Source organism: Triticum aestivum, chromosome 1D (assembly GCF_018294505.1).
Source record: "Triticum aestivum cultivar Chinese Spring chromosome 1D, IWGSC CS RefSeq v2.1, whole genome shotgun sequence".
Classification (NCBI taxonomy): Eukaryota; Viridiplantae; Streptophyta; class Magnoliopsida; order Poales; family Poaceae; genus Triticum; species Triticum aestivum.
This window is the reverse complement of record NC_057796.1, coordinates 480,952,447-481,023,122: the sequence shown is the minus strand read 5'-3', so window position 1 is coordinate 481,023,122 and position 70,676 is coordinate 480,952,447. Positions and strand designations below refer to the sequence as shown.

The 70,676-nt window shown below is 44.0% G+C and overlaps 6 protein-coding genes across 6 annotated transcripts; 4 read left to right on the top strand and 2 right to left on the bottom strand.

The window, feature by feature from the left end:
• The first annotated feature begins 12,815 nt into the window (after positions 1–12,815).
• Positions 12,816–28,109, top strand: LOC123161177 (serine/threonine-protein kinase STY13-like). Its single transcript, XM_044579029.1, has 7 exons — positions 12,816–12,938; positions 15,470–15,593; positions 15,667–15,788; positions 26,941–27,137; positions 27,233–27,407; positions 27,599–27,733; positions 27,894–28,109. Exons 1-7 carry the CDS (start codon positions 12,816–12,818, stop codon positions 28,107–28,109), a joined length of 1,092 nt encoding a protein of 363 aa, XP_044434964.1.
• A 1,759-nt stretch (positions 28,110–29,868) lies between these two features.
• LOC123177465 (uncharacterized) lies at positions 29,869–33,264 on the bottom strand. Its single transcript, XM_044591198.1, has 4 exons — positions 33,093–33,264; positions 32,729–32,871; positions 31,621–31,862; positions 29,869–30,618 (listed from the first exon to the last, which is right to left on the bottom strand). The coding sequence occupies exons 1-4, from the start codon at positions 33,191–33,193 to the stop codon at positions 30,031–30,033; spliced, it is 1,074 nt and encodes a 357-aa protein (XP_044447133.1). The 5' UTR covers positions 33,194–33,264; the 3' UTR covers positions 29,869–30,030.
• A 2,832-nt stretch (positions 33,265–36,096) lies between these two features.
• On the top strand, positions 36,097–36,947 carry LOC123177453 (probable calcium-binding protein CML14). The gene has a single exon (XM_044591190.1). It carries the CDS (start codon positions 36,198–36,200, stop codon positions 36,729–36,731), a length of 534 nt encoding a protein of 177 aa, XP_044447125.1. The 5' UTR covers positions 36,097–36,197; the 3' UTR covers positions 36,732–36,947.
• A 7,141-nt stretch (positions 36,948–44,088) lies between these two features.
• LOC123183233 (delta(14)-sterol reductase) lies at positions 44,089–47,955 on the top strand. Its single transcript, XM_044596000.1, has 12 exons — positions 44,089–44,542; positions 44,693–44,763; positions 44,852–44,908; positions 45,160–45,251; positions 45,402–45,449; positions 45,972–46,092; positions 46,172–46,218; positions 46,377–46,458; positions 46,679–46,755; positions 46,866–46,985; positions 47,470–47,544; positions 47,638–47,955. The coding sequence occupies exons 1-12, from the start codon at positions 44,356–44,358 to the stop codon at positions 47,789–47,791; spliced, it is 1,131 nt and encodes a 376-aa protein (XP_044451935.1). The 5' UTR covers positions 44,089–44,355; the 3' UTR covers positions 47,792–47,955.
• A 4,832-nt stretch (positions 47,956–52,787) lies between these two features.
• LOC123177441 (uncharacterized) lies at positions 52,788–53,873 on the bottom strand. Its single transcript, XM_044591185.1, has one exon. The coding sequence runs from the start codon at positions 53,766–53,768 to the stop codon at positions 53,058–53,060; it is 711 nt and encodes a 236-aa protein (XP_044447120.1). The 5' UTR covers positions 53,769–53,873; the 3' UTR covers positions 52,788–53,057.
• A 5,306-nt stretch (positions 53,874–59,179) lies between these two features.
• Positions 59,180–63,692, top strand: LOC123177428 (probable isoprenylcysteine alpha-carbonyl methylesterase ICME). The gene is made up of 12 exons (XM_044591179.1): positions 59,180–59,485; positions 59,996–60,072; positions 60,264–60,333; positions 60,416–60,496; positions 60,566–60,640; positions 60,746–60,847; positions 61,405–61,542; positions 61,983–62,048; positions 62,150–62,290; positions 62,630–62,720; positions 63,077–63,245; positions 63,370–63,692. Exons 1-11 carry the CDS (start codon positions 59,280–59,282, stop codon positions 63,239–63,241), a joined length of 1,212 nt encoding a protein of 403 aa, XP_044447114.1. The 5' UTR covers positions 59,180–59,279; the 3' UTR covers positions 63,242–63,245; positions 63,370–63,692.
• Positions 63,693–70,676: the final 6,984 nt, after the last annotated feature.

Below are 70,676 nucleotides of genomic sequence, written 5' to 3'. Positions count from 1 at the left end.
CGGCGATCATCATCGCACGAGCCGTCTCAAGAAGGTGACGATGCTTGCGCTCAGACACGCCATTCTGAGCATGAGCACCAGGACAAGAGAACTGGGCAAGAGTACCCTGCTCAGCAAGGACTCCACGCAACATCTTGGAGATATACTCTCCAGCAGAGTCAGCACGGAAAACACGAATAGGAGTAGAGAACTGAGTGTGAACCATGGCAGCAAAACGCTTATAGATAGATAACACCTCACTACGAGAAGACATAAAATATATCCAGGTGTATCGAGAGAAATCATCTATAAAGATAATATAGTAGCGATGACCTCCTTTCGAGGCAAATGGAGCTAGACCCCAGACATCGGAGTGAACAAGGTCAAAAGGACGCTGAGACACAGTGTCACTATGAGGATAAGGTAACTGGACCTGTTTACCAAGCCGACAACCCTGACAGTCTAAAGACACACCGCCGGAGACGGATCCAAGAAGACCACGTCGAACTAAGGATGAGAGACGAGAGCCACACAAGTGACCAAGGCGATGATGCCACTACTGAAAAGAGCTGGTAGACAAGACAACAGAGGGGGAAAGACTAGCGGCGGTGGCAGCGGTGGGAAGGTGAAGCCAGTCAAGCTCCCGGAGACACTGAGAGTCACGGCACCGTGGGCCAGCACCAAGGAGAGCACCAGTGGAACGGTCTAGAACAGAACATGAGTCAAAGTCAAGAATGACCCGACAACCAGAGTCAACAATCTGACCACCGGAAATAAGCTGCATGGTAAGTCGAGGAACATGAGAAACATCAGGAACATGAAAAGACGAAGTGCTAAGAATGCCTCGACCATTAACCGGGAGGGAGGTACCATCAGCAGTAAGAACATGAACATGAGAATCAAGAGCTCGAATAGAAGACAAAGTGGATGAATCATGAGTCATATGAAAAGATGCTCCAGTATCAAGAATCCACGGAGATGGACCTGACTGTGTTGAAGGTGGTCTCACATTGCCAGAAGAGTCGGTAGCAGAACCAGCAGAACCCGTCGGTGAAGAACCAGAGGAAGCGGCTAACAGGTATCGAAGTCGCGTAATCTCCTGCTCAGTCAGGAGCTCAACTGAAGAGGTGGACGAAGATGCACCCGTGGAAGCTGCTAGAGGAGGCGGTGTAGCATAAACATCATCGTCTGTAGAGGCCGATGAAGAAGATGAGGGTGCATGTAGACAAGCCCCAAGCGCCAAGGGAAGGCGCGTGTCGATGGAGTCATATGCACCAGCACAGCCGGTGAAAGTCGCGAGAGAAGTCGGTGTAGAGCGACAAATACCATGTGCGGAGGTTGCAAGAGGAGTCACTGAATAGTGACCGTCTGTAGAAGTCGACATAAAGCAGCCATCACTATCAGCGGAAGAACTCCGAGGAAACAATGGAGGAGCACCAAGCACCGAGAGACGGCACATGTGCGAGACGGGATCAATGTAGGGAACACCGTCAACAGTCATCTGGCAACCAGAGAGATGCATACTCGAGGAGATTTTTTTTTTACTCTGACAATCGGCGGCTGAGGCACCACGCAGCACCAAGGAGCAGTAGTAGCACGCGTAGGAGCACGTACACCACCAGATCGAGAGGAACTGAGGAGACAACACGTAGCAGCAAGTAACACGTAGCAGCACCAGGTAGGAGCAGTACGCTCCTTTGTTTTTGACGAAGAAAAGAGCTAGGCTGGAGGCCAGGAACGGCAACAGCGGACGAACACCTCAGACTGCACGTCTTGGGCTGCGGCGGGTGACCCAGCAGGCGGGGAGTGGATCAGGGACCGATCTGGAGGCGCGACCCGATCCGGACAGGCAGATGGATCGGGGCAGCAGCGGCCAGCGGAAAATCGGGTGCGGACGAACACAACAGCGATCAGGAGAGTTGTGGTTGTGCGTACACAGATGAGCAGCAGCAGTCGGCCGGAGAGAGGAGCAGCGGCAATCGACGCCGGAAATTGGATCGAAGAGCACGAGTTGCGCGTGCGAAAAAAAAACCCTAGGGCTCTAATACCATGTTAGGAAATATGCAACTTGTATTTCCATGGGGCCATAGGCCAGTATATATACATGTACCGGTGCAGGTAATATGCAGAAAACCCCTTATACAATGGGGTAAAGACAAAAGGCTACATGGCTATATAAATATAACTCTAACAGTATGCACTTTATCTAAAAGTAAGAACCACCGCACTTGGTCTTACTCGAGGGGTATTTTGTTTTCTAGAAATGGATGATGATCAAGCACGTGAACTTGAAGCCCTGGAGGGCGTATTCAGTGATCCAAGTGCAGAGTCGATCAAGCTATCTTATGGACTCCTAAAATTGATTACAAAAAAGTTTTCAAATGAAATTGGTCGCGGTGGGTTTGGAGTTGTGTACAAGGTAAAGTATGTTCTTGATGACCTTGCAAATCATAAATTTTTACATAACTTTTTGCTGCGGTGAAATACTAATACCATGAGCTAAACAGGGAGATTTAAAAACCGGGGCAGTCGCTGTGAAGATGTCCAATGCGTATAAGGTTACCGATAAGCAATTCATGGATGAGATCAAGTGTTTAAAAGGCGCAAATCACAAGAATATAGTAAGATTTCTAGGCTATTGTGCAGATACCCAAGAGGAAACGATGCCATTGGATGGAACATTTGTGATGGCAGGACAGCGGAATAGGTTGCTCTGTTTTGAATACGTTCCAAATGGTAATATTCGACAGTATCTTGAACAAGGTACACATGCTCACAATTCGCTATTTACGTTCACTACAAAAATAAGTACACGTTCAAAATTTTGAGGCGATTTTTTCTTGAGTATTGCTAATCCAAGTAAGTATTTCTTCCTTTTTAGGACGTGGTGTAGCTTTTGAATTTGTCAAGTCATTAAATCCGATATCAATTATATTACCTCACTGTTACATTCCTAGTCTTTTTGTGGAAGAAACGATAGTTTCCAGGCATGTAGCCTCACCAAATAGTTTCCTAGTTCCATTAACAGAGATAGATGGGGGACAACCTAGGAGAGGATTTGGCTCTAGCCTTATAAGCCACCTCATAGAGGCTGAGGTGAGGCAGGGTTTAGGGTTTAGGACAGGCGTGGTGCACAAATGGGCCGAAAATAGAGTGAGGTGGCCTTCACAAGGCATTGAAGGGTAGGCCTAGTTTGCTGAATCGGACACTTAGAGCAACTCCAACGGGCCGACCCAAACGGACCGCGATTTTATCCGCTTTTTGTTTGTTTGGGTCGGTCAGGCGGGCACGAACGTCTGCTTTCGCGTTTTGGTCGGCGCATGCGCCCAACGCTGGCCCGACCCATTTTAACTACGCGAGAAAAAAAGAGTGCATGCATATTTGAAATAAAAACAATAATAATTAAACATTAAAGCCGGCCAGGAAGGCCGGCGAGAGTCCACGCGTCCACATTTGCATTAAAGAAAACTAAAAAAACAAATTAAACTACGAGGCGGCGCGCTGCCCTAGGCGTTGTCGTCGTCGTCCTCGGGGTCGGTGAGGTCGATGAGCGTCGGCGCAGGGCCGGTCCAGGGGAATGCCGTGTTCTAGAGGGCGTTCATGTCGGGCGCGGGATGTGCCGCGGGGGGGGGGGGGGGGCTGTGTGGCCGCTTGTGCCGCCGCGGCCTGGCGCGCCTCCTCCTCGGCCTCGCGCTGCTCGTCCTCGAGATCGCGCTCGAGCATCTCGAGGTACTTGCCGTCGCGGCGCTCCTCGGCCAGCCGTCGCTGCCGCCACATCTCGAGGTACGCCGCCTCCTACGCCGGCGTCGCCCTCACCCAGACTGGTGGCGCGCGGACCCACTCGCGCACTACTCCCGTCCAGGAGTAGCGCTCGATGGGGGACGGCTCCGGCTCCGGCTCGGCTTTGACGTCGCGGCGGAGAGGGGACGGCGGGGCCACCGGCGACAGGACGCAGTCGCCCGCCGCGGAGAGGGCAATGGCCTGCGCCATGGCCGCCTCGTACACCGTCTCCTCTTCCTCGACCGCCTCCGCCCTGCGCCGCTCGTCCTCCTCGCTCTCCCGGTAGACCGCTGCAAGGGCCGCCTGGTAGATGTCCTCCGCTACCTGGTCCTCCTCGCGGACGACGAGCGGGGGGCGGAGGCACGGTGCGGTCGACCTCGCGAACGCCGCGTCGCCTCGCCTCCTCGTGCTCCAAGGCGAACCATCTCGCCCAGTTGGGCGAGTCGCTTGTGTAGGTGGGGTCGCGGCGCTGCTCCGGCGTCAGGAGCGCCCGCCGGTGCCGCACCTCCTCCGCGTGTGCCCTAGCCGACCGCGGCGCCGCCGGCACTGGGATCCTCTCAGGATCCAGGTGCCAGTCGTGCGGCAGGGTGGCGTCGGGGTACGGGAGAGGCACGCGGTGCTGCCAGTGCCACTCCGCCTGGTGCACTGGCACGTTGACGCGCTGCCTCTGCCGGCGAGCCGGCGCCGGCGGAGACGGGAGGAACTCCGCGGGAAAAGGAATGGCGGGCGACTTGCCCTTGGCCTTGCTGCTGCCGGCGCCAAAGAAGAGCCCCATCTAGCTTCGCTGGGGTGGCTAGGGTTTGCCGGCGACGGGGGAGCAGAGAGTGCTAGATGGGGACGGGGGAAGCGGATGAGGACGGCCTCGCCGCACGGTCGGCTTAAAAAAGGACGACCGCCGTCGCTGACGCATGGGCCCGAGGTCATAAATTAAGCTGACCAGGTAGGCCGCGGGCAGTTGGACGACCGCCAGGTGAGGACGCGGCGGACACCGAGAAGGTGGGCGTTGTGTCCATTCAGCGTCCGCGCCGACGCATTTGGGCCGCAAATGCGTCAGCGCGGACGCGAAGCGGACATGATTTGAGTTTGGGTCGGCGCGTTGGGTCTCCTCTTTTGTCCGCGCCGACCCAAACGGACGGCAGTGGATGAAATGGATCATCTTTTACTAGCGCAAAAAGTGTTAAATTATGTAGAGCATACTGGTGTTGTACGTCGGACTTAGGCTACCCCACTTGTAGTATCACATAAGAATTAGGATGATGTAACACTGCCATTAATGATGAGAGAGGTGATAGTAGGATCATACTATGATACAATATCATAACATATAGAACGGGGAAATTTAATGCTGAATGGATCTTGTACGCAACTTCACATTGAGATTCTACTAATTGAGAAATAAGACGACACTCTGATACACCCTCTGTTTCATAATATAGCGCCCATATTTTTTTTTAGAAAGTCAAACTTTACAAATTTTGACTGAGTTTATAGAGAAAACTATTTATGTCTACAATACAAAATATGTCAACTATGAAATTGCATCTTATGATGAATCTCATGATATATGTTTGGCACTGTAGATATGAATGTTTTTCTCCACAAACCTGGTCAAAGTTTGTGAGTCTTGACTTTTCAAAAACTCTATATTCACTATATTATGAAATGAAGGGAGTACTAAACTACTCCCTTTGTCCCAAAAATGTACTAAAGTCGAGACACATATTTTAGGATGGAGGAAGTACGGTATTATGCAATGAGAAGGAGTAAAGTGATATCATGAACTATGATATTAATTTATGATACTACCCACCGCGAGATTCACTCATAGAGTATTGCGGAGTCGTCCGCAGGTATCACTTAGTGAATTCCGATGATGGCTTGTCTGGCCCATCTTGGAAAGGTCGACACTAGCTCAATTTATTGACTATGACTATGGTTCCTGAACAAGCAAGACCCGGGAGATATTACGGTAGCTTCAACACGGCTAGATCTAGAGCAACAAAAGAGTTGATCCAATGGTCAAGGACACTCGGTTTTATCGATTCTCCACTGTTGGATACATATAAAACCAATGGACAATATTCAAAGTTATTCATACACCATATAGGGTATAGCTATAGCTAAGATGCGAAATAAAGCGATTCTAAGCCATCTATATGGTGGTAGTGTGGATAGGATAGGGATAGAGATCACATAACCTAATTAATTTTTTCTGTGCAGAACTAACATGCGTGTGAATGAAGCACATATTACAAAGTATGAATGATCTTTGGCTTGTTTTTGCAGATAAATCTCATGAAAATCACTGGCCTACACGCTACCAACTGATTCGAGGGATTTGCGAGGGGTTGCAGTATCTCCATGACAATAAAATTAATCATCGAGACCTAAAACCCGAAAATATCATGCTGGATGCTCACATGGAGGCCAAAATTACAGATTTTGGTCTATCGAGGTTCTTAGATCAAGGACAATCCAAAATGATTACGCAAAACATATGTGGAACACCGTAAGCTAAGCTAACCTCTTGACATCTCTGCAAATTAATATTCTTTGTGCAAGCAGAATTTAAATTGACTGTCAAATTGATGCATGCAGGCGATATATTGCACCAGAAATCATAGACAAAGGCGAAATATCATTCAAATCAGACATATATGCTTTGGGCATTATTATCATAGAACTATTAGTTGGGATGAAGATGATAAGTCTTGAGAGTGTAAGCAAACTTCAGTTTAACCTTCTAGTAGAATTTTTTAAATTTCTTTTCGATAAAGGACTTTTCATTGGATAGATATATCGAGGTGATACAATCGTATTGAAAGAAAGCCCGGCTTCTGCATAGCTAGATGCACACAGCCAAAAAGTCCACAGCAGCCTAAAAATAAAATAATTCGATACAATGCCAAGCAATAAATCGTGTCCAGCCTAAGGGGCGGTAGATCCTATTCGTAAATCACACCGCCATCCATGTGGGTAGAAAATCTCCCTGGCCGTACGCTCCAGCCGGGTAGACGCCATCATAAAAAGGTCCCTGTCCTCCGGCTTCTGCAGGATAGACCACGTACGGAGCCATCGTGTACAAACATGAATAACCTGCATAGGAGATGAGACACATTTATTGTTAAAAACCACATCATTCCTGGTAAGCCACAGTGCCCAGCATAAGGCCGCCGCTCCCACAAGAATATGTGCAGAAAATTGTTTATCAATACCCCGCAACCAGTTGCCGAACATATTCCGTGCACTACGTGGTGGGTATAAATTCGAAGCTACTTGAACCATGACCCAAACTGCCCGAGCGACCTTGCACTCAAAAAATAAGTGTTTGATAGACTCGTCATGTTGGCAAAAGACACATGTCTTGAAACCGTGCCAGTTTCGTCGTGCCAGATTATCTCTAGTTAGGATGTCTCCTTTGTTTAGAAACCACAAAAAAATTTAAATCATGCCAACTTTACTCATTCATGAATATATTTGTTACCACAACCGTCGCTTGTTTGCAACAAGAACCCCCCCCCCCCCCCCCCCCCCCCTTTTTTTGCTGGGAGGAGATGGGGTCGGTAGAGTACTGTCATACCACGTCCTCATCAGCAGGTTTCTCCTAGCCCCCTTTTGCTCTCCACTCTCATGGCGATCGCCGAGTGGATGACTACGACGCTGAGGGAAAAAAGAATTGCGGGGCTGGTCGACGACAATTTCCTGCTGGAGTAAGAGTGTAGCGACACACCTCGGCACACAGTGTCCAGGAACTCTATTCACACCAACCCATGATATCACACTAATGGGAATGAGCAACATGGCATCACATCGAAGCACAACTACAGAAAGTAAAGGTAAAGGCAACGAGATGAAGGCAACGAAAATAGGAACCAGGGGCATCATGGACCGAGCATGGCTCCACTCCATAGGAATCTGGTTGGGTTATACTGTAGCACACGAACACTCTGCCTCCACATGAAGTAGAAGACATACCTTCTCCTGGATCTAGCCAAGTCAAAAAGCTAGATGAGTACTTGGAATGTACTCGTAAGGCAACCAAACAATGTACTTCCTCCGTTCCAAAATTTCTGTCTTAAATTTTTCTAGATACGGAAGTATATCTCAAGCAACGCAAGTCACTGAGCAAGTGGCAATATAATGGTTAAACATTTAAAAGTATCACGATTAGCTTAACTACCATGGAATGACTCAATAACTAGTTACATCTAGAGAGTAAAGAACATGAATAGATACATGTCATCGAGATAGTACGCCGAAGATTTTTTTAAGAAAAGGAGGAATACCCCCTGCTTCTGCATCTGGACGATGCATACAGCCATATTATTAATTATTAACACAAGACCTTACAAAGTAGTACAACAGTAAGACCAAAGCCACCGTCTAAGCAACATCTGTCGCTACTCCTATCCAGTTGATGAAGGGGCGCTGATAGTCTGGGCATAATACCAAACAGACCTCGCAGCCAAACCTAACACCTAAGACCTGAGGTCCCAACCAGGACGCCTGCCGGGTATGGGCACCCACCAGTCCGGCGTGCTCCTCAACCAAGACGCCTGCCGGGTATGAGTCCGCCGCAGCCACCTGCCACCAATCCATCTTCAGAGCTGTACTGCTGCATCGACTTTGCCCGGTCTAGCTGCCGCTGACGCCACCACGACGCCAGACAGCGTCGACCTCCTGCGTGTGTCCATCACCACACATCTGACGCCAAGCCTCCGCTGCTCCATGCCGCCAAGAGTCGCCGCCATGAATATGTAGAAAGAAACACCGCTCCACCGAAGAAGCCATCCGCTGGTCCCTCGAGCCCGAGTGCATCTCCAAGAATGCCGCACCCAAGGGGGTAACGACACATGAATGCCGCCGTCATCCGATCAACTGATCTAGGGTTTCCCCCGGAGGTATTGGGTGGGTTTGGGATTTGTACCTCGATGATGCCTTCATGAAGGAAACGATGATAAGGGCATCGTCATCACCGGCTCCGGCCAACAACCGAAGACCAAGTTTTCACTCTGATCCGTCCCAAGACATTCACCCGACAACCTGTGCACTGTCTCGACCGCCTTAAAAGCCCCAGATCTAGCCGCCTAGATCCGGCGACCAACCGCAACAGCAGTGCCACCGTAGGAGCCCTAGCACACTGGCCACTGCCTGAATGCGCCACCACTGGAGCCTGGGAGGAGGACTCCCACTCCACCTCGCCAAACCGCGAGAGCCGCCGAGATCGATCCCGCACGCTCATCACCGTCTCTGATCTGAACCAATCCGCGGCAAAACCACGAGATCAGCGATGCAGATCCGCCTTGGATAGGGACAACACCACGCCATGCCGTCGCGGGAAGCCCGAGCTTCACCCGTCGCCACCTTCCAGGGCCGCCTCCCCGGGATCCAGCCGCCGTCGACAGCCGAGCCGCCGGCCACCGCAACCAAGGCCGCCATGCCCGCGAGCCCATCGAACGACCAGCGCCACTAGATCTTCCTCGGAGGCGCAGCTCCGCCTCCCCGCCCAGCACCACGGCGCCGCCTTGCGCCGTCGCCTAACGCGACGCCGCGCCGCCGCGACGCAGATCGGGGGAGAGGGGCTTTGCCCGGCGACCTTCTCTAGCGGCGGCGGAGGGGAGGGGGAGGATGGACGTGCCCGGCAGCGGCGGCTAGGGTTTTCACCCGAGCCGCCCTAGCGGGAGGGCGACGCGGGGGTGGATGATATGTCAGTACGCCGAAGATGAATATGTAAAGTATTTTGCATCACTTTTAACTTGTTCTTGTGATCGTTGAAGGAACACCATTATAGATCGTAGTTCCCACGGTCATCCCAAGACCAACATTCCCATCCAAGACCATAATTCTCATAGTCATTCCAAGCAGAGCTTGACAGAAATCTCGGGGCTCAAGATTCCGTATTTTTACAAGCCACGGTCTAGTTGGGGGTTTACATAGATGTAAGAGGCCTACATACTTAAGAGGCGGACATGGAGCATGAAGGATGTTGGTTGATGTGTGTGTGCCTACCCATCAACATGCATGCTGGGCCATTTTTTTGGAAAAGGGGGATAGACCTCCGGCCTCTAGACGATACATGCAGCCATTTTATTAATTATTTACAGAGATCATACAAAGTAATACATCAGTCAGCCTGAAGCCACCGTCTAGGCAACACATGTTGCTACTCCTATCCTATTGATGAAGGTGTGCCGAATATCCAGGCCTAATACCAAACGAACATTGCATCAAACCCTAACATCTAAAACCGGATACCCCAGCCCAGCCACATACCGGGACTGCATCCCATACCGGACTGACACATTCTCAGAGGCTGCCGCCACCATCTTCCACCGGTCCATCTCCAGAGCAGTAACTGACCCATCGACCTTGCATGGCCTGTCGTCGACGCCAGACAACTCCACTATGCTGCACGTATCTGTCCACACGCGGCCGTCACCGAACCTCCGCAGCGCCATGCCACCGGGATCCGTCGTCGGCCTTGCGGTGGATGAGACACCGATATTCCGCTTGTCCCGTCCAACCAGCACTTGCTCCAAAATGATGCCCTCAGGAGGGACAATAACATCAAAGGTACCATCATCGTCCGATCCGGTAGATCCGGATCTAGGGTTTCCCCCGGAACATCACAAGTGTGGTGCCACGACCTGCAACAACGATGCCTCGAGAAGGGAACGACGTCATAGACGCCGTCATCGTCCGCCATGACCGAAGTTGGCATGATTTTCATCGGAAGTCGCGTCCCCCAACCTCGCAGCTACTGGAACCGAACGGAGCCTCACTATGGAGACGAGGGCCGCCGTCGTGCGACTGTAGGGAGCCTCCAGTCGCCCCTCACCGGTCCTCCTTGCACCACCGTTCGGCCAAGTCCGTACCGATATCCGCAGCCATCGGAGCCACCCATGCGCACGCAGCCGCCACACCGCTGGCCATGAAGGCTCCCATCACCGCCAAGCAGCAGGGCGTCGCCCTGACTACCGCCCCCGGCCTCCCCACATGAGACGCCGTCTCCGCCTCACAAGGTCCACCGTGGCGATCACCCGCCCTGGACCTGCGGTGCATGGCCTGCCGCCACCGCGGCCCTTACCGGCGGCATCGGCGGCTGGGGTTGGAGCTGCGGGGAGGGACTGGCGGCTAGGGATCTGGGGGCCCTGGCGTCGCCTGAGGGGGGCGATGCGAGGGGAGGATAGTCAACAATCAACACGCATTTGAAGGCAATGAAGAAGGAGCTGGCATCGCTGAGGAAAGAGCAAGAGAAGAGAGCTGCGAAGGGCTAGGGTTGCTATGCTTATTGTAGTAGCTGGTGCGGTGTTTTGAAAGAGAGGCAGAAGATTTGCCTCATTCCATTAAGTAAAGTAGAAGGAACAACCGAGTCTGTAGAGGCAACAAAAGACTAATAGTATGCATAAGGAATTACTCTGCAAGATGTTTCCCAAATGATACGCACTAGCCACCACCCATGTTGCCGCCTCGTTTTAAAGCTTCGCAAGGATGATGGTCGCCATGCTTGAAGTGCCTTGGAATACTCTCGTATTTATTTAGTTCCACAACATCCAAGTAAGAAGCATTGTGAAGGTTACCATAGCCTTTCTTCAGTGGTTTTTGTTCAACATCTGCTTGGCCCACCAATCCATGACCGAGGTGTTCACCACCCATGATGGCATGTCCAATGAGTGAAGACCTAGTCAATCTTAAATCATACCCAAAACACAGATAGTGAAGACGCTTTGTAACACGAGGTGAGATGTCGTCTCTGGAGCCCTCTTGCATAAAGGGAAAAGGCTACAATTTTCCCAACCCCTCCTCTATAGCCGGTTCGCCGTCTAGCACCTTTTTTTCACAATTAACCGGGCAACGAATTTGCATGTTGGAGGATCCCACATCTTCCAAATGGTGTGGTGCATCATTGTTGTACATACTTTGATCTTTTAATGTATGAAAATATTAAGAAGGATTGTTCTACAGTACTAGCTTCAAAAAGAATTACTTGGGTGCTTATTGAAAAAATGAGTAGTAGCGAGTAATGATTTAGTTTGCGAGAAACTGAAGAAGTCCGCACAGTTAATAATTAGCTAATGGGAAGGAGGTACTTCTAGCATTAGCGACACCAATGGCTTGGAATAGCTAGTTAGTTTTTGACAGGAATGATGCACTGACCTTGTCCTCTTTAAAGAAAAAAAATTGAGAGCGTCTAGAGGTTGAAGACGGTGCTAAGGGAAAGGAACGGATGTACGATGAGTGTCAAGAATGTTCCTTATGGTCACTAATTTCAAGGTTGAAGACGGTGCTAAGGGAAAGGAATGGATGCATGATGAGTGTCAAGAATGTTCCTTATGGTCACTAATTTCAGGACCACTCAGACATGCCAGATGACACTGAGTACCCAACCCCGTCGTAACCCAGTTCCGCTAGAAGCCATCATCGTTGCGAATAGGATACCATGACACACTGACCCAGCGCCGCCTCCTGACATCCCCCGGACAACAACGGCTGAACTCGCAAACCAAACTCCAAGACAATGTCGTCGGGAAAGGACCACAATGCATGAGGGCTGCCATCGCCCATTCCAGGAAGATCTTGAACAAGGGTTTCCCTAAAGTGCAAGAGAGGAGGGCATATGATCTAATAGCAAGACACCTCCAAGAATGTTAGACGGCGCCCAAAAGTGTTGTCGGCTCTGGTGGAGCTAGAGCAAGGCTTTCTCCAGAGCAGCCACCGAACCCTCCCCTAAACCATCCAACAAGAATAACCCCATGCTTAAACATCTGCTGAGGACCACAAGGCTACCTGTAGTCGCGCCAGAGCTCTGATCAGCCACCACATTGTATTTCAATTATGTGTTCATTGTTTATCATTGTTGTATCTATCACATATTTATTAAGATGCTATATTTCATACAGTGTCACAGTGGTGCATCCCTCCTGACAAGGGTTCAAATCTCTAATGTTATCTAAGGAGCTAATAAACTCGTATCTATCATTATTTTTGCATGTCTAAACTTAAATTTTTTGCAGTTGGATGAATCATTAAACTTGCTGTTCTGCCCACGAGCAAGGATGTGCGCCAAAATAGCTCGAAACTGCACGAATGCTAAAAGAGATAATAGACCTACCATAAGTGAAGTAATCTGTGATCTAGATGAGCTCGAAAGCATGATTCCAAAGTCTTTCATAAATCAGGTATGTTTGATTAAGAGTAAATTACTCCTACAGTACATTAACTCGCATTTGCAAAGCAGTTTAGTCCATTAACTTAGCAATCATATACTCAATTTTGTAAACTTGAATTTGAAGAGCAAGTGCAATGTGATATTTGCTTCTGCAACTTGACAAGCACCATGGATGAGGATGCACGCGCAGGATCAGCTTGTTGTCGGGTCCCACATTTCAGCCAGCGTAGAGTTAGCTGACGTGCGCTAGATAATTGAGTCATTGACATGTGGGCTAGCTTGTTGGCGGGTCCACATGTCAGCCATCGTAAAGTCAGCTACCGTGTGCCAGAGAATCTAGAGCGCCACGCGTGGCTTACGTTTTTGCATCTAGCCACTTATTTGCACTTACTTTGTCTACATGAGCACTCCTGGCTCGCTCTCCTTTATCACTTCTTCCTCGACTTGCCCCCTGCTTTTCATCCCTACCTATCGTGGTGCCCTCAATCCTGGCCTCCATGCCTCCATAATCCATAGCTCTCATGGATTCTCAGCAAGGTAACTCCTGATGTTGGCTATGGAAAGGTTGTGCCACCGCACCACACAAACATGGAGTGGTCAAGCCTTAGGAGCTCATCGCGTGACCATTGATGGACGACATTGAGAACCCACCACTTGAGGTCGTGGAAGACAACCAGGAAGCAGTAGGGTTCATCCTTCTACATCGGTGACCGCACGGCGTGTTCTCAGTTGTGCTTGACCACTCCATGTGTGTGTAGTGTAGTGGCAAAACCATTCTGCAGGTGACAACGCAGCTGCCTCACCGGGATCCACAACAACCACATATTAGAGTAACTTAAATAATATAGCCAACGACAGGCTATATAAGACTTTCATGCCATCAAAAGCTAACACCTGAAAGTTCTTGTCTAACAGAGTTTGCTACGGATTAGAGATGTCTTTTTTACTTTCACCTTTCCTCTTTCTTCTCGTTTACTCTTTTCGACTAGGAGCATGCATACAACCTGATTCTGGCATGAGAGCCCAATCTTTTTTCTCTTGATCTCTCTCATCCACATAAATGGAAGTGTGATGTAAATACGCTTAGGGCATCTCCAATGTTGACTGCAAATTTCTCCGGCATATGTCCATTTTATGTCTAGACGAGGTCTGCAGACATGATGCGGGAGGGATCCATCCAATGCTAATCACAAAATATTCGGTTGGAAGGAGAAAAAGTAAGTGGGCACCATGAATGTGGTGGGATGTTTGTGAATTGGTTCGAGTTGGGAGGAGAGAGATGAGAGAGGGACCATGCATATGCGGTTGGGAGGAGAGAGAGAGAGAGAGAAAAGAGGGGGACCATGCACGTAAATGGTAAAGTGCATGTCCGGATTCCGGCAAAGCTCCCTAGTTTGTCTCTTGGACACCGGAATCCGTACGCCTGGACTTCTAAACGGACATATACAGGTCCCCGTTGGATTACAAAAGTGGTCCGGACATATAGTGTAGGCATGAGGATCCGCCTTGAAAATTCCCTTATAACCTGTACTTGCTCTTATGAAGACATGATGGGTAGGGATTGCTGAAACAAGGAACGAGTCAAGGATAAAAAAGGGGGCGCGGAAGGAGTGCTCACGTAGGCCTAAGGAAAATAGGGGGCTAGTTGCAAAAATGTGAGCCCCACACGCAACCTTGTCCATGTCGTCGCATAGAAGGAATACGACCGTGAACAGAGATTGGGATGTATTTGCTTTCCAAACCCAATATTTTTTATAACAATCCTCCCTCTTTATTACTTCCTATGTCGCATAATATAAGAGCGTTTTTTACACTATTATGAGACGGAGGCAGTACATTGCAATTAGTGTGACAACAAGAGAGGAACGAGGTCATTAGGAGGGTCAACCAGGAAGCTATTACAGAACGGCCCCTTGGTCAAGTTTGCCAGCTCACGAGGAACAGTATTCGCCTCCTGGGGACAGTGAATTAAAAAGGTACAGGGAAATTCAAAAGCCAGCTGATAGCAATCATCAAATATAGCAGCAGCTGCGCCTACAGATCGACCTCCCTTGTAGAAGTGCATGTTCTAGCAATGCAACCAAAAGACCGACCTGATGGAAAAGACTAGGCAATACATTTATACGTAACACTCCCCCTCATGTGTGGCTCCTCAGGCCTAAACGTGGACCAAAAGTAGGCTGCAATTTAATTATGCTAGTCAGTTCTTGAACTCAAGACCCCTTGGCTCTGATACCATGTAGAAATGCATGCTCTAGCCAATACAATCAAAAGATCGATCTGATGGAAGAGACTAGGAAATACATTTATACGTAACATTCCTCATTCATAACAAGTTAACATAACCAAGTGTACGATTTTTGAGTCAATGGATTAAACGGCTCTACACCAGCAAGTTAATGTACTTGGTGATTTATTTACTTTTTGATGAATGTACTTTTTGTGCAAATCTATGTTCTTTTGTGAAGATATCTCTGTGCAAATTCCACCTGGACAACATTTTATACACGATTGATAGTCAATTTCCCTCTTCATGTACAGTTGACACACAAGCATGTCTACCCCTGGGAGGCTGACCCCACGAAGCTCGTAGTCCGTTACCTCATTGCTAGCGGACCCTTTGGAGACATGTACCACGGTGTCTACGACGGCCTCGAGGTCACAGGTCGGTACCATTTTCGATGCTTTTATCATGGATGTTAGTTTTAGACATCAACGCTTACCCAGTTACGTTTCAGTGAAGTTGCTTGATTGCAAGGAGGATGGTTCAAGGAGTCAAAAGGAAACAACAGTAGCAAGAGCAACTTTTTCGCAAGGAGTCTCCGTCTGGCACAAGCTTGATCACCCAAATGTAACTAAGGTACTCTTTGCCTCAACTATTCTATTTCCTTCAATTTTATTTGGTTAATTTGTTTTGCCCTCCTGACATGCATCATTTAGATCCCTACTACTAAATTAAGAAGTTGTGAATAAGCTCAGTATAAGCAACTGCAGTATCAGCCTTATGTGTTCTGTATAGTCCGTTAATTGCAATATGGAATGCACTTTCCTCTGGGCGGGAGCGGGCAAGACAATCGGCGCCAAGTGCAAGGTCAATTGGGACACTTTATGCCGGCCACTCGTGTATGCTGGTCTCGGTGTGCTCGAAACCGAGAAATTCGTAGGAGCCCTGAGATTAAGATGGCTTTGGTTTGAATGGAAGTAGTCGACCAATATTTGGGTTGGTTTGGGCAACCCTGTGATGACATGGAATACGAGCTCTTCTACGCCTTCACTTCTATCACCGTCGGCAACGGTGTGCGCATGCCTTTTTGGGACGCACCTTGGTGCAAGATCGGAATCACAAGAACATTGCACCCTCCCCTCCCCCCCACACATTTTCAAGTCATCCGCAAGAAAGAATTGGAAAATTATAGAAGCGTTGAATGATGATACTTGGGTTTTCGAAGATCAATACGACCGCCAATTTCTTGCTAGAGCACTTCCCTAATTCCACCAGCTTTGGTCTTTCCTTCATGGCTTCTAGTTGCGACATGACATTGATGATGACATTGTGTGGAAGCATACTGACAGTGGCCACTACTCCATGGAGTCTGCTACAAGGACCAGTTTCATGGCATGATCCACTCCTCGATGGAGCACACGGTTTCGAAAGCATGGCTCCGCCAAAAGTGAAGTTGTTTCCTTGGTTGGCCTCCCAGAATAGGAGGTTCGCCGAATCGTGGTCTATGCCCTCTTTGAAAGTGCGAGCAAGAAACAACCGACCAACTAATCTTCAAGTGTCAGTTCACAATTAGACTATGGGACACGAACAAGGACTGGCTTCAACTTGACTGCATTGACACCTCCGGTTGGCACATGCTTCACTCCACTAAGGAGTGGTGGATCGGTCATTCCCACTTTTCCATCCCCAATAGGAAGGCAATGGCCTCTCTTGCAATGCTAACCTCTTGGGCCATTTGGAATGAGCGTAATGCAAGGGTTTTCTGCCACAGGTCTGCCCCGCCCTCGGTTTTATTGTCCAATATCAAGAGGGAGGCAACCCTTTGGATTTCTGGTGTCTACTACGCAACCTTCTTGTAGACTCGTGTTGGTCCTCGAGGCGCAGAATTTTGTAGGACATAGCAAATTTTCCTCAAGTGGATGACCTAAGGTTTATCAATCCATGGGAGGCGTAGGATGAAGATGGTCTTTCTCAAACAACCCTGCAACCGAATAACGAAGAGTCTCTTGTGTCCCCAACACACCCAATACAATGGAAAATTGTATAGGTGCACTAGTTCGGCGAAGAGATGGTGATACAAGTGTAATATGGATGGTAGAAATATATTTTTATAATCTGAATAAATAAAAACAGCAAGGTAACTAGTAACACAAGTGAGCAAAAACGGTATTGCAATGCTTGAAAACAAGGCTTAGGGTTCATACTTTCACTAGTGCAAAGTATCTCAACAATGATAACATATTAGGATCACATAACAATCCCTTAACATGCAACAAAGAGTCACTCCAAAGTTCCTATCGCGGAGAACATAAGATGAAATTGCTTGTAGGGTACGAAACCACCTCAAAGTTATTATTTCCGATCAATCAATTGAGCTATTCCTATAAGTGTCACAAACAGCCTAGAGTTCGTAGTAAAATAACACCATATGATACATATCAATCAACCCTAATGTCACCTAGATACTCAAATGTCACCACAAGTACCCATGAGTCAAGTATACGATATGCATAAAAAAACTTCAGATTCATAATATTCAATCCAACACAAAGAACCTCAAAGAGTGCCCCAAGATTTCTACCGGAGAAACAAGGATGAAAACGTGCATCAACCCCTATGCATAGGTTACCCCAATGTCACCTCGGGAATCCACGAGTTTAGTGCCAAAACATACATCAAGTGAATCAATAGAACACTGCTACTTCTTGAGATTGCGTTGGTTTTTCCCTTGAAGAGGAAATGGTGATGCAGCAAAGTAGAGATAAGTATTTCCCTCAGTTTGAGAACCAAGTTATCAATCCAGTAGGAGAAGAACGCACGAATCACCAATACCTGCACAAACAATCAAACAACTTGCACCCAACGCGATAAAAGGGTTGTCAATCCCTTCACGGTTACTTGCAAAAGTGAGATCTTATAGAGATAGATAAACAAAAGATAAAATATATTTTTTGTTTCTTTTTTGTTTATAAATCTGAAAATAAAAGATTGCAAAATAATAGATCGGAAACTAATATGATGGAAAATAGTAGATCGGAAACTAATATGATGGAAAATAGACCCGAGGCCATAGGTTTCACTAGAGGCTTATCTCATGAAGGCAAAAAATACGGTGGGTGAACAAATTACTGTCGAACAATGGGTAGAAAAGTGCAAAGTTATGACGATATCCAAGGCAATGAGTATGCAATATAGGCATCACGTCCGTATCAAGTAGATCGACTCCTGCCTGCATCTACTACTATTACTCCACACATCGACCGACTCCTGCCTGCATCTAGAGCATTAAGTTCATAAAGAACATAGTAACACATTAAGTAAGATGACATGATGTAGAGGAATAAACTCAAGCAATATGATGTAAACCCCATCTTTTTATCCTCGATGGCAACAATACAGTACGTGCCTCGCTACCCCTACTTTGTCACTGGGTGAGGACACCGTAAGATTGAACCCAAAGCTAAGCACCTCTCTCATTGCGAGAAAACCCAATCTAGTTGGCCAAACCAAACCAATAATTCAAAGAGAAATACAAAGATACCAAATCATGCATATAAGAATTCATAGGAGATTCAATAATATTCATAGATAAGCTGATCATAAATCCACAATTCATCGGATCTCGACAAACACACCGCAAAAGAAGATTACATCGGATAGATCTCCAAGAACATCAAGGAGAACATGGTATTGTGAATCAAAGAGAGATAAGAAGCCATCTAGTTACTAGCTATGGACCCGTAGGTCTGTGGTGGACTACTCATGCTTCATCGGAAGGGCAATAGAGTTGATGTAGATGCCCTCTGTGATCAAATCCCCCTCCAACAGGATGCCGAAAAAGGCCCCTAGATGGGATCTCACGGGAACAGAAGGTTGCGGAGGTGGAAAAGTGTTTTCGTGGATGCTTCTGGTGGTTTGGGAATATTTGCAAATATATAGGCGGAAGATCTAGGTTAGGGGGTCACCGAGGGGCCCACAAGGTAGCCGGGGTGCGCCCTCCACCCTTGTTGCCGCCTCGTGGCTCTTTTGACTTGCACTCCAAGTCTCGTGGGTGTCTTTTGGTCCAAGAAAAATCATCGTGAAGTTTTATTCCGTTTGGACTCCGTTTAGTATTCCTTTTCTGCGAAGCTCAAAAACAAGGAAAAACAGAAACTGGCACTAGGCTCTAGGTTAATAGGTTGGTCCCAAAAATAATATAAAATAGCATATTAATGCATATAAAACATCCAAAATACATAATATAATAGCATGGAACAATAAAAAATTATAGATATGTTGGAGACGTATCAGACACCCCATTGTCACCACAGGTATCCCACGCAAGACATACATCCAGTGTTCTCAAATCCATAAAAGTATTCAATCCGATAATAGTGAAACCTCAAAGGTAAAACACAATTCATCACAAGAAGATAGAGAGGGAGAAACACCATATGATCCAACTATAGTAACAAAGCTCGCGGTACATCAAGATCATGCCAAATCAAGAACACGAGAGAGAGGGATCAAACACATAGCTAATGTACATACCCTCAGCCCCGAGGGTGAACTACCCCCTCCTCGTCATGGAGACCGCAGTGATGATGAAGATGGCCTCCGGTGATGGTTTCCCCCTCCGGCAAGGTGCCGGAACGGGCTCCCGATTGGTTTTTCGTGGCTACAGAGGCTTGCGGCGACGGAACTTCCGATCTAGGGTTCTTTTCGGGGGATTCCATATTTATAAGAATTTTTGGTGTCGGAAACAAGTCAGGGGGGTGCCCAAGGTGTCCAAAAGCCAGGGGCGCGCCCTAGGGGGTGGGCGCGCCTACAGGGCTTGTGGACTCCTCGTCCACTTCTTGGCCCAACTCTTGTGCTTCTGGGGTCTCTTTTGGCCAATAAAAATCATCGTAAATTTTCATCCCATTTCAAGAACTTTTATTTCTGCACAAAAAACCACACCATGGTATTTCTACTGAAAACAACGTCAGTCCGGGTTAGTTCTAATCAAATCATACCAAAACCATATAAAATTGTTGTAAACATGGCATGAATGCTTCCTAAATTATAGATACGTTGGAGACGTATCAGCATCCCCAAGCTTAATTCCTACTGGTCCTCGAGTAGGTAAATGATAAAAGAAACAATTTATGAAGTGTGAATGCTAGCATAGTGCATAAGTTTGATCAATGATAATTCCAAACACCTTTTCTAGCATCAATATATATCATAAACAGTAGCTCGTCTCATAAAACTTCTCATGATCAAGTAATCTATCTTATTGTGGCATAAATATTCAGATCCATAAGATTCAAAACAAAAGTTTAATATTGACATAAAAACAATAATACTTCAAGAATACTAATAAAGCAATCATGTCTTCTCAAAATAACATGGCCAAAGAAAGTTATCCCTACAAAATCATATAGTTTGGCTATGCTCTATCTTCAACACACAAAATATTTCATCATGCACAACCCCGGTATTGGCCAAGCAATTGTTTCATACTTTTAATGTTCTCAAGCCTTTTCAACTTTCATGCAATACATGAGCGTGAGCCATGGATATAACACTATAGGTGGAATAGAGTAGGGTGGAGGTTGTGAGGAGAAGACTAAAAGAAGGAGAAAGTCTCACATCAACTAGGCAAATTAATGGGCTATGAAGATGCCCATCAATTGATATCGATGCAAGTGAGTAGGGATTGCCATGCAATGGATGCACTAGTATAAGTGTATGAAAGCTCAAAAAGAAACTAAGTGGGTGTGCATCCAACTCACTTGCTCACGAAGACCTAGGGCAATTTGAGAAAGACCATCATTGGAATATACAAGCCAAGTTCTATAATGAAAAATTCCCACTAGTATATGAAAGTGACAAAATAGGAGACTCTCTATCATGAAGAACATGGTACTACTTTGAAGCACAAGTGCGGAAAAGGATAGTAACGTTGTCCCTTCTCTCTTTTCTCTCATTTTTTATTTTCTCTCTTCTTTTTTCTTTTTGGGCTCTTTGGCCTCTTTTTGTTTGGGGCTCTTTGGCCTCTTTTTTTTGAAGTTCGGATTTTCATCTCTACTTGTTGGAGAATCATAGCCTCCATCATCCTTTCCTCACATGGGACAATGTTCTAATAATGATGATCATGACACTTTTATTTACTTACAACTCAAGAATTACAACTCGATACTAGAACAAGTATGACTCTATATGAATGCCTCATGCATATGAGAACAATATGACAATGATGGTGTGTGTCATAACAAAACGAAACGGTGGAAGTTGCATGGCAATATATCTCGGAACGGCTATGGAAATGCCATAATAGGTAGGTAAGGTGGCTGTTTTGAGGAAAGGTATATGGTGGGTTTAATGCACCAGAGAAATTTGTGCGGTACTAGACAGGCTAGCAATGGTGAAAGGGTGAGAGTGCGTATAATCCATGGGCTCAACATTAGTCATAAAGAACTCACATACTTATTGCAAAAATTTGTTAGCCATCGAAGCAAAGTACTAATACGCATGCTCCTAGGGGAGAGGTTGGTAGGAGTTAACCATCGCGTCCTCCCGACCTCCACACAAAGGATGACAATCAAAAAAATAAATCATGCTCCGACTTCATCACATAATGGTTCACCATACGTGCATGCTACGGGAATCACAAACTTTAACACAAGTATTTCTACCAATCCACAATTGCTCACTAGCATGACTCTAATATCACCATCTTTATATCTCAAAACAAACGTGAGGAATCAAACTTCTCATATATTCAATGCTCTTATATGAAAGTATTTATTATATCCATCTTGAATACCCATCATATTAGGACTAAATTCATAACCGAAGCAAATTGCCATACTATTTTTAAGACTCTCAAAATGATATAAGTGAAGCATGAGAGTAATGACAAACTACTCCACAAAGATAATAGTGAAGATCAATGAGTAGTCAAATAATTAAGTAGCTATGTGAAGACTCTCTCTCATTTAAAAATTTCAGATCTTAAGTATTCTATTCAAACAGCAAGCAAAACAAAATAAAATGGCATTCCAAAGATAGCACATATCATGTGAAGAAGCAAAACTTAGGCTCAACCGATACTAACCGATAATTGTTGATGAAGAAAGGTGGGAGCCAACCCGGGCATCCCCAAGCTTAGATGCTTGAGACTTCTTTAAATATTAAGTAGGGATGCCTTGGGAATCCCCAAGCTTGAGCTCTTGTGTCTCCTTAATTCTTCTTATGTCACGGTTTCCCTGAATCTCAAAAACTTCATGCACACAAAACTCAACAAGAACTCGTGAGATAAGTTAGTATAAATCCATGCAAAACCTTATCATTCTCTACTATAGACAATCACTAAAATTATAATTTGAAATTACATACTAAATGCCTCTGCATATTTAATACTCCCATCCTCGAATGGAATCATTAAACAAGCAAACATATGCAAACAGTGCAATCATAACAGCAATCTGTCTAAACAGAATAGTCTGTAAAGGATAAAGGAAGATCCATACTTATTTAACTAAAAAAATTCTGAAAATTACCACACTGTAGAGAATTTATCATTGCATGTTGTGTCAAAATTTCAAGCTTTTGTCACATTCTGACTTTTCTAGGGAATTTTTGCAATAGTGACAAACTTTCTGTTTTGAAACAGCAACTCATATACTTGCAAATTGTGCATGATGAAGGCTATCCTTGAATATTTTATTGAAATAAAAGATACAAAACCTTATTCTAAATAAAAGCAAGAAAATCTAAACAAAAGAAATTGACGCTCCAAGCAAAACACATATCATGTGACGAATAAAAATATAGCTCCAAGTAAGGTTACCAATAATGTTGGAGACGAAAGAGGGGATGCCTTCCGGGGCATCCCCGAGCTTAGTTGCTTGGATATTCCTTGAATATTATCTTGGGGTGCCTTGGGCATCCCCAAGCTTAGGTTCTTGTCACTCCTTATTCTCTTCATATTGATATCTCACCCAAAACATGAAAACTTCAATCACACAAAACTTAACGGAACTTCGTGAGATATAGGTTAGTATGATAAAGACAAATCATCCACTTTGGTACTGTCAAAGACAAGATTCATAATTGTTTCCACATAACGGCTACTGTACTTTATCACTTCCACAATTTATATCACTTAATATAATCTATGGAAACACTAAAACAAGCAAACTATGCGTTGAAAACAGAATTTGTCAAAAACAGAACAATCTGAAACTCCATAGTTCTAAAACTGCATACTTCTGAAACTCCAAAAATTTCTGAAAAATTATGAAAACATAGAGAATTTTTATACAAATCATTTAAAAAAATCATATCAAAAGCACGTTCTAGTGAATTTTCAAAATTCCTGGACTAAGAGGAGAAGTTTCTGTTTTTGCACAGAATCAAGTCAACTATCATCCAGACTATCCCAAAGGATTTACTTGGCACTTTATCGAAACAAAAACTATAAAACATGATTAATACAATATCTTAATCATGTGAACACACAAAAACAGTAGGGGTAAATGTTGGGTTGTCCCCCGACAAGCGCTTTTCTTTAATGCCTTTTTAGCTAGGCATGATGATTTCAATGATGCTCACACAGAAGATAAGAATTGAAACACAAATAAAGCATCATGAAGCATATGACTAGCACATTTAATACTAACCCACTGCCTATGCTTAGGGATTTTGTGAGCAAACAATTTATGAGAACAAGAATCAACTAGCATAGAAAGGCAAAACAAGCATAACTTCAAAACTTTCAACACATAGAGAGGAAACTGGATATTATTGAGATATGTAAAAGCATATGTTCCTCTCTCTAAATAATTTTCTATGGCATCATGAATGAATTCAACAATATAACTATCACATAAAGCATTCTTTTTATGATCCACAAGCATAGAATTTTTAATACTCTCCACATAAGCAAATTTATTCTCGTGAATAGTAGTGGGAGCAAACTCAACAAAATAACTATCATGAGATACTTGATTGACATAATCAAATTGAACATTAAAATCATAATGACAGGTTTCATGGATATCATTACTCTTTATTGCGTACATATCATCACAATAATCATCATAGATAGCAACTTTGTTCTCATAGTCAATTGAAACCTCTTCCAAAATAGTGGATTCATCACTAAATAAAGTCATGACCTCTCCAAACCCACTTTTATCAACATAATCATCATAAATAGGAGGGATGCTATCATCATAATAAATTTGCTCATCAAAACTTGGGGGGGGGGAGGCAAAAAAGATCATATTCATAAACATAGCATCCCCAAGCTTGTAGCTTTGCATATCATAGCATCATGGATACTCAAAGAATTCATACTAACAACATTGCAATCATGATCATCATTCAAATATTTAGTGCCAAACATTTTATTGACTTCTTCTTCTAACAATTGAGCACAATTTTCCTTTCCATCATTTTCACGCAAGGCATTAAAAAGATGAAGCATATGAGGCAACCTCAGTTCCATTTTTTTAGTTTTCTTTTATAACTAGTGATAAAACAAGAAACTAAAAGATTCAATTGCAAGATCTAAAGATATACCTTCAATCACTCACCTCCTCGGCAACGGCGCCAGAAAAGAGCTTGATGTCTATTAAGCAATCTTCTTATTGTAGACTCGTGTTGGGCCTCCAAGCGCAGAGTTTTGTAGGACAGTAGCAAATTTCTCTCAAGTGGATGACCTAAGGTTTATCAATCCGTGGGAGGCGTAGGATGAAGATGGTCTCTCTCAAACAACCCTACAACCGAATAACAAAGAGTCCCTTGTGTCCCCAACACACCCAAGACAATGGCAAATTGTATAGGTGCACTAGTTCAGCGAAGAGATGGTGATACAAGTGTAATATGGATGGTAGAAATATATTTTTATAATCTGAATCAATAAAAACATCAAGGTAACTAGTAACAAAAGTAAGAAAAAATGGTATTGCAATGCTTGAAAACAAGGTCTAGGGTTCATACTTTCACTAGTGCAAAGTCTCTCAACAATGATAACATATTTGGATCACATAACAATCCCTCAACGTGCAACAAAGAGTCACTCCAAAGTTCCTATCACGGAGAACATAAGATGAATTTCTTGTAGGGTACGAAACCACCTCAAAGTTATTATTTCCGATCAATCCATTGAGCTATTCCTATAAGTGTCACAAACAGCCCTAGAGTTCGTAGTAAAATAACACCATATGATACACATCAATCAATCCTAATGTCACCTAGATACTCCAATGTCACCACAAGTATCCGTGGGTCAAATATACGATATGCATCAAACAACTTCAGATTCATAATATTCAATCCAACACAAAGAACCTCAAAGAGTGCCCAAGATTTCTATCGGAGAAACAAGGATGACAACGCCCTATGCATAGATTACCCCAATGTCACCTCGGGAATCCGTGAGTTAAGTGCCAAAACATACATCAAGTGAATCAATAGAACACCCCATTGTCACCACGGGTATCCCACGCAAGACATACATCAAGTGTTCTCAAATCCATAAAAATATTCAATCCGATAATAGTGAAACCTCAAAGGTAAAACTCAATTCATCACAAGAAGATAGAGGGAGAGAAACACCATATGATCCAACTATAGTAACAAAGCTCATGGTACATCAAGATCGTGCCAAATCAAGAACACAAGAGAGAGGGAACAAACACATAGCTACTGGTACATACCCTCAAACCTGAGGGTGAACTACTCCCTCCTCGTCATGGAAACCGCCGGGAGGATGAAGATGGCCTCCGGTGATGGTTTCCCCCTCCGGCAGGGTGCCGGAACGGGCTCCCGGTTGGTTTTTTTGTGGCTACAAAGGCTTGCGGCGGTGGAACTTCCAATCTAGGGTTGTTTTAGGGGTTTTCGTATTTATAAGATTTTTTGGCGTCGGAAACAAGTCAGGGGGGTGCCCGAGGTGTCCACAAGCCAGGGGGCTCGCCCTAGGGGGGTGGGCGCGCCTAGAGGGCTTGTGGACTCCTCGTCCACTTCTTGGCCCAGCTCTTGTGCTTCGGGGGTCTATTTTGGTCCATAAAAAATCATCGTAAATTTTCATCCCATTTCGAGAACTTTTATTTCTGCACAAAAAACGACACCATGGTAGTTCTGCTGAAAACAACGTCAGTCCGGGTTAGTTCTAATCAAATCATAGCAAAACCATATAAAATTATTGTAAATATGGCATGAATACTTTATAAATTATAGATACGTTGAAGACGTATCTATTACCGCGGGGGCAACGAAGTTGCGATTAATCATGTCGGGAGAGTAAAACATTTGTACCATGGGGTGTGTTGTAACACAAATAAACTCTCTTCTCCTTCTCAATTAATATATCTTTTGCCTCGGTTTAATTTTTTGCAATATATCATCATTAAAGCAGGCCAACATTAAGTTTTCGTAAAAAAATGTTAACACGTGGCATTGCTTTCGCTTCTCAGCTGTCAATTGGCATACTGTTATGCATTTTATTTCTTGCATAAATGCTATATCTGAGTTGAAGCTATATACCTCTGTATTATTATCAGTCTCCTGCCTTATCTCTAGGAGAGGCTTCTCGTCCTCGGAGTCTGTACTCCTATATATACCCCGTGAGGCTCAATACAACATCCAACACATTATGTCAATCCTCTCTCTCTCTCTCTCTCTCTCTCTCTCTCTCTCTCTCTCTCTCTCTCTCTCTCTCTCTCTCTCTATCCCTTGTAACACCTGACAAGTATTACCCTCTGCCATATCAAACATGAAAAATTGCCCTAACAGCAGTTTCGGTTTTTCTTCACAGCTTGTAGGGGCTATAATGGATGCTAGAGATCTGAATATTAAGGCAGCAGGTGCAGATTTTGTCATGACAAATGATGCACGCTGTGTTGTTGTGGAGTATGTTGCTGGAGGCACACTAAAAACATTTCTGATACAGAACAGGAGAAGGAAGTTAGCTTTTAAAGTCGTGGTCCAAATAGCTCTCGACCTTGCGAGAGGGTAAGTAGTTACTGCATTCCCGTAAGTCTCAATATTCTATTTTTGGACTCCATTCTTATAGATTTGGGAAATACTGACCTTTTGATGTTTGACAGATTAAGCTATCTTCACTCAATGAAAATTGTGCACCGTGATGTGAAGCCTGAGAACATGCTTCTTGACAAATCAGGCACCGTAAAAATTGAGGATTTTGGTGTTGCTCGCATTGAGCCTAGAAACCCCAACGATATGACAAGAGAAACAGGCACCCTTGGTTACATGGCACCTGAGGTATCTGTTCTTGGACGGTGACTAGTCTCACGGTGTCCTGATAGTTTCTCTTGTACTCCTTGCATGACAATCTTATCTAATTCCATCCCAAATTAACCTAACACGCAAAAATAAAAATCTAATACAGTTTGAGATTTTCCCCATCAAACAACACCTTGCATGTTACATGCCTTAATTATGTTGACGTGCAGGTTCTCAACGGCCATCCTTACAACAGGAAATGTGACGTTTACAGCTACGGGATTTGCCTATCGGAGATATACTGCTGCGATGCGCTGCACCCAGATCTGAGCTACTCGGAGATGATAGCCGCTGCCGTCTCTCAGGTAGTAGAACTCTGCAATTCACCTACTCCCTCCGTCTAATACATCCTTATCTAGATAAATGTAAGACAAACTTTTTGAGACGGAGGGAGTACTTTTTATTTTTCTTATGATCTATGAACATGAGGCTATACTTGGCAATATATACAAATTTGATTTCCAGAACCTGAGGCCGGAGATCCCGCGGTGCTGCCCGAGCGCCTTTGGGAACGTGATGAAGCGGTGCTGGGACGCGAACCCGGACAAGCGGCCGGAGATGGCGGAGGTGGTGACGATGCTGGAGGCGATCGACACGTCCAAGGGCGGGGGCATGATCCCCGTGGACCAGGCGCGGGGCATCGGGTGCCTCTCCTGCCTCAGGCCGCGCAGGGGCCCCTGACTCAATGCACGCATGGATCACGCGGCGAAGTGGATGTAGCGTCCTTTCTGCAATGCAGGCCGAGCCCTGGATCTCGCGTTGGTTGATTGCATTTGCTTTAGTTTCAAACAAGGTAAGCAAACCGGTTGATGGAGCTTCGCTGGTGTGACCCTTGGTTTGGCTGCCCGTGTCTCTGCCCCATGTGCTGCTTATCGATGAAGAACAGGCTCGCTCGTTGGTCTATGCTTTTTCTGTGCTGACATCTCATCCTGGTCTGCTAATTGTCGGCTTGAGCCATCGTACAAGTGCTAGTATTCCTGAGGCTTCATGACCTGAAACTAGAATTACTAGTAAACAAGGTGCCGTACATGACAAGATCACCTACTTGATGAGTTGACCTGGAAGGATTTTAAAATGAAAAATCCACTGAAAAACGAGGTGTTGTGTCTGTCCTGTGCGTTACAAGATTACGCACTTAATGAGTTGACCTGGCAGGATTTAAAAAATGCTGAAAAAGATGGTTTGATGTTGCCAGTGGTGCTCACTGCTCTTCTCGGACCTCATCTTTAGTCTGCTGCATTTGATGATTTGAATTGACCGGATGATCAATCAGCGTCAGTGCACTGCGTTCTCATCCATAATACGTAGTAATGAAGCACCATCCTCTACAAGAACAAGATCACACTCACCTCAAATGGACCACAAGGACCAGGTCGACGGTCACGAGATATCTCAGCACCATTGACGATTTAAAAGAAAAACATTTCTGATTTGCTAACTGGCCAAGAAGCGGACTTGTGGTTACAGGATGCCCTCGAGAATCTCCTACGCCATTTGGATATGGATTGTAAACCTATTCATTAATCAATAAAGCTCCCAATCTTTACGCAAAAAAGAAAGGAGGCGGAGTTGTTTATGTAGACAAACAAGGCAGGCAGCTGTAAGATTCTCCGTTGCAACGAGCGCACAGATCGATAATCCTGGCGGCCTGCTAATCTAACGACACCCTTTCATTTGATTTCTGGATCGAGGCAGCAAGAAAGAAAGATGCGTAGGTAGATTCGCTGCGTCTTCCTCGGCTAGCTTAAGCAGAGCTATGTGCTACTAGTACAAGAGTGTGTGACCAAGGCTGGCAGGAAGATTCCTCGGCTTCCTCCTTCCTTCCTCTTGTCCATGGACGGACGGCCGCCCATCTTTTGTCCTTCCAAGCTGTCACACGGTATGTGCAGAGCGGAATGAACAATAACGAAAATACGATAGTCCAAGAGCGGAAATACAGTGCCAGTGCAACCTTAAAATGCCCGCGAGGGCAAAGCCGACCAGGTCACATTCACTGGGACAACACGCAGTCTTCATATTCTGACGAACAGCAAAACAGAAAAAACCATGCTTGTTTGCCTTGAAGACCAAGTGACACTTCCACTTTGGGGCCCAACCTTCAACTCCAACTCCATCCAAGACGCTATCACTACAACAACCAAGTCCAACGTCAACGGCGAAGATCTGGATCTCCTTATACAAAGTACCCGCCCGAGGTGCAAATCCAATCCGCTTCATGCTTCTGATACTACGACCATGTCCTCAAGGGCCGATGCAGTCATGTTGACCACTGCAAGGTCTTTGTGGATGCGACCCCGTGGCCGGTTCAGCAGGTCCTTGCAACATATCATCGGTGCGCCGTTGATCAACTATAGGTCTTGCTTCGCCTGTCTTGATCCTCATGCCATATTCAACCACGATGTTGCCACGCAGATCTATCGCTTGCTTACGGACACTATTATTGTTCCATAGATATTTCATATAAAAATAACAAATATATCCCCAGCAAAATGCTTCCCTTATGATCATATTTCGCTTGTACTAATACGCACTTAACGGGGATATTGTACAATTGATGAAAAGGAGCTAGAGTGTCAAGTTATGTGGATTTTCACATCTAGCTTCAGTTCTTGGACCGCCGGTGTAAGCTCGGTGCCCGCAAAGGCAAAGACGACCATGTCACCTTCACTGAGAACAATGCAAAATCCATCTTCATATTCCGACAAGAAACCCCATGGTTGTTCGCCATGAAGGCAAACTGACACCGCGCCGACTCCGGTGCCACCTTGAATTCCAACTTCATCCAATACCTTATAGCTACAGCCAGCACAAACCTTTTTAATTTCAACCCATGTGCCTCGCTGCCGACGACGCCGTCGAAGATTGGGATCTCCTCATCCACACCGCCAATGAAACACCCGAGGCGCAGAGCGAAGCCGCTCCGCACTTCCGATATGACGACTTCCACGGTCGCCTCAACCGCGTCATCAAGAGCCGACGCAGTGAGGTCTATTGCGCCGTGGTCGCCATGGATACGACGCGTAAACGCCCGACAATCCTGCAGGTCCTTGTGGCGTATCATTGATGCACCATCCATCAGCTGTAGGTCATGCTTTACTTCTTCTGTCTTGATCCTCATGTCGTATTCGACTACAATGTTGCCACTCAGATCTATCCCTCTCTTCGGGCCGATCATGCTGATGGAAGAACCCTACGAAATAAATGTTATTATTGTTTAGTAGCTCTTCATATGAAAGTGAGAAATATCTCGATCCAAAAGTTTCCCTTGTACTAATATATACTTCAAAGGGATATTTTACACTTGATGACCATGATGTTTGTCATCTGTTGAGCTGAATGGTTACAAGGTGCATAACGGTGTTAAGAGATGGGAAATGCCCCCATTCCCTACCTTGTTTGGTTTTGTTTCAAATCCCAAATATTTGATTTCATAAGCATGTCCAAGTGAGAAGAGAAAAATAGAAAAACCTATGCTATGCATCTTCACATGCATATAAACAGAAGACAGTCAAATTTGTGTGGCTTGCAGAGTAGTAAAGAAGGGTCCAAAACAATTCTGTCTTATTTTCCATTTGGAACACACTTACTTCCATAAAATATTGTTTTTGAGGGTCACTTAGTTGCACAATTTTGAACCGTTTCCATGGTAAATCATGAATTCACAATGTAAGACTTTGTACAGATTAGTCAATCTGAAGCATATACAATGACATCATACAAGAGATTAAGTGGTTTGTAGCACGCTATCAAGAATATGTATAATCCAGTCCATAAGTTCTATGCATGCGACAATGCAAAATGAAAAACAGTAATTTGAAATGAGGAATTAAATAACTTAACCCTTTCAAGTATTTTGGTTTGTCTGATTAACCCCCTCATGTAAAAAAAGTATTGGACGCTCGAAGTATCATTTCCTAGGCACAATTTGGGAGATTGCTTTGCCCAAGTGGGCAATAATTCAAAAACCACGTCAGAAACTGCACCTAGAGATGAAGACAGTATTGAATACTTTAAAGAGAAGATGAATGCATGGTTCAGCCTAGAGTTTCAATCAAGTAATCAAATCTTTGACGAACCCTTTTCAACTACTTAGAACTTTGTTTAATGCTCAATTTACAAGCCTTGGTCTAAGCAGAACAAACACAATGGGGTAAGGTAGGCTTAAAAAAATACAGATAATTATGATACACACCTGTTCCACGCTGATGGGATCATCTCTACGGAAATTGACGACATAATTAAGCAATAGGTCCAAATGATCTCGCACTGCTATGTATCCATACAACTGTATTGGCCTATCATCGGTAGGAGTTTTAGCCAGCTTTAAAGAGAAAATTTGGAACATGCGGCTAGGTGGATGACGCTTACAATATCCACTGCCAATGTCAATGAGGCAACCTGCGGGATCTGTTAACGTCATTGCCTCCAACCAAGCTTCACATAAAAATACAAGTTATATTTGAAATAAATATTAAATAGTACTACCCATGCAGAAAGTAAACACACGCCTTAATGTTCCATGGTCAATTAATCATATTTTTTTTCATCCAAGTGAAAACTATCTTTTTTTTTTGCGGGGAAAGTGAAAACTATCTATATTGCTCAAAAAAAGTCTATTGTTTGTTGCTAAAAAAGTGGAAACTATCTACGTTCTCTTTTACCTGAAATTTTACTCTGAATTTGTTATCAACAAGTAAAACACAATGAAGAGAGAGAGAGAGAGAGAGAGAGAGAGAGAGAGAGAGAGTCCATTTTACTCTCCTCGGGTATTTCATATAACTCACTAAAATACTTCTCGACTGACTACAAAAACATGTTATTTCAGCCCCTTATAAAAGTCTTGTTTTGTTTCTCTCTTTCTAGAAATCCTATTTTGATTTCATATTTTTTCACGATGATAAATAATCATAAGGATGTTACAAAATGTTCTCATGATTTTCCACGATTACTTGCATAGGTGATTAACAGTTGGGATACAAAATACATGGTAGAAAGAATGAGAAGGTATGAACAAATTACATGCATAGGGCATGATCACAAAATCTGAACCAAAAGCTTAGGAGAGGCAAATGAGATAAACATCATAATTGGATGAACTGAACCTATTCTAGTAAAAAGCACAACTCGAAGCAGGGAGGACAGCGAAATAATTCAGACTTAAGTTGACAACCAAAAACTTTACCGGAGCTCATATGCAATGAACCGTGCAATATCGGTTGATCCTAGAGCATGAACAATGTCATAGAGTAGTAGTAAGAAACGAAAAGAAATAGGAAAGAGGGATATCATCGATCCCATACTCTCGTTACGGTGGGCGATGCGATAGATTTGCTTCCACGCATGAGTGCGCTTGTATATAGAACCGTCACGGTGGCTGCTCTTCCGAAGTACGTCCATTGGGGCTACACCGTCCTCCGAGGGGCCCCGAGATCCACGGCGAGATCTACGGCAACATGGCACACGAATAAGATGGGATCATTAATTAATTATCAGGATATATTTGGGATGATTAACTGAATCATATTTCTTGTCGGTATTTTCCACTGTTTTACTATGCGATTCCTCTCTAGAAGTCTAGATCCAAAACTATATCAACCAAGTAGGGGTTATACCAATAAAACTTTGGCGCGAGAAGAAGAGGAGGAGGAGGAAATTAAAACCCACCGGGAGAGACGACGGGCGGGTGGACTGGGAGGCGGGAGAAGTCGTCGTCGCGAGAGGACGGAAGAGAGGGATGGCGACGAGAGAGAGGAGATGCCACGCATCGTCGGGGCAGGGCAACGTCAGTCGTCGGGGGAGACGGAGGATCGATCGAGCGGGGCGGAGCGGTTTGCCGTTTGAGCAGGCGGCCCACGCCAAGTTTTGTAGTACGAGTAGTAATCTGTAGCTAGTTTTGCATTGCAGGCCCCACAACCAAGTAAACGTGTGATCAAGCGAATTACTCCAGCATAAAAACAGAAAACGTACAATAATAGGTTGACCTGGCAGCATAAAAATAGGCGGAGACATCATTGGCGACGGTGCGCTGCTCTGTTGCCGGTGCTCACTGCATTTCATGATCCGCAACGACCGAACGTACGTAGTTTCCATGCAAATCGATGGGCCATGGCTAACCAATCATGAGACGACATTATTCCAGCACAATCATCATATAATTTCTGATTGGTTTAATTTGTTGGCAGCAGATCAGATCTGGAACCGTGTATGTTTATGTAGATGCATGAGCATGACCGACCCATATGCCGGTGGCGGTGGGTGATTAGATTAGATTATTAGATGCTAATAGGACAGCTGTAGGATTCTCATTTCTCTGCTGCTGCTGCTGCTGCTGACGATCTTGACCTGCCTGCTAGCTTTCTTCTAGTCTAGGCTCTGCCTCTGGCCGGGTGGGTGGATTCCGTGCATCTTCCGCCTGGTTGCGCTAGCTGGTGCCGAGCAGCTAGGAGGCAGTGTAACCAACGAACGTACGGCTGATAGAAAATTCAGCCCCTGCTTTCCTTCCATTTGAACGTACGGCCCACTGGAAGGACGACAGCCGTACGTTCGTTTGTTGGTTACACTGCCTCCTTTCCTTCCGTGGACCATCATTTTGTCCTGCATGCATGCAAAGGAGGTCCAGAAACGAACCTCGTTTTCCATTTGAACACTCCCAACCCAAGGTATTCAAGGCTGTCACACGGTATGCGCAGAACCAGCACATTTGCACCATGGCAAGCCTGTCACGCGCTATGCGCAGATCTATGTGGTTTCACTGTAAATTCATAACGACAACTCTGCACGAGCTGTACAAGTACCCAACTCCAACTGTGTCAAGCCACAACACAGGAGCTAAATTCTCCTTCCTTTTCGCCCTTTCTGAACCTCCCGCGAGCTGTACGTAGCTAATGTTGCAAGTGCCACGACCCAGTAAACCTCACGCCAGCAGGCAGCACCACCATCATCATCTCGCTCTCAAGGCTCGAGTAGGTTTACGAGCTGGTCTAAAAATAATATGGAGAGGCTGATTATAACTTGCTACTCACAGCCTATAAGTTTTTTTATTTATTTGGAGATAGTTACAGGCTTACAGCTGACCTGAGTTCAGGTACAGGCGCCACCAGGGAACGAAAAAACAACAAGGTACTACCGCGCTGTTTCCAACGCGCACGGCGCACCCACCTCACCTCGAGTCAGTCTCCTATACAACCAGTCAGTCATTCTATAGAACCTTTTTTTACTTCAGATAATATCATACGACTAAACTGTATCTAGAAAATAAATTTGCAACACTAATTCAACGGAGAAGTTGCGAAAACTGCCCACCTGTGCAAAGATCCGGCTCAAGAAAACGCACACAAAGTTATAGACTACCCAAACCTTTTCGCTCCTAAACCTAGCGAGAGGTGATCTTGGGCGCACCCAGGGCGCTGCTACCTTTCCTTCATCGGTGAGATGTTGTCCGCCCATCCTCGGTCACCAGACCTATTGTTGTGGGAGCGCTGGAAGCCCACGATCTATGATGGAGATGTGGTTTCCTCCATTTTGAAATTTTAGGCAAGCCTTCGTTGTTTGTCACTTCAACCCTTACGACAGGAGTGGCGACGACATACAATAGACTAGTCCTCGGTGGTGCATTGCAGATAGAGATGGTGTTTGTCGTTGATTAATTCTTCCCTCTTGATGTTTTTGTATGTGGCGGTGTCTATGGTTCGCAGGCAAAGATTCCCGCCGTCCATTTAGGACGTGAGACTAGAGATTATCGGCGTGGCATGGCCAAAACTTTCCTTTGCAGTCATCCTTCTCGCAATGTTTAGGATAGTGGTCTTGCAAGGTCATGGCCATGATAACTTTCCATCGGCCATCAACAATGTTGGGATGGCTTCATCGTTGGAGCGGTATGCCATCGGCCTATTTGAGAGCCCTAGGGACTTTCGCACAATATTTTATTCATTTCATTCTATAGTTATGTTTGTACTGCTAGTTTGGTTAATAGACTCAAGTGTTTTTTCTAAAGGAAAAATAAAGACAAACACCATGTAGTACTAGTAGTAGTTTATTTTCTAATTTTGCATGTCATACAACGAGTAATGCTAGACATACATATAGTTACACGAGGTTTACAAACTGGTGGGTTTTGATTGGAGATTAAGGGGGAGAAAGAGCCCACTCTGCGAAAATCAGGATGGGGGGAGAGTTTAGTTAGAAAGAAAGAATCCTAATCAGCGTGTAATTGCGCCTAGAAAGAATTCTAATCAGCGTATAATTGCGTGTAACTCTTAGTATGTTTACCATTATTGTCGTACAACCAAGTAGTAAAACCTCACGCCAGCAGCACTGACCATCCCCTCCCTCAAGTAGGTTTACAAGCTGGCCTATAAAAATATTAAAGAGGTTAATTATAGCTTGCTAGTTCCCTCGCAAAAAAAATTATAGCTTGCTAGTAGTTCACAGCCAACCTGAGGCAGCCACCAAGAAAGGGGAGGTAAAAACAAGAAGCTACGTACACTGCAGATTTTGACGCGCACGGCGGGCGCACCCACCTACAGTTTCCTCCTCCATCGCTCCGCTCCTTCCGTGCATGCACCCACCGACCCGGTCACCACCAACGCCGACGCGTCTTCCTCCCTGCCTGCCGCCCGGTAATCTCTCCATAAATATATACCAAAGTCGTCTTCTCCACCCCGGTCTCACCCCAAACCCATTGTGCATCTCCATCCCCACCTCCTCCGATCCCATCCACCCCCACCCTCACCGCCACCAAGTCAAAGATCCAACCTTCACTCCACCACCATGACGAAGCCATCGCCATCCCCATCGCCGGCGCCGGCCAAGGGCGCGGGGTCGCTGCGGGGCAGCCAGCTGAAGCAGCTGCGCTCCCTCTTCGACCGCTTCGACATGGACGGCGACGGCAGCCTCACCCAGCTCGAGCTGGCGGCCCTGCTCCGCTCCCTCGGCCTGCGCCCCACGGGCGACGAGTCGCGGGCCCTCCTCCTCGCCATCGACGCCGACGGCAGCGGCACCGTGGAGTTCGACGAGCTGGCGCGGGCCATCGCGCCGGTGCTCACCGCCCACGCGCCGCGGCTCGTCGACCAGGCGCAGCTGCTCGAGGTCTTCCGCGCCTTCGACCGCGACGGCAACGGCTACATCTCCGCCGCCGAGCTCGCGCGTTCCATGGCCAAGCTGGGCCAGCCGCTCACGTTCGAGGAGCTGCGGACCATGATGCGGGACGCGGACGCGGATGGGGACGGCGTGATTAGCTTTGGGGAGTTCGCCGCCGTCATGGCCAGGTCCGCGCTCGACTTCCTCGGCGTCCCCGCCGCCTGAGATGTGAGATGATGACCGGCCGGGCTCCGGCTGGCTCTGATCGGATGGACTGGTAGTATGATTCTTCTTCTTTGGTAGAACTAGTCGTAGTAGGGTGGTTCAAGGCCCGGACTGGATCAACTGTGACGAACTCACACGGAGTTGCAACGTTGACCTGGAATGTGTATAAATTTTGGTAATTTGGTCAATCGATGCGTCCGCTGCTTGTTGGTGATATCTCTGCCGTATGGATCCGTCCGTCCTGTCCATTTTTGCAAGTAGAGATGGGCATTGACTCATTCGGTTTATTACTGCGTCCTGATCATTCGGTTTATTACTGCGTCCTGATTATGATCTTTGTTCGAATTATTTACCGTGACTAATTTATCTTTCAACCTTTTGGAATCATCACTGCGGTGGAGCTGTCGTTGCCATGCAGCAGAGCTAGTCGGAGAGAGGGCTGACGCTACGCGCAAAGCCAGGTCTTAGCCTCGATCCAACCTTCGTGCTCTGCTGCCCGTTTTGTCGGGCGCGGCTTTGTTGTACTTCGTCTGTAAATAAATATAAGAGTGTTTAGGTAGTGATCTAAACACTCTTATATTTATTTACAGAAAGAGTACTGTACAATGCAAGGTGCTTAGGAGAGATACTTAAAAAATAAATCAGGCTTTTTTAAGCACCGGGGCTTATTTGTACATGGTAGACGCTTAATTAGACGTCTCTTCTATAGAAATAGGCACCGGTGCTTCAGAAAAACCTGGGTTATTTTTCTAAGCACCTCCCTACGCATCTAGCATTGTACAAGGTCTAACAAGACCGAGCACGGTGTCGCCTCAAGGGACTCTCTTGGCGGGTGGGGTCCGCGGCCACTTGCCATTGAAACAATCCTGGGCAAATCATTTAACCCCATGTAAACTGGGGCAAATGATCTAACCCCCCGGATAAATCCAGGAGTTGGGATGCAGAGTGATGGAGGAGGAAGGAGATTCAATGACCGGCGAGGCGACAGGGTCGCTGTCCATGCATTGAATCAGTTTAGGCGGGTGGTGTTGTCGTGGAGGAGACAACAAAAGGGAGACAGAGGCAGAGGAGATGTCAGGAGGGGGACGGAGGCGAAGAAGATAAATACGGCAGCTGGGGAGTATTCTTTCAATGTCTGAAGGCGTGGAAGAGAAACCCAGGGATATTAGGTGGATGAGATCAGCCGCATTACCAAAAAACAACGAAACGACTCCTGAGTCGCCTGCTCTAGGGCGACCCAAAGCAGGGCAACCCGAAAGACCTCCCTCCGCCGCCGCCACCGCAGATCCCCATCGTATAGTTCGTGTCGTTGGTACCCTCCCTCCCTCGTCTCTGTCAGCCTCTGCCATGGTGGTGGCAGCTCCGCTGTGGAAGGGTCCATGGGTTTTCTTGTGTGGTGGTTGTGCTGCAGGAGGTTGTTTGGTGGAGGACCCGGACTCTAGATCTGGCCAACAGTAGCTCGAATCTCTATTCCAGCCACCAATGCACATTGACTCCTAGCGCTCGGAGGCATGTTGATCTTGCCCGCCCCGACGCAGGCGGGACTTCTCTAGATCCGGGCGCTATTCGTGGCCATTCCCCGACGAGATGCCTTGGTTCCCGTCTGTGCAGAGGCGGCTCCTAGTTTACCTCGCCGGAGCTAGTGAGCATGTGAAGATGAGGTGGCCGGAGGCTGGAATGGCCCACACTCATGGAGACCAAATGAAGCACTGACGTGCTTCAGTTGGACGGTGAGGTGTGATGCTACGGCCAAAAACCCTGTATCGGTTCTGTCGGCACCGATGTCGACGACGCCTTCGGGCGCCATCTTCCTCCTTGGAGGCCTCTTCGAGAATCTTGACACATCGTCTACTTGGGTGAAAGCCTTAGATTAACCTCCTTAGAGGCGCCGTCTTGGAGACACTGGCTCGTTTGTTGGCTAATTGATGTTTTGGTTGGAGGGTGGTCGGCCAGTTGGAGGTCCATGGCTGCAGGCGCTGACATGATTGATGGTGATTGCTCCTTGTTCCTTCCAGATTCAGGTGGTATCTCTTGGTGAGATGCACGCATTGGCCTCGTCGTTCGACATTTGTGGAAGCTCTCATGTGAAGCTGGGTTAGTGAGTTCATGGTTCACCTTGGATTGCCTCGTTACCTTCGACACCCATCCCCTTCTTCAAGAGGTGTGTCGGGTGGCAACCAGACGACCAAGCTCAAGCCCTGCCTTGCTTAGTCAGGTGAAGATGGAAGCGTGTGTCCTCCTCCTTGTTGGTTGTATCGACGAGATTAGTGGTTGTGTGTGGTGTTCTTTCCATCCTTTTTGTTCCATGTTCTGTTGTAGCTAGTGTTTCTAGTGTGTTTTGTACCTTCTCTCTTGTTTTCTGTTGTGAACCGGGGCCGATCTTTCGATGAGAGGTGAGATAACTACGATTTTTGGAAGGATTTGACCTCCACGATCCAGCTACCAACCGTACAGGGAGAACCGTACACGACTGATATCCACGACAATGGCTGAACCAACTCCACGGTGTTATCGACCGAGCCAACGGCACGATCGACCTATCCACAAAGAATTTTTCCTGCAAGCAAATCGAAGAATATGCAAGAAAATAATCCTGATGATATGGACATGGCCTCTATAGATACAAACAAAAATAGAAATCACCTGATTATTTTCTTGCAAACCTAAATGGGTGGGCCCTGTAGGAAATTACGTATATGTTGCTTCATTGCGTAAGTGTTCATTCATTTATTTTTTTATCTAAGAAAATATATGTTTAAAAAGTTAGTTACTCAATTTTAAAAATATTCACTGCATAATACAAATATTTATATCATGTAAAAAATGTCAACAAAGCTTTTAGAAAACACTGACAACATTAAAACAAAATGTTCTTGACAATGAAAAGATGTTCATGAACATTTTAGGACAACTTTCATGTATTTAAAAAAATCCGTGACATTTTCAAAATGTTTATACCATTTAAAGATAATGGTTTTGCTAAAAATCATTTAGCTGAGTTTTAATTTGGTCTCATTCGCTTTGTGAGCCGTCAGATCTCGGGGCATCCTGATCTCATGGTATCATGTGACCCGTTTATTGTTTGGCACACGGCCTGTTTCAGTTTTTTGTATTCTAGCGGCCCATTCAGTTGATGGGCTTTTTATTCTATCAAGCTAGGCTCGTTATGTTCGCCATGCTTGGTTACGTCAGCCCAATGAACTGGTCCTTAAAAAAAGGTCAGCCCAACGAACTTGATTTTGTCTGTAAACATTGTGACGGTGCAATAAAGCTTTGGAGTTTGTCTAAAAAACCAACCACTTACGTCTTCTTTGACTCAAAAAACTTACGTCTTCTTTCCATTGCAAATTTTAGTTGTTATTATATGGTTCTAGTTTGACCTTGTATAATTTTTGTACATGTGTTTTGTGGGAAATTAACTATTGTAGAGCTTTTTCCGTGCAGGAGCTTTAATTAGATAGTTTTGCACGGGAACTTGAAACTTCAAAGGCGTACTCAAGGAAATATGCCCTAGAGGCAATAATAATGTTATTATTTATTTCCTCATATCATGATAAATGTTTATTATTCATGCTAGAATTGTATTAACTGAAAACATAATACATGTGTGAATACATAGACAAACATAGTGTCACTAGTATGCCTCTACTTGACTAGCTCGTTAATCGAAGATGGTTGAGTTTCCTAGCCATGGACATGAGTTGTCATTTGATTAATGGGATCACATCATTAGGAGAATGATGTGATTGACTTGACCCATTCCGTTAGCTTAGCACTTGATCGTTTAGTATGTTGCTATTGCTTTCTTCATGACTTATACATGTTCCTATGACTATGAGATTATGCAACTCCCGTTTACCGGAGGAACACTTTGTGTGCTACCAAACGTCACAACGTAACTGGGTGATTATAAAGGTGCTCTACAGGTGTCTCCGAAGGTACTTGTTGAGTTGGCGTATTTCAAGATTAGGATTTGTCACTCCGATTGTCGGAGAGGTATCTCTAGGCCCTCTCGGTAATGCACATCACTATAAGCCTTGCAAGCAATGTGACTAATGGGTTAGTTGCGGGATGATGCATTACGGAACGAGTAAAGAGACTTGCCGGTAACGAGCTTGAACTAGGTATTGAGATACCGATGATCGAATCTCGGGCAAGTAACATACCGATGACAAAGGGAACAACGTATGTTGTTATGCGGTTTGACCGATAAAGATCTTCGTAGAATATGTAGGAGCCAATATGAGCATCCAGGTTCCGCTATTGGTTATTGACCTGAAACGTGTCTCGGTCATGTCTACATAGTTCTCGAACCCGTAGGGTCCACACGCTTAAAGTTTGGTGACGATCGGTATTATGAATTTTTGTGTTTTGATGTATCGAAGGTAATTCGGAGTCCCGGATATGATCACGGACATGACGAGGAGTCTCGAAATGGTCGATACATAAAGATCGATATATTGGACGACTATATTCGGACACCGGAAGTGTTCCGAGTGGTTTCAGATAAAAACCAGAGTACCGGGGGGTTATCGGAACCCCCCGGGGAGTTAATTGGGCCTCATGGGCCTTCGTGGGAGAAGAGGAGGGGCGGCCAGGGCAGCCGCGCGCCCCCTCCCCCTCTAGTCCGAATTGGACAAGGAGGGGGGGCGCCCCCCCCCCCCTTTTTCCTTCTCCTCCTCTCTCCCTTCCTTCCCTCTCCGACTCCAACAAGGAAAAGGAGGAGTCCTACTCTCGGTGGGAGTAGGACTCCCCCCTTGGCGCGCCCTCCTCCTGGTCGGCCGCCTCCCCCCTTGCTCCTTTATATACGGGGGCAGGGGGCACCTCTAGACACACAAGTTGATCTGTTGATCTATTCCAGCCGTGTGCGGTGCCCCCCTCCACCATATTCCACCTCGTTCATATCGTAGCGGTGCTTAGGCGAAGCCCTTCGTCGGTAGCAACATCATCACCGCCATCACGCCGTCGTGCTGACGGAACTCTCCCGTGAAGCTCTGCTGGATCGGAGTTCACGGGACGTCATCGAGCTGAACGTGTGCTGAACTCGGAGGTGCCGTACGTTCGGTACTTGGATCGGTCGGATCGTGAAGACGTACGACTACATCAACCGCGTTGTGCTAACGCTTCCGCTTTCGGTCTACGAGGGTACGTGGACAACTCTCTCCCCTCTCGTTGCTATGCATCACCATGATCCTGTGTGTGCGTAGGAATTTTTTTGAAATTACTACGTTCCCCAACATTAGAAAGGTACAAGCGGTAGTAGGAGGAGTACAACCGCAGTTGCACTGTCGCCCTACTGCTACGAAGTGGCAAACCAGTCCAGAAGACCTCGCGTAAGCGGTAGTGGCGGCGGTAGTGAATGGGCGGTAGTACCGCACGCAAGCAAGCGGTACTACCGCTCTACTGTTGCTCCACTTCCGCTTATGTTCAGAAGCTACAACGAGACCAGCGGAGGTGGGGCGGTAGTAGAGGCAGAAGTGCAACGGTGGGAACCCAGGGCAAGCGATGCGTGGACGAACCCTAGACGCAGAAGACGTAGGAACATCCGTCCGCTCGATCGATGCTTCTGTATCGATACTGGGCACATCCTCACGCGAGCCAACGGCCTGGGCTCTACACTGGGCCACATACCCAGTGCCTTGCGAGCCTAGGTCCGCGACGTCCGCTACTGGCCCACCTTGGCCTAGTAATTCAAACAACCGTTGCGACCGTGCCGCCTGGCCGGATCTACTCGATTGAGTCGGTCACCGGCGCCGGCGCCACCGATGGACGCCGCTTCTTCTTCTTTCTTTGCACCACATTCCAGGAATCAACTTTGGAGAAATCAAGCAAAGTCGGTTTTGGGAGACTTACCTTGGGGAGAGGTCCATGCCATGCCGATCGCCGTCGCCGCCGCCCTCCGATTAACTACTTGCTGAGCCACCTCTGCCATGTCCGTCTCGTTCAGGCCTAACCTCGCTGGGTTGTCTTGCGGGATCAACGCATCCACCAAAAGAGCAATGTCATCCTCCGAATACCCCACGTTGAAAGCCTCATAGATCACATCTAGTGGCGTCGGCGACGCCACCTCCGGCGGGACGGCGATCGTGAACTCGTCATCCTCCTCCTCATCGTCTCTGGTGCCCTCCGCTAGGGCCCAGAACTGGCCGCCGACTCGCTGGTGACCGTCGGCGGTTGGGGGCGCGAGGTCGGCGCGAGGTCCAGCCCAAGTCGCGTCCCCCATCGCCTCATTTCTTTTCACCCTCCACTGGTTTCAAACTGGCGGACTTTTTTTTTTGAGGTGAACTGGGGTTTTATTAAAACTCAATAGTCTCCGGAATACAAATGATATCTTGACGGGACCCTAGCCACACATGGCGACCCACTGGTAAAGAAACATCGGCCTTAACTAGTGCATGAGCTTCAAAGTTGCTCTCCCTAGACTCAAAGCAAAAAAATTGCATCATTGAACTCCCTACTCCTATGCTTAATTTCACTCAGGACGAATGCATACACAGCAGCTGCACCCTTCTTGATGTTTGCTATCACCTCCAAGCAAGCTGAAGCAATTGTTAAACGATGGATATGAAGATCTTGGGCCAATGCTAGTGCTTCATTGCATGCACATGCTTCCAGAGATGCAGGATTCATAAGACCATCAAACACAATAGCCGAGGCACCCAAATAACAACCATTATTGTCCCTGCAAACTACCGTCGCACCTCCGCAATTCCCCTGTTTAGACAAGCCTCCGTCAACATTCGGTTTTGTCGATTCACGTGCAGGAGGAATCCATTTAGGCGCACCCTGATGCGCAGATTTCACGACAACAAGTCTTTGTTGGCGGGTATTAGCGATCTCGGGGTCCTCCAAGAATTTGTTGATGAAGCACCAGGTTGAAATCGGGCTCTGGAATTCGTTGCCGTGGATGGCTCTCCTTCTAGCTAGCCCACCATATAGCCCATAAGGTGACCAAAACTCGGGCTAAATCCTGCTGCTGTGTAGCGGATTCAAACAGCAATAATAAGCATAGCCTCGCATCTTCATTCTTGTTTAAGATCACACGTTCCAGGAGCTCCTCATCTGCCAATGCCCAAGTGCACCGTGCCATGCGACAGTCGAAGAGGGAATGTCGCCATGTATCCTCCATTGCACCACATATAGAGCATGCGTCCGAGTCTGCCATGTTCCTGGAGCAACGCAACGAACAGAGCCCGTAGGTAGCGAGAAGATGCCCCGTCTATCATAGTGGCAGGCCCAAAAATCGTCTTGCACGTCAAGTACAACATCCACATCAGGGGCCCAAGGTTTCATTATTGAGCGACGCGCGGGGGGTGGAGAGATGGGCCTCCCAAGGTTTCATTACTGACGTCAAAGGCCCACCTTCACTGCACATTTGATTGACTCCCTGTTTACTGCGATCCACGGGCTCCCCCGGTTTCTGCCACACCACCGGAGGAGCTCGAGCGCCCGGCCGGCCAGCATCTCGCCGACAACGGCAGCGCCTTCCACCGTCTCCCTAGCCTCTGCTCTGCATCCCGCCCTCCACCGTCGATCCCGCATCACACCGGCCTCCTCCGGATCCGTCGCGCTCCGCTGCAGTTCGCTTCGGAGTGGCTAGTTGAGATCCCCTTTGGCCGCGACGATGGGGATGGAAGACGCGGCGGCGGCCACCGCCGACGTGCTCGCCGCGCTCGCGCCCTCCTGGAGCGCGGCGGTGGTGCTGGTCTCCTACCTCGCCTACCTCGCCGCCGCGGGCGCCCTCCTCCCCGGCAAGCTCGTCGCCGGCGCCGTCCTCCCCGACTCCTCCCGCCTCCACTACCGCTGCAACGGTGCCCATCATCTCCCTCTCTCTCTCTCTCTCTCTCTCTCTCTCTCTCTCTCTCTCTCTCTCTCTCTCTCTCTCTCTCTCTCTCTCTCTCTCTCTCTCTCTCTCTCTCTTCCGCCGTCTGTTTGCTCAGCCGACTGACGCTCGTGTGCAGGTCTGCTCTCGCTCCTGCTGCTCCTGGGGCTCTCCGCGCTCGGCGTCTACATGGGCTGGATGACTCCCACGGTGAGTTCCACAAAAGTCAACCGCATCCAGGAGACTCACAAAAAGTTATGTTGAATTGATCAGCGCATCGATTGTTATTTGCTTGCAGGTCGTGGCTGACCGTGGGCTCGAGCTGCTGTCGACCACCTTCATTTTCAGTGTCATTGTAGGTGCCACTTCCTCTCTCGACATCCATCCTTATTAAGTTTTCTTTTATAGAACTATGATGTAAATTTAGACTTGTCGGAGACTCCTGTCTGAACCCGACTGTCACAAGTTCAGTCATGATAAAGCCAGACTTGGGTAATACAGTAGTATTGAACTTGAACACCTAATACTATTTGGTAACATCTGGTCACAGATGGAACAAATCATAACATCCTCTGGATTAACTCATGTCATGATGTTCCATTTCAGGTCAGTTTCCTGCTCTATTATACTGGGTTAAGGTCCCGCCATCAAAGTTCTTCATTGAAACCACATGCTACTGGGAGCTTCATACAAGACTGGTACTTTTGCGGAACTTTATTTCACACAAACAGGACCTTTTATCTTCACAAGTCCACTTCTGTTTCTTCTTTAATGATGTTAGATATCACTTTGTCAATTCCACTCCTGTTTTCCTGTTTAATGATGTTTGGTGCCACTTTGTCTAACAGGTGGTTCGGAGTGCAGCTTAATCCCCATTTTATGGGAGTTGACCTCAAGTACGTTGCCACTATCTTCCTTGTTTTCTTACCTAATTGTGACACTTGCTGGCAAATTTGGGATGGCATATGATTGCTGTGAAAATTGAGTTATTGGTTTGCTGGTGTAGCTACTCCCATTCATTTGATAATGGTCTTGTTGACCCATTGATAAATTAACAGCAAGTTTGTTATTTTCTTGAGATCTCCTACCTTAAAAACGGACATGCTGGCTTCTATTTTTATATAGATACATGAATACAAATGAATATTTCTTATAGACTGAAGGACAATTGGAAATGAAGTTCAGCATGCTGCATAGCTATTTATTTATTTCTCCATAATTGTTTCCACAGGTCATATCATTCCTATTTTCTGGTGGCAATTAGTGTGAATACAAGTTAATGTTGAATGTTAACTATATATATTCAGTTTCAAAAACTTTCCCCGCATAACTTTATCACTAAAACAGTAAAAAAAATGAATCACAGTAAACTATGGACCCGATCATAATTGTTTTTCTTCTGTTCATCATGGTTGCAGGTTCTTTTTCATAAGGGCTGGAATGATGGCATGGTTGTTTATCAACCTCTCTTTGCTTGCAAAGAGCTACCTAGCTGGTTCAGTTAACCGTGCAGTCATTCTTTACCAATTCTTTTGTGGGGTATTGAACACTGACAACTACTTATTCGATCATCAGCTACTATATTATAAGTGAAATCAATTATGTTTCTTTCATGCAGTGGTATATTATAGACTACTTCATTCATGAAGAATTCATGACCTCCACGTAAGTACATGTTGTCTCCTAGTAAATAGATTGAATTAATTTCAATATGCCAGGTTTGTTGCGCATAGAATGAATACGGGGCTCATGGTTGCAAGGATGAAGCTTCATACTTCATTGTTTTTTTTCCTTCCTGTGATTCACTTGACCATTATTTCCAGATGGGACATTATTGCTGAAAGGTTGGGATTCATGCTGGTGTTTGGTGATCTAGTTTTCATTCCTTTTACCTTCACTATTCAGGTATTCCATTTATGGAAAAAGGGTGTTATTTGAATTGCTAATGTCTACTCATGCCACTACTGAATATACTTTACTCAGCGCATTATTCCTAAATTTGTTCTCTCAGTCATATGACTATTGAATTTGCAGGTTCCTGTAACAGTATCCCTGTCTCTTGTGTTAAATTATGAAGGTTGACAAATGAGCTGCTCACCAAGTTTTATGATGTGTTGTTGACCAGGGTTGGTGGCTTCTTGGAAACAAAGTGGAGCTGCCACTGTTGGCTTCCGTTGCTAACTGCATCATTTTCCTTATTGGGTACTCTTTTCTGTGTCCCTCACAAACCCTCGATTGGATTACGTATGCTGAATAATCTGCTTCTTGCATTGTAATATCTTTGACCAAGCCTTGCTTCATTTTGCACACAGCTATCTAGTGTTCAGAGGTGCCAACAAACAGAAACATTTGTTCAAGAAGGATCCTAAAGCTCCTATATGGGGTAAACCTCCCAAAGTTGTTGGGGGAAAACTACTTGTATCTGGCTACTGGTAAGTTCTACATTCATCTCGTGGAACCTGTGCTTGTTTTTCTTCTTTGTCGACTAGTTATCTATGCACATCTTGGTCTGAACTGAGTACTGTTGGCTATTTTAGCAGCATCATGAATTGCAAGTGATCTCTTTCTGTTTAATAGTGTAAACAAAATAGAGCCCGCATACACTTTTTTTTCTTCTCAACGGATGAAGAAAAATGCGAGGGAAGCACATGTAGGTAAGTAGTAAGTAGGTAAACAGTCAACACAAATGTGATTCATACTAGTTAGTACACTGCACGCCTGCCTACCTAAATGATGTTCACGAGAAATTTATGCAACCATTGCACTTGACTGAACAGCAGTAGTTTTCTAGACATGTTAAGTTTTTCAAACCTTGGATGTCCCCTTGTCTCTTGGGAGTAATCATGCATGCTAACTGCTGCTGTCCCGAATGTAAAAAATTAAAAGAACAAGTCCCCTCTTTGTCGTTGCGTGTAGGGGCATTGCAAGGCACTGCAATTACCTTGGAGATCTGCTTCTGGCTCTCTCATTCAGCTTGCCTTGTGGAGCCAGGTGAGAGATACCCTTTCTGTGGCATAAAAAAACAATCATCTCAATCCAATCAGGCACGAATAACCTTTGAACTCTTACATTTTTCTGCTGCAGCTCCGTGATCCCGTACTTCTACCCGACCTACCTGCTGATCCTGCTGATATGGAGGGAGAGAAGAGACGAGGCGAGGTGCTCGGAGAAGTACAAGGACATCTGGGCAGAGTACTGCAAGCTTGTGCCCTGGAGGATTCTACCTTATGTGTACTGATTAGCTAAAGAACCAGAAGGCCATGTTGTATTGTTATTGTAGACCGTGATGATCATGCCGAACTAAATGGCATGTTCTTCCGTACATTGTTCTTTGATACCCAGTTTTGAATTGAAGCTGCATCGATCTCTAGCTTGGTAGAGGAAGTGCTGCTAATTTTCATTTGAGCTGTCCTTTTTCTTCTTCATCAGTTACTATTGCTGAAAGAACAGAATAGCGTTGGAAAATTGTAGAAAGTTTTGGACCTCGATAAATCCCGAACATTCGGATTTTAAGCATGTCATCCTGAATGTTTGTCATGGCAACTTTAGTAGATGTGAGGTGGCAAGTTTAGTTGTTAAGACATGGCAACTTTGTCCCAGTTTGTTTTTTTTTTTGTCAGAAAATTGCCATGTTTGCCAACCTCGCATGAATTAAGGTTGCCATGAAAAACGTTCGGGTTGCCATGCTTAAAATCCAATCCTTAGGGATTTATCATTTTCGAAAGTTTTTGGTTTGTTTTTCCAGCACGTGTGGTCGAATTACTAGGACACCTGAGCTAGATAGCTGTTTGTAGAACCATGTCCGAACTTTAAAACCACCAGGCTGCTTGCTGCCTGCCTGATGTTATGTTTATACTCCCTACGACAATCCATATTATTTGTCGCCCAAACAGATGTATCTAGACGTATTTCCGTGGTAAATATATCCGTTTGAGCGACAAGTAATATGGATCGGAGGGCCCTTGTATCGTTGAGCCAGAGAAATTAACACAAAGCGTGATACAAAAATGCTTGCTAGTAGCAGCCTAGTAGGCATTGTGTATATATGACAAGAGTGTAAATGACATAGCTCAACGAGTGGCCAATAAACAGTTACAGCAAAAATGTTAAACACACGACAACAACAAGATTATTTTAGCAGGTACTACTAGTAATTAACACACAAACAGAAATGCATCAGGAAAACAAGCAAACAGGTAAATAAATCAATCAACCACACATGTAGGATGTAGCCGACCGAGTCTGCTCTCGATCGGCCTCGTCTTCCGACCCTTGATGATCTCATGCTTGTGATCCGGCATCGTCGGAAGCTTGGGTCTCCGGCGGCATCTGAAGCTTGTCGACCAAGCTCTTGGCCCCCTTGAGCATGAGCACGAGCCAGACGTAAGTGAGGAACTCTCCACCTTCACCCAAGCTCTTGGCGTGCAGGTAGCCCCTGCACTTGCTGGCGGAGTAGCAGAGCATGCCCAGCCACACCCGGTACATGAGCATCCAGCGAGTCCGGTCTGGCAGCTCCAACAGCTCTTTCGCAAGCTTGCATGCCTCTGTGATGTGGACGAAACCTTGGCTTGTGTCATCATGTCCATTAACTGACTTGTGATCACCCTCTGCCATGGCGGCAATGAGCTCCTTGAGTTGCTCTTTTTGGCTCAATTTATCTTTCTTGGCCCGAAAGGAGGACTTGATTTCCTCCATGGCTTCGGAGATCAGATGGTGCCTGCTGCCAGTCAGAAGCATCTCGGGGTTGAAATTGAGCAGGTGTGCCATGTAGTTGGATATTGCAAATGTGCACTCCATATGAAGCTGTAATGATGGGTCCCCCCTCATTTCTTCTTCTTCTCCTCCTTCGTCAAATTCTTCCCTTCCTTCTCCTTGTAGTCCTCTCCCATATCCTGCTTCTTCACCAACATCATCGACCAAGTCATCGCCAATGCAGCAGCGGAAGCAAAGATCAGTGGCAATGTGCCATAGGAGGACGCTCCGGTCGAATGAGATGCGTAAGCATTTTTTTATCTCCACGCCACAATGCTCTTGCTGCTCCTCGCTTAGAGCCCAGTTGGTGGAATTGAAGATCCTGTAACTCGCAAGGTCTCGGTCTAGTGCATCCACCAGATCTGCAATCACAGTTTGTGTGACCTTTCTGTAGTACACTTGACCAAGTTGAGGCCTGCAAAAGCTGTTGAAATTACAATTGAAGCCCATGCTCCTGGCACACATGTAAATCCACCCGATGCTCTTGTCACCTTCCCGAAGAGCGGTGTCTATGAGGTTGTAGCTGGGTACTGTCTCGCACAGGGCTGTAGCATTTGTCTTGGACATTAGCCAGTATATGAGCCGGTGGATGGATGGTGCGAGGACATCCATGGCGGCGGTGAGGCACAGAATGATGTATGTTATCTTCACGTCAGTGTGCTTGTACTGGTGCTTGCCGCTCATTGCAAACAGCGTCAGAGCGGTGATGTGCAGGATCGGGACCATCAACCGATGATAGAGCAGGTAGAGAGGATTGGGACCTCCAACTACATGCTCTCTGGTGTAGTGGAATGCGAATATGATCCGCAGCCAGCCCAGCAAGGCTCTCTCAGCGACGGGCAGAGGTCCCAGAACGTCCTTCACCCTGCCAGTCTTCTTTTGTGCTACCAGGTCCTTGGCAGCAGCTAGCAGAGACATGTCTGCAAGCACCATCAAGACTCTGTCTGCCTCTGTCCAGACCACCTGCTGCTTCCTACTGCCCTCCTCCGTGTCGCGTGTTGAAGAAGGGATCGGCTAGAGGTCAGTTGACTGAAAACGTAATTTAGGACAGTCAACTCATAAAAAATTCGTCTCAGCCCATCTGCTTCCTGCTGATAATACCGTGCGTACTTAGAGCCAGCCGTGGAAACAAGCCTGGCCCATCAAACGAGAGTGTCGCGAGGGCGCAACCCATCTCTCATCAGAATATCCATTTTGTGATGCGACTAGCCAAAAACTACTCTGACTAACATAGAGCTCATATTCCACACTAGTACATCTGACCCAGTGTGGACCGTAGCTTGGTGAAAAGTTATGTATGTACGCTTCTGAACAGGGTGAAAATTGCATGAATGAATGCAAAGGGATAAAGAAAAGTTACAATAACCGCAAACCACAAATAATCATTTTTTTGGTACGTCAACTACCAAACCGAGATTTCCAAAAATTATCTAAGAACTCTCCTACACATTCTAAATATTCTATAACATCTTCACCTCTTCGTACCCAACTACCAAACCGAGATGTATATACAAGCTATGTCCAATAGATGATCTGATTTTTATTGGAGTATAACCAAATGTCAAGATAGTTAAGCAGAACATCTCAGAATAGCTTGACCCGTCGAACAAGATAAAACAAATAATGAAAGAATATTTCAGGACAAAATGAAAAAAGGAGAAAAAAAATGCACACAATTTGCATAGAAATTGTGATTTAATATAACATGCAAGAATAAGCATATAATAGTGATTTTTTTTTCAAAAAGGAAGTCTCGCAAGGACTTAATTTGTGGTTTATGTATTACCCTAAAAGAAGAAAGAAAATAATACAAAATCAAAATAATGAATGTGTGCATTTAAAAAAATATTTTAAAAAATCAAGAAGAAAGAAAATAAAAAAAAATTACAATGCAAAAATATACACATAAATTATGTTTTTTTATAATATGCAAGAATAAGCATATAGGTATGGATATTTTTATTTCCGGAAAAGAAGCTTCTTTAAGAAAGAATGAATTAGTAACATAAATTGTATGTTTTGTACTATGCAAAGAATAAACATATAATAGTGCAATTTTCACACTCTAGTATAATTTGCATACATAATGTGCAATAGGTTTCTTGTATACCTACACACATAAAAATAAAAAAAAAGTTTCCAAAATAAAGAAGTTTCCACACATAAAAACTAAAACTAAAAAAAATAATGAATTTTTCTAAGAAAAAAAATTAGTCGCATTAGTATTACCCTTTAAGAAAAAAGAAACAGAAACAAAAATCTAAAACAAATAGTTACAAAATTTGCACATAGTTTACACAGAAATTACATTTTTATAATATGCAAGACTAAGAATATAATAGATATTTTTTTGAAAAAAGAAGTTTCCAAAAAAAGATGAATTAGTGGCATTGTTATTACCATTAAATAAATCAAAACATGAATAAAATTTAAAAACAAAATAATAAATTTTATACATAAGAATGAATCAGTGGCATTGGTATTATCCTTAAAAATAAAGAAAATAACAAAAAATAAAACAAATTTAAACAATGAATTTGCTTGGAAAGAAGGAATTAGTGTCATGGGTATTACTCTTTAAGTAGAAAGAATAATAATAAAATTATTAAAAACAATTATAAAATTTGCACACTATATACAAAAAAAATTGCACTTTTTGAAAATATGCAAGAACAAGAATATAATACTGTAATTAGTGGCATTGGTATTACCATTGAATAAGAAAGAAAATAAAACAAAAACTAAAATAAAAAAGAAATTTTTATAAGGATGAATGTATTAGTGGCATTAATATTACCCTTTAAGAAGAAAGAAAATGAAACAGAAACTGGAATAAAAATAAAAACAATAAAGTTTTCTAAGATAGAACGGGTTAGTGCCATTGATATTATCCTTTCAAAAGAAAGAAAGTGAAAAATAAAATAAAATCAAAATAATGAAGTTTTCTAAGAAAGAACGAATTAGGGCATTGCTATTACCATTTAATAAGGAGAAAAAAATGAAAAGTTTTAAGCAAATAATGTCAAAATTTGCACATAGTTTACATAAAATTAGCTTTTTTATAATATGCAAGAATACGCTTATAATAGTGGGATTTCGAAAAGATGAAGTTTCCTCCGAACTTATGAATTAGTGACATTTATATTACCCTGAGAGAAAAAATAAAAAGAAAGAAAAACTAAAAAAATGAAGAGGTAGAATGAATTAGTGGCATTGCTATTATACCCTTAAAGAAGAAGAAAAATAATAATACTTAGAAAAAGTTGTACGCAACTTTACACTTTTTTAATATGTAAGAAATAAACATATGGTAGTGCAATTTTTGCACTCTAGTACTACCTCAGTACCAAAATATCAGACATTTTTTAGGCTAAATTAGCCTACAAAAACGTCTTATATTTTGATACGGAGATAGTATAATTTATACACATATTATATGATACGTGCATGTATACATTTTACACCCATCCAACATCCCAAAAGTACCGATAAAAACCGACTAGAAAAGAAAAAGAAAAAAAATGCATACAAACAGAAAAAAAAAGAGGAAGCAACATCGGCCTATCAACAGATAAGCAAAATGGGCCTAAGCGCAATAATAAATCGAGTGACCCAAAACCGTGGTCAGTGGAATATTTGAGCCCAAAACACAACAGTAGTCACAACAGAAACAAAAAAACAAGGAGCACGAATTTGAAGCAGAAATCAATGGCGCAAAAAATCGACTGACCCAAATTGTATTTTCAGGCCACCTACATATAGCTAAAAAAATTGGTTGAAAAATTACTTTGTGCCTTCCGGGTGCCGGTGAAGCAGTGGCTCGCCCCAAAGAAAAACTGGTTCATGCGCTCCTTCCAGTTGGAAGGCTTCTTTGGTCCTTGCACCCCGGACGATACAGCCGCCAGTCTCCTGGCTTTAGCTTTGAGAGCCCATGGCTTCTGGCTGAAGCTGATGACCCCGACGACGAAGAGAAGAACCGCGACCACCAATAGCTTTGGGTCGTTGGATCTGGGCCACGACTTGTAGAAGGCGTACAAGGCGACAGCCACCTGGGACACCAAGGTCACGGTGTGCCTCCCCCACAGCTTGTTGTCCTCTATCTCGTAGCCACTCATTCCCTCCTGCCCACCGAGGTAGATGAGAAGGATAGGAGACCATAGGACCTCCAGGATGCTCGACTGCTGCTCGCTCCCGGTCCCGGTGACAGTGTGAGTGTCACCGCCAGAGTTGCTGGTCTTTGCGTGGCGATTGAAGAGGGTGGCCAGCGCGTATATTGCCAGAGGATCACTGGAAATATATGCCAGCCAGATGAATGTCCTCAAGACGCGCGGGAGGGCGTACTTGTGCATGGGGGCAGCCAGCAGGAGGAACCACTGAAGGCCCAGGCTGCCCAGGACGAGCACGCGCAGCTGCCAATCGTCCCACCATTGCAGAGCTCCTCTCCAAATGTGAGACGTCTCCATCTCTCCCTCTCTCTCTCTCTCGCTGTGCTTGTGTGTGTACGTGTGTATGAGTGTATCCTTATCTATGTGGTTTATCACAAGTAACAATCACTCGAGGTAGCTGGAGACCCTGCGAGCAGAGAGCAGTGATGAATGAAGTCTCACGGTAGCCAAATACTCCCTCCGTTCCAAAATAGATGACCCAACTTTGTACTAACTTAGTATAAAGTTGGGTCATCTATTTTGAAACGGAGGGAGTATAAGTTTGGCTGGCGGGCTCTCGTCATGTTGTCGAAGCCAAAGATAAATTGGACATGCACGGCTACAACTTTACAGCCCCAGCCAGCCTCACTTTGGAATGCGCTAGCTTTGCGTGTCCACAATAATATTCTACTACGTCATCACAAGTTTGGAATGATATCTTGCATGCATGCCTTAGCTTTGCGTGCTGTGAATGTGATAATATATTCCAAGTCCACACGCATGTTCTCTACGTACTCTATGCTTTGTTAAGGACTTGGCTTGATTTCTGCACCAAACATATTTCTGCTACCACTTGAAAGTGCACTCGGTAATAACCTCAGAAATAAACTATTTTCACTCCTTGTCACATGTCTTCTTACTCCACTACTCTTGATCACCAACATAGAGAACTGTCGTAGACGCAGAGTCGTCATAATGCAGCCTCCATAATCGTGAGACCCATGTGTTAATCGGATATCATTTTTCCACACGTGAAGTTTACTTCCCGCCATATGAAATTATACGTAACTGCCATATGGAGCACGCTCCAAAAGGCAGTCTTGAAACGCCATATATGGCAACTAGGAGGCCGGATATGAAGGATGCTCCATAATTATGGTGATTCCTGACAACATGGCAACGTTGACGCGTCAGATTTGGTCACGCCGCGTCCACAGTTCTTTGCAATGAAATCCTCAGATGGATTCAAGGCAAACTTCGACCTCTCATACGGAGGTGATTTGGGGCTTCTCATCCACGCGGAGGGGTTTCAGCTTAGTGTCTAGCACCATGGGATGGATAACAATGGTGAAAACAGTTGGGAGCTGGTGGACAGATTTTGTGTGCGTGCGGTCATGAGGATACCATGCTGGTTGAGGTCAGGGATCACGCTGAATTTGTGTTCATATTGTTGCAGACAAATGGGGTTATCATTTTCGATAACCCAAGGAGCGGGAACGAAATGGCGGCATGTTGCATGTATTGTAATCGTATCACACTTCGTGTGTATGATGAGACAACAATAATGGGTGCGAAATATGAGTTAATTTGACTAGGTATGATATGATTGGTTGCCCCATTCCTACACTTGTAATTCTGAAATTTGTACGACCGTTTTCCACCATGAATATTTCATCCTTGTGGGGGGTGCACAAATCTTCTCATTATCCGGGTTTTTTAGGCAATCTCGCAAAACTTCTACTACTCAATATCAATGATTACAGGAACTAAATAGGATCATAAGGTAGACCAAGCCCTTGTGGCATCGTTTGTACTGTTCTTTCTGATATAATACAGGGGGTGTGTTTGTTCAAAATAATAATAATCTTGCTATTGATATATAAGCATTCAGCTGAAGGGAGGAAGTAGAGGTCGATCACGATAGAGGAGGAATCAGGGACGAAGCTTGAATATAATTTATTTTAACACCCTCAGAAGCGTCACTGCTGCAGAACCAAATAGCCCTTCTAAATGTCAGCAGTTTACTAGTAGTAGAGAACTGTGGAGCTGATCTTCCGAACGAAGCAGCATAACCAAATAGTCTCCTGCTAGATATACGATAACTTGTCGCTTGCTGAGTCCTCATTCCCAACAGACCAAGAGCCTGTTCGGACTCCCTCCGGCTCCGCAACTCCATTCTGGAGCGGAGCGGCATCCAGTTGTAATTTATGGAGCAGCTAAAACGATGGTCCACCCGCTCCGCTCCGTGACAGAGGAGTGGAGGGTTGCCGAACACAGCCCAAGTCTACGATTTTGTATGACAATTGTTGGACAAGATTCTTCATCATATAATTTTATTTCTTGTTTATCACTCAGGTGGTCAATCCTACACTTTGCATCAGCTGCTGCATAAGCTGGGAAAACCACCAGATTGACACTGGATAATAAAACTGATCTCCAATATGGGAAGAAATTGTTCCTTGTGAATTCCGGATTTCGTCCTCTTGCCAGTCTATTTTTTCTCACAGCCTGCCACATATACAGGTCAACAAAAATATACGTGTCCCTGCAAGAACAAAATGTGTTAGTGATCTAAAAACTTCCATGCTGAATGTTGTTTAGTTGATCAGGGAAGCAAGTTAGTGGGTGCAGATCCATAGCACTGGGAAGAGTCGACTTAGAAAATTCTCAGCTCCTTCTAAACATGTCAAAACAGTTGCAAATAAATATTCTCAAACAGAGATTACAGATATTCTTGCAGATTTCCTTTTCCTGGTTACTGAAACATTATTAATCATACCGAATGCCATAATTCTAAAAACAGTGATGCAAAGTTATGATTATTGAAAGCAACAAAACATAAAAGTTTGCAAAGCCATCAAGTACACCACAAGTCCAATGTAAAGCAAGAACATTCCATCTCTAGCTGGCCATCTATCTTTAGATTTTTTGATTCATGCATATCAAGTCCAAAGTCCAAACACGTAAATGAAGCAACAGAGAAAAGAGGCACTTTGCAGAAAATACTAAACCTTAGAGCTCAGGTACTATTCGAATATTGTTACCTCTCCTGATGCAGCACGCTGATAAAACATTCCTGTAGCCATGTTGGTTACAAGATCACCTAATTTTATGCAACAAAAAATATTAGGGCCTATTCCCAAAGTGTAGAAAGAATAACTTAAGCCACATTAGCCAGGTTTAGCGAACATTTTACAGTCAAAAGGGCTGCTTCTGAAAAACAGGTGGAAGAAATAAATAGATAATCAACAAACCAATCATATATTTGCATACAAAATCATTATACCTAGGGATGCAAATTTGGAACTTTTAGGGTAGCCTCTGACCCTATTTAGTTTAATCAAATGAACTAAAGTTTAGAAATAAACTGAATTCTGAAAACAGTGAAAAGTTAGTTCATTTAGTGAACTAAAGTGGGTCAGCGGGTACCCTCAAGGTTCTAAATTTGTGTGCCTTGTTTCTTTCCTGGTTTTACTCGTTTTATCTCTTTTTTTTCATTGTTTCTTTCTCGGTTTTCATTTGTTTTTTTTCCTTCTTTCTTGTTTTTTTTTCATTTTTCTTTTGCCGTTTCTATTGCTTTTCTTCATTTTACTTTGTGCTTTTCCGGTATACATCAGAACCATTTTTATATACACGTTCACATCTTTTAAATATATGATTGACATTTTTGAAAACTTATATTTTTCGACATCTACTTTCTTCCATATATATTGTATATTTTTTGTATACACGTTTAACATTTTGAAAATACATGATTAACATTTTTTAACAGTACACAAATTTTTGAATTCGGACTAGCTATCCATCAAGATTCATGAGTAACTGTGAGCCATTGATTTGTTCTAGAAGATGAATATCCACCGTTTATCAGTACCACACCCAAGTGATCTAACGGTTCATGTTTCCTGGATTCGCTCTGTACAAACACGCGCCAACATGACTCCACGATCTTTCTGGAACACTCACGGCACCGAATGCTACCACACACCACACGTGCTGGTGCAAATTAAAGTCTGCTATTTTGGATCTTCTATGGCTATTTTGAACTTCATTGCTCAATGACAGGAGGTCTGGAATATCTAGCAAACAAAGACTCACTGAACAACTAACATTTGTCAAATCGATGGGTGAATATATACTCCCTTCATCTTAAAATATAAGACATTAAGCTTTTACAAATCAAAGCACTCGACGTTGTTTGTATCCACCGAGTTCCAAATGCATCACCTTGACAATCCTTTCTCAAAATCCAACAAAATAAATGATGAAGTCACTTTTTCGCAAAAAAGGTGAAAAACACGCGCATAGCACGTGCCTTCTACTAGTATTTTTATGTCTACTTTCATCATAAACATTGCACATTTTTTGTATACACTAGAAGCATTTTACATATACATGTTTAATATTTTTGAAATATATGATTCACTTTTTTTGAAACATATATTTTCACGTCTAATTTTTCCATACACATTGTACATTTTTTGTACATCAAGAACATTTTCTATATACGCGTTTAACATTTTTCAAGTACACATTTAACATTTTTGAAAACTTAAATGTTCTAATGTCTACTTTTTTCGTGCACATTGTACAATTTTGTATGCATTTTCAAAGAAAACTGTAAAGTGGTTTTTTGTAATATATATATTTATAATATTTGCAAGTATAAAAAAGGTAAAAAATAATGTAAAAAATGAAACAAACAGTGAGAAAACGAGTGCTTTTGAGGACTGTGGCCTCCCACGTGCTTGGCCAGCCCAGTCTGATGCTGGCTTTAGACGAGGCAACAATACATCTCGCTATAAGTGACACATAGACGCACCCAACAAATGCTCAAACCAATTGTCAACTCTCCTCTTCGTCCTAAAATAGTTCTAGAAAAGTCTCGTCATAAAATGCCTCAAAAGGTAATATTGTCCTAAAAATAAATAAATAAAATGTGCACTCCATGTCCGAAAAATAAACACTCCTCCCCAACACACACACACACACACACACACACACCTCGTCATTGGCCCATTTTAACTGAAGTTCCAACAACATGACTTTGTTGGTGGCCCGGATATATATGTTTTTTTTACACATGTCGATTTTGATGTCAACTTGTGAAGTTTGTCACGACCCTTCTGGAGGCCGGGCGGTGCACGTCAATGCAACGTCAATGATGGAGATGAGAGAGAGGGGAGTGAAACACTGACGATGAGCCCTTTTTATGGTTCATCATACCAATCGAAGTCAACCGGCGTGAATTTTACTTGCCACACTGACAGCGGGCCCATCTGTCAGATTTAGTGTCAAAAAGTCAACACGCATTCAAGCGAGCATTTAGCGTTTTCAGAAAAATGCCTTGATATTCTTTCGTGGAGTCCCTACTTGAATCTTAGATTGAAAAAAAAGAATGCACCGTACGGACCTTTCATTCGATTTTGAAAAAGGGATGTACGCAACTTGGTAGCGTGTTTGCTTTGGGTATAAAATGTCACAGGTTCAAGTCCTATCATCCATGCCCGTTACTTCTTTCTTCTTTATAGACAGTAGTGACAAGATAAGTTAAAGTAAAGTGGCTATAACTTGAATTTGTGGAGAAAGTAAAATTACTCAACACAGGTGGTTTGCAGAATCACTGCAAAAAAGAAATTCCCGCTCGCCGGCCACGCGTCACCGTCGCACGCACGCATGCTCGCGACGCGCGCTCGTCCACCTCCTAATTTTGGCTCTCTCCCTCCCTCTCTCCAACCACCGACGCGACGCGCCCGCAGCGCAGACCCACCTCCCCGCCACGCCACCGGAAGCTCTCGCTCCTGGCCTCCACGGATCGCACGCGCAGCAATGCATCAGCCCGACTCCCCGGCCTCGCGCAGCGGCACCCCGCGCCTGCGCAAGCGCGACTCGTCGGCGCCCAACACCCCGCGCGCGCCCCCCTGCGGCCTCGGCGGCGTCGGGAGGCGGACCACGTTCCGTGAGGACGTCGGCCACGCAGCCGCCGAGACCTACCTCGTCACGCGCCTCACCTTCATCCTCCTCCGCTCCCTCGGGTACGTAACGTAATCGGCCGCCGGAGGGTTAGGCTTCAGTGTCTGTACCACACGATCGCATTGATCTGATCCACATTTGGCGACGAACAGGAGAATGGTTGGCATCACACCACACACAAATTTGTCCAACCGATCCAAACATTTTCATTCCGTAATGTCCATATATATAGGAGATCTCTGATGTGCGGCCAAGTGCTAGAGACCCCTGTGAATGATTCGTAATTGATTTAACCTTCTATACAATATCTACTCTCCCAGTACGTAGACCTTATGATAATCTTCGTTACTCAGCGCAAGCTCATTGCAGTGGAGTAGTTTTCAGTGAATTTAAATCTTCGGTGATTTTTCTGTTATGTACCCAAGCTACATATTTCCCAATATACAATGACTGCCTAGTAATCTCTATATATATTCACCAAAACATCCAAGCGCATATATGGTATTTTTGCCCGGAAGAAGTCCACATGATTGAGGTTGACCATTTTTTTACACTTCCTTTATTTTTTTCAGGGTAGGCTCTCGGTGGATATGTCAACTTCTTGCGCTCCTAATATATGCAGTTTTACTTATGCCCGGTTTCATAAGAGGTGTGTGAAAATCGAGTTTATCTTTCGTCTCATCATGTTAGTTATCATCATGATGGTCACATTTTCTTGGCTCTTGCCAATAAGTGACTTTTAGCTTGTTAAATTAAACTGCCCTCTGCACAATTGGTAGATGTTGTTGAAGCTTTCTCATCATTTCTAACATATGCATTTCGTTCTTTTGGGTTGCCCAGTTGGGTACTATTATTTTTTCTCAAGTCAGGTTCTTAGAAGCATAGTGTATGGAGACCAACCAAGAAATAGGTAAGCAGAGTTACATACCGCAGAAACAAAAAACATCTGAATTTTTAGCCGTGTTAGCGTTACTGAAAATCATAATATACAGGTTGGATATGTACATACCCACTGATCGTAGCAAACCCAATCCAGTTGTGGTATTTGTAACTGGTGGAGCTTGGATCATTGGGTGAGTGAAATTTTTCTCAAGACGTCTTTCTCGGTGACTTCCATTGTTGATGGTCATGATTCTGTTTAGATACAAGGCGTGGGGTGCCCTTCTTGGAAGACGGTTAGCAGAGCATGGAATTATAGTCGCTTGCGTTGATTATAGGTGCTTACCCTTTGATGGCATTTCTATCTAATTTCATGACTTCTAGGCGAGTGAGTATCGATTTACATATGCCTGGTTGATGAAATATGTAACTATATCTTGCAGAAATTTCCCCCAAGGAACAATAAGTGACATGGTCACTGATGCTTCTGAGGCAATTTCATTTATTTGTGATACTGTTGCTAGCTATGGAGGAGATCCTAATCAGTAAGTGATCCTCTGTTATATATTTATATCACAGTACACTACTATGGACGGGCTATTTGAAACATCAGATAGACAGCTGTTCTTTTTATCATGAAGGAACTATGCACCGCACTTGAATATCTGATCCTTTTGGGCGGTGATTCTATCCAAAGTCATTGTTGTGTTGATCTATAGCACTAGTGTCGGAATGACTTAGATGATTGAAATGTATTCTGCATATATTAAGGATAAGCGCATTGAATTTCATTTCTGGATGGACCAGTGTTGTATACATCGAGCTGCAGGGCTGTAGAAACACACCTGCCTGCCTGGCCTAATGCAAAAATCAAGATGCACAATTTAGATTATTGTATTTGAAAATAAATCAAGAACAAAAAAACTTTGCAGCTTTATTTCCTTGTAGTTATACTAATGAGTTTTGTCAAGTCATGAAACTTATTTATTATCAACCTATAGGATTTACTCTTTGAGCTCTGCAACCGTTCTGCCTTAGATCTCGTCTATTAAGATTTTCAGCTTCGACTACATTAATAAACTTATTTACAACCAACCTACAGGATTTACTTGATGGGTCAATCAGCAGGAGCACATATCGCCGCATGTGCTCTCTTGGAGCAAGCAGTTAAAGAATCTCAAGGAGAAGAAATTTATTGGAGTGTTACTCAAATAAAATCATATTTTGGTTTATCTGGAGGGTGAGCTCTTAAATGAATTGTCATTTGTTTCCATTATATACATGGATGATAATTGTTTTCAATCAACTTATCCTTAACCGCCTCTTAAGACCGTAGTCATACATGTATGCAGTGTCTGATACATGTTCGCACCTTCTGATAGTTACACCAAAACTTCTATTATAATATCACAAGCATTTTCCTCTTCTTTATACAAAAGCAGAGCATCTACCATTTTCAGTCAAAAAAGTCACAACCATTTTAGAGCATCTCCAGTAGCTTCCCAAAAAACATTCCCCTGTAAGTGCTTATTGGGGCTCTGCCGATATATTTTGGATTGGGATGTATATACAACATGTACAGCGAGGTATAGAATGCTAGAGCAACGATCTGTTCAGCTGGTCTCAGATACATATCTAGTGATACGACCATCCATGACATATATACTCATTTATTTGCAGATACAACATGCAAAATTTGGTTGATCATTTTCATAAACGTGGTCTTTATCGTTCAATTTTTCTCAGGTAATATCATGATTGAAATTTGATTTATAAGTGTTGTTCCAACTTTCCTTTAGTAACACTTAAGTAAAAGTACTCAAGAAATTATGAACTGTTTATTTCAGCATAATGGAGGGAAGGAGATCATTGCCACAGTTCTCTCCGGAAATTATCGCTAAAAAATTAACTCATGGAGCCATAGCTCTACTTCCTGAGATTGTACTTTTTCATGGAACGGGAGATTACTCGATACCATCGTCTGCTAGGTTGGACACTTAACTCTCGGCAGATGCTTAATTTGAATGCAATGTTTTATACATTAAGTGGCTATGCCTTTTCTGTTCCATCATTTGGTTCTTTCCAAAGATATGAGCATCAAACTGAAATTTGAATATGCGAAGTCAAAGGTAGTCATTCCAAATTATTTTTGGATTAAAACATTTCTGCACATTAAAAAACTTAAATCGGCAGTATAATCCAAAATGTATGGTTTCGCTGTTCTTCAATGTGTAGTTAGCACAATTTTAACCACTATATTTCTGCTTACCGTATTCTTATGTTCTTGTTCCATCTTCAACCTTCCAACCATTCTGTTTTATGTGTAGTAAAATTTTTGCGGATGTCCTCAAAAAAGCTGGTGCAAAAGCTAAAGTACAATTGTACAGAGGAAAAACCCATACTGATGTATTTGTACAGGTCAGTTATCTTGAATATCAGCTAGACTTTTGATGACCTGCCACTTCATTAATTTTGTGATCTTTGCTAACTGTGATTGGGGAAACCCTTTTGACATTGCATCAGCAACGATCGATGAGCAGACTTTGATGTTCTTTGTGTTTTTTTTATCGGAGTTCGATAGGATGCGGATAATTAGCACACTGGACACTACTTTGTTTTCTGGAGTTGGAAAGGAACTTTGCATCGATATCTTTTTATTTTTTCTTGCTCGGATAAAGCTGGTCGTCTGAAAATAATATTTTTCTGAGGTCCTGATTTCATTTTTTCAATCCAGAATTGATTGTTTGAAGTTCTGACTTTGTTTTTCATTGTAGGATCCACTTAGGGGTGGCAAAGACCCACTGGTTGAGGATGTGGTTTCTATAATCCACGCCGATGATGCAGATGCACGCCGGAAATATGATGATTCGGCACCTAGCCCTGAGCGTCTGGTTTCCGAGTGGCGGATAATGTTGGCCCGGCAAATTAGCCCATTTTGAACAGGTTTTGATCCTCTTTACATGCCAGCCTTTTTGCGCTCTCAAAATGATCTTTCCGCCCAGTGTTGGTGTTTGACTTTGATTTTTTCAGTAATGATGTACTAATGAATTTGTTTGTATGCATGCAGGTAGATTATTTCATCAGCCATTAATTTGCTTGTTTATTATACTGTTCAACACGAATGCACTAGAATGCAAGAATCTGGGCACGTGTGTTCTAAGATGATGAATTGCATGAGGTCCAGGAGAATTGTCATAGTTTTTTTTTTTGAATTGAAATTGTCATAGTTTTGATAATACCAAGCAATTGAGCTTCAAGCTCACCTCTCGCAGCATGTTCGTTCTGAATAAATATAGGTTGTAGGTAATAGCAAAAATTCTGTGAACATAGATCTGAGTTTGTATAGTTGGTACAATTACAAATATCAAGCAATTCACTGAAATTAAGATATATTGCTTTCGTACACAAGAGACTTATTCCTGCAATGTGCATAATCAAATACTATATCAAATCCGCACTATGTTTCACAGCTTGAGTCATAAAATTGAATGATACTTGATGGAAGTGAGCCACATTTATATTCTCCCTAAATATCATATTTATCCTCGCGTCGCCCCGCGCGAGCGACTCGAGGGCACAAGCCCTTGCGCCACCATGCTCCGTTCTCCACCCGATCCCTCGCCGCCGCCTGAGGCTGGCGCCAGCCATATCTGAACCACATACAAGGAAGGTGGCGGCGGGGTTGTGCTGCTCCGTCCCGATGGAAGGGGTGGAGGGCCCTGGATCTGAAGCGGTGGCTCTATCTGGTCCTATGCTGCTCCCTCATGGTAGAGGGCCTTGGATCCAGGGCGGCCCCCTGGTGTGGCCTCCCCTATTCGGTGGCGCGGTGGGGCTAGGCTGGGGTGGCTGGCGATCCACCAACGGGTTGATGCCGTGGCTAGCTGACACGGTGGCCAATGGCGCCGATCTGTCCTCTACCTCCATTCCCTGCTAGGTGTGCTACGTCTCACCGGACATGTCCATGTTGGATGCTAGTCGGTCACCGGGGTGGGGCGGAGCGGGTGGAGAGGATCCAGATTGGGATAACTCCCTGGACGGCTCCGGTTGGCCGCAACGGTGATGACGCCTGAGGGCACCGGTCTTCTTCCTGGAGACTCGTTCGGTGTTTGCCCTACCTCTTCCCACCCTACTGCTTCTCGGGTGAAAACCCTAACTGCGGTGGGCGGCGTGGTGCGGTGAAGACTCAGCGTTGGACGTAGGTTGATGGACCCGCGTAGGCTGGTGGTGTTTTTTGGCGTCGTGGTTATGTCGACGGTGGTTGGGCCTAGCAAGGTCAATGTGATGATCTCTCCTGAAGATGGGACGATGGAAAATGGCGACGGCAGATCCTAGAGCGTGTGCATGCGTGCGCGTTGTGGGTCGCCTAGACCGGTTGGTGCTCTCGGCTTGCCAAGGGGCGGCTTCTTGAGGCCACTTAATTAGATGATGCACATTGATGCGGTCATGACACATCATCGTACTTGTAGGTGTAGCGACTTTGTTTGTCTGGAAGGAGGCTTTGGGTTAATCTTTGTATTTATTTTGTCAGAATCTGTTGAATAACATAATAAAGATGGTTGCGTGCATCGCTTGATGCAGAGGTCGGCGTTTATCCCGCTTTTCCAAAAAAAACAGCATATCTATCTGTTGTGGCGTACATTATTGATTTTGTCAGATATATGTCATCCGTTTGCCTTTAGGTATATTTATTATAGGTATACGCGCGTGATTGATATTGTGAAACAGGTGGTAAACTTATGATTTGCGATTAGTTTAGAAGTTTTTCTGACCAGAACAACTCTGCATTATTTTGAGGAAATGTCATCATGGCTCACTTTATTGATTTGACAAAATAGTTACATCATTAACCAGAGCATTAATCAGGAACCCTGGGGGTTCATCGACCCACGTACAAGCCTCATTTCTATCATAAGCAAACTTAGCTAGGGTGTGCGCTACCTCATTCGCTTCCCGGTTACAATGCAAAAATTGAACTGAACCTATCATACCCGCCATGAAACATCCTGCATAAACTGCCGAGGCTCCACTCCAAATTCTGTCTTGTCCTGAACAAGCATTAATCACCTCAATCGAATCCGATTCTAATTGGATGGAATGAAAGCCCAGCTCATGAGCTAACATAAGCCCATGCTTCACTACCAAAGTTTCTGCTGTATGTGCATCCGAGATGTGGGTAATTAGGAACAACCCTGCATTTTCATTTGAGAAGAGGGAAAGTTGTGCAGTGGCTTGATCAAAACAGCCAAGAGAAGAAAAACAAAAAGGAAGAATACGAACATGCGAGTGCGGTTCGGCTAGGCAGCAAGCAGTCTATCTTACCAGAATACCAGCTCATGCCTGGTCTCCACTTTAGCAAGCATAAGTACTCTAGTACATACTGCAAGCAATATAGGGTGCTATTGAACGTTCATCAATATCAGTCCCTTGGATTTCGCCCACCAGTGCATTGTTGTCATTGAGAGTGCAGCCTGGGACGGTTATTAAAGTAGCAGTGGTAAGCTTATTTTCAGCTTCACGGATAGTCGCGGATGCATCTGCCTGTGTCCCTATAAAGAACCTGAGCTTCATTTCAGCCTTAATGCTGCAAACCTTCCCTAGCATTGGTTAGGGATTCGGGTGACTAACTGGACATCATAAACAGATTTCGCAGAGTAATTCCCGTTAGCAGATAAGGCCCAAGAGATGTCATTCAGGACTCAAGGAAAGAGCTAATTCTGCAGCTTGCACCATAGTCCTATGAAAGAACCCATCAAGCCAGAAGAGTTGATCCTAGCCTGGCCTCTCATCCACATGCCAATCCACATTCTGCAGCGCCTCTTTTATTGTTACTGTGAAAAGTTTGGAACGAGAAGGCACAAAGAGCTCCGGTTCCATCTTCCCTGGGTGGCTTCCCATCAAGCCATCTATGCCCTCAGAACTTGATCCTGACACCATTACCCAACGATTATGTAGCGCAAGCAGCGAAAAGATGCATATCCTTACGACAACACGGGCTTCGTGAAGGTATGTTAACCTTGTCCCATTCGAACTACGTCCATCTAAGCCCAAGGGCTCGACTGACTGCATTCTGGGGCACAAGAATTTTCTTCTTAGCTTATCAAATTTCTGCTTAGCTTGATGGGAGAGGATCAAGTTCCGGGTGCACTACTGCATTCCATAAGAAGTTTGTCCTTAGCTTATCAAATTTCTTCATCATCCACTTATTGGGAGCGAACGCTGTTAGGAAATAGGTGGCCGAAGAATTGAGCACCGAGTTGATAAGGACCCAACCTGCCCGTCCTATTGCACAGTTTGAAGTTTGAACTTTCAACCTTGCAAATCCCAACCTTCTTTTTTGCAAATTCCCGCACAGTCGCTGGTGTCCAGAATGAGACCTCCTATTTAGCGTTGTACGCGCCAGCGAATGACGGAGCCCGTACACCATGCTCCCCCCCCCCCCCCCCCCCCCCCCCCCCCGCGCAGTGCTCCCTCCTGGGCTGGCCCATGCCTGGGGCGGGAAAGCGGAAGCATCTTTTTTTTTCCTTTTTTAAAATTGTTTTCCATTGTAAGACATAAGAAAACAAAAGAAATGTTCGTGAATTGGAAAATTGTTCATGAATTGAAGAAATGTTCGCGAAATGATAAATGCTGACGGAATTAAAAATTGTTCACCGAATTCAAAAACATTTCTTGAATTCAAACAACGTTCGTGATTTCAAAGGAATGATTTTTTTTTAATTCGATGAACATATTTTGAAATCGACGAAAAAATTTGGCATTTGCTGAACTTTTTTTTTAATTTGATGAACAAAATTTCAAGAAAATTACAAATATTATAAACAAATTTTGAATTTGATGAACATTTTTTTGAAAAAATGATGAACAAATTTTTAATGCAGTGAAATTTTTTTGAATGTGATGATTTTTTTAAAACAATGAACAAAAAAAGAATCCGGAAACATTTTTTTAGTTCGATGAACAAATTTTGATTTTTTATGAACATTTTTGAAATCTGATGAACAGAAAATTGAATTCGATGAACATTTTTTACATGGTTGAACATTTTTTGAATTCGACAAACAAAAAAGGATTTAACGAATTGGAATATAAAAAATGCCAAAAAATAGTGAAAAAGTGAAGAAGAAGAATATATAATAGAAAAATAAAAAGAAAAAAGGAAAAAGGAAAAGTAAAAAGAAAGAAAAAACGATAGAAAAAATAGAAAAGAAAGGAAAAAATTGAAAAGAAGAGAAAAACGAAAAACCAGTATAGAAAACATAAGAAAAAACCGGGGGCGAAATAAACAGCAAAACGGGCCGCCCATACGCTGAACGGGGGGAGCTGGGGGTGCGCACTACTATGTCGCGCGATTTCCTGGAAAACCATATTTGCAGCTCTCAAACTGTCGAGCGATTTGGGCCAGCCCATCTGTAGTACCTAGAAGGTTTCGGTTTAAGGAATCTTCTAGAGGTTTCCCAGCGGTTTTTTTTGGGTTTTGGGAACCTTCTAGAAGGTTCCTGGACCGGTCAATCTATTTTCCCTTTTTCTTTTTTCTTTTTCTCGCTGTTTCTTTTTTTCTTTTTCTGTTCCTGTTTCCTTTTCTTTTTCGTTTCTATTTTTGTTTTATTTATGCTTTTTTCCTATTTCTTTTGTTAGACAATTTCAAATATTTGTTCCAAATTTCAAAAAAAATCACGTGTTCAAAATTTTATTCACAATTTTTAAAAAATGTCCAGGAATTTCAAAAAATGTTCATGATTTCTAAATTTGTTCACAAATTCAGTAATTGTTCATGTTACAAAATTTGTTCTTGTTTTCAAAATTTTGTTCATGATTTCAAAATATGTTCGTGTTTGAATTTTTTTCAGGGATTTCAACAAAGGTACTTGATTTCCAAATTTTCCTTTTCTTTTATCCTCTTTTTTTTCAAAATATTCAAATTTTGTTTGTGTTTCCGTAAAATGTTCTCAAAATTCAAAAATTGTTGTCGTTACACAAAAAAGTTCAAAACATACGAAATTCATATAATGTACCAGATTTTTAATTTTTTGTTCACATTTTCAAAAAATGTTCGCCCTTCCAAATCTATTCGGGATTTTTCAAATTTGTTTGCCATTCCCAAATTTATTCTCAATATTTAAAAAATGTTCGTGCTTTAAGAAATTGTTCGCGCTTCCAAATTTGTTCTCAAGATTCAGAAAAATGTTTATGCTTTAAAAAATTGTCCATGCTTCCAAATTTGTTCTCCGTTTCAAAATTTGTTCTAAAGATTCAAAAAATGTTCATGCTTTAGAAAATGTTCATATTCAAAGTTTGTCTCAATTTCAAATTTTTGTTCTCTAAATTCAAAAAAATGATCGGGATTTTAAAAGTGTTCATATATTCAAAAAAAGTTCAAGCTTTTAAGTTTTCTTCTAAAGTTCTAAAAGTGTTCGCTTTTTAAGAAACACTTTTTGAAAATAATGTTCGCTTTCGGAATTTGACAAAATGTTCGGATCTACATTACTTTTTAGGTTTGCGCGCCTTATAGTAAACCAAGAAAGCTTATCTATCCCGTTGGCGAGGCTCAATCGTACATAGAAGGAGGTCCCTGTTTCGATCCCACCCTCAAGCTGTGTTTTTTGTGATTTTTTCACTGTGTTGCGCTAATGGGCCGGCCCATCTGGAGACGCGCATGTGCGTCCGCTTGACAATTCGCCGCAAGTTACCTAAAAAAAAGACAATTCGCCGCAACGAGCGGCGAATAGGAGCTCTCCGATTTCCTATTTGCCGCACGCTGCGGCAAAGTATCGACTAATCGTACAGAGAAGTGCGACTCACGAGCTATTTGGGCCGGCCCATATTTAGCTTACTTACAGGTTACGGTTTTGGATCCTTTTAGAGCGTTCCCAGCCGGTTCTTACTGGTTTTGGGAAACATCTAGAAGGTTCCTGAACCGGTTTTGTATTTTTCCTTTTCTTTCTCTTTTTTACTCGTTCTGTTTTTTTTCTTCCTTTTTCTTGTTCTTTTTGTTACTTTTTTGTTTTATTTCAGTTTTCCTTCTCAAGTTAATTTCTCTTTTCAACAAATTTTCTTTCTTTGATTTTTTTTTATTTTTTTTATTTTCTTCTTCATGTTTTGTTCATGTTTATAAAAAATGTTCTCCAAATTTTAAAATTGTTCTCATTACACAAAAAGCTCAAAATTTTCGAAATTCAGAAAATGTATAGCATTTCAATTTTTGTTCAGGTATTCAAAAATATCACGCTTCAAATTTGTTAGGGATTTTTCAAAATTTGTTCTCAAGATTCAAAAAATGACATTGCTTGAAAAATTTGTTCACGCGTTGAAATTTGTTCTCAAGATTCAAAAAATGTTTGTGCATTAAGAAATTGTTCGCAAATTCCAAAACGTTCATGTTTTCAAAAAAATTCAGTTTTCAAAGAAAGTTTCTCAAAATTCTAAAATTGTTCTCATTACACAAAATAGTATAAAACTTTCAAAATTCAGAAAATGTACCGGATTTCAATTTTTTGTTCACGTATTCAAAAAAATTACACTTCCAAATTTGTTCGGGATTTTTAAATTTTGTTCTCCGTTTCGAAATTTGTTCTTAAAATCCAAAAAATGTTTGTCCTTCAAAAAATTGCTCGCGCTTCGAAATTTGTTCACATGATTCAAAAAATATTCGTGCTTTAAAAAATTGCTCACAAATTCCGAAACCTTCATGTTTCAAAAATGTTTGGGAAATTCAAAATTTGTTTGCATGCAAAAGTTGTTCGTATTTCCAAATTTTGTTTTGGAATTTGAAAATTGTTCCTGTTCAATTTTTTGGGTAGTTTAAAAAAATTTCCCTTTGTAAAAATTGTTCGCTTCTCCAAAATTCATTCGCGTGTTTAATTATGTTTCAGTTTTCAGAAAAATTGAAAAATGTTCCCGTATGGTAAAACATTCACGTTTTATTTCCGAAAAAAAGTTTTTGCGTTAGAATTTTTGAAAAACTTAGGATCGGTGTTTGAGTTTCTTATGGTGCTACACTGTACTGTAATCATTAAAGGTCACTAGGTCAACTGGCTAGAGTCATATGCTGTCACGCAGCAGGTCTTGGGTCCGAACCACGGCAACGCAACCTTTTTTATTCCAGCGGGATCGGCCCACTAAGCCCGCGAACGAGCTGCTCTTCGACGCAGAATGCGGCGCATAGGACCTCTCCTATGTCGCTAGCGGGAATTCCCTAGCTGACGCTCACTGCGTTGAACTGTCGGGGTTCCTGATTTCAGAAAATATGTTCATGAATTTAAAAATTCTTCCAGCGATCGATCGGCTTGGGCCGGCCCATTAGAATAGTTCCACCGATCCCTGTTTGTTTATTCTTTTCTCTCTTTTTTCGGGTTCTTTTTCCTTTTTTGTGTTTTT

What these genes read in the sequence shown, in the direction of transcription:
- LOC123177441 (XM_044591185.1), bottom strand. Translation starts at nt 53,768, where the DNA reads ATGGAGACGTCTCACATTTGGAGAGGAGCTCTGCAATGGTGGGACGAT.
- LOC123183233 (XM_044596000.1), top strand. Translation starts at nt 44,356, where the DNA reads ATGGGGATGGAAGACGCGGCGGCGGCCACCGCCGACGTGCTCGCCGCG. An exon ending in CTTTTACCTTCACTATTCAG is followed by an intron (nt 46,459 to 46,678) that starts GTATTCCATTTA and finishes GTTGTTGACCAG; the next exon opens with GGTTGGTGGCTTCTTGGAAA. An exon ending in CTACTTGTATCTGGCTACTG is followed by an intron (nt 46,986 to 47,469) that starts GTAAGTTCTACA and finishes CGTTGCGTGTAG; the next exon opens with GGGCATTGCAAGGCACTGCA.
- LOC123161177 (XM_044579029.1), top strand. Translation starts at nt 12,816, where the DNA reads ATGTGCGCCAAAATAGCTCGAAACTGCACGAATGCTAAAAGAGATAAT. An exon ending in CGACGGCCTCGAGGTCACAG is followed by an intron (nt 15,594 to 15,666) that starts GTCGGTACCATT and finishes GTTACGTTTCAG; the next exon opens with TGAAGTTGCTTGATTGCAAG. An exon ending in ATCACCCAAATGTAACTAAG is followed by an intron (nt 15,789 to 26,940) that starts GTACTCTTTGCC and finishes TTTTCTTCACAG; the next exon opens with CTTGTAGGGGCTATAATGGA.
- LOC123177428 (XM_044591179.1), top strand. Translation starts at nt 59,280, where the DNA reads ATGCATCAGCCCGACTCCCCGGCCTCGCGCAGCGGCACCCCGCGCCTG. An exon ending in GGAGACCAACCAAGAAATAG is followed by an intron (nt 60,334 to 60,415) that starts GTAAGCAGAGTT and finishes CATAATATACAG; the next exon opens with GTTGGATATGTACATACCCA. An exon ending in TATCGTTCAATTTTTCTCAG is followed by an intron (nt 62,049 to 62,149) that starts GTAATATCATGA and finishes TGTTTATTTCAG; the next exon opens with CATAATGGAGGGAAGGAGAT.
- LOC123177453 (XM_044591190.1), top strand. Translation starts at nt 36,198, where the DNA reads ATGACGAAGCCATCGCCATCCCCATCGCCGGCGCCGGCCAAGGGCGCG.
- LOC123177465 (XM_044591198.1), bottom strand. Translation starts at nt 33,193, where the DNA reads ATGCGTGGCATCTCCTCTCTCTCGTCGCCATCCCTCTCTTCCGTCCTC. An exon ending in CCCGCCCGTCGTCTCTCCCG is followed by an intron (nt 32,872 to 33,092) that starts GTGGGTTTTAAT and finishes ATGTTGCCGTAG; the next exon opens with ATCTCGCCGTGGATCTCGGG. An exon ending in CATCGCCCACCGTAACGAGA is followed by an intron (nt 31,863 to 32,728) that starts GTATGGGATCGA and finishes TTTTATGTGAAG; the next exon opens with CTTGGTTGGAGGCAATGACG.